Source organism: Oryctolagus cuniculus, chromosome 2 (assembly GCF_964237555.1).
Source record: "Oryctolagus cuniculus chromosome 2, mOryCun1.1, whole genome shotgun sequence".
In the NCBI taxonomy this organism is placed as follows: domain Eukaryota; kingdom Metazoa; phylum Chordata; class Mammalia; order Lagomorpha; family Leporidae; genus Oryctolagus; species Oryctolagus cuniculus.
The window spans coordinates 73,567,258-73,639,346 of NC_091433.1; the positions used below are offsets into that span (position 1 = coordinate 73,567,258).

Below are 72,089 nucleotides of genomic sequence, written 5' to 3' on the forward strand. Positions count from 1 at the left end.
GTGATTCTTTCATGTACTGTGTAACCAAAGTTACAGACCTTGTCCTGACTGTCGAGGAACAACTTACTATTTTATTCCTTTTAGTATTTTTTTGTTGTTGTTGTTCTACTTAATACCATTGGTTGAACTCTTTAACACACAGTTATTCTTAGGTGTTCAAATTTAACTTTAGTTAAATTTAAATTTTAGAAAAGTGATCCCTGTTAAATATAAGAGTGGGAATAAGAGAGGGAGGAGATGTACAACTCGGCATATGTTCAATTGGACTTACCCCTAATGGTAGAGTTAGAAATGTACCAGGGGATTCCAATTCAATCCCATCAAGGTGGCATGTACCAATGCCATCTCACTAGTCAAAGTGATCAGTTTCAGTTCATAATTGATCATAATGATTGGATTAAGAGTCAAAGGGATCACATAAACAAGACTAGTGTCTGCTAATCATAACTGATAGAATTAAAAAGGAGAGAACAATCCAACATGGGAAGTGGGATACACAGCAGACTCATAGAATGGCAGATGTTCTAAACAGCATTCTGGCCTCAGAATCAGCCCTTAAGGCATTCAGATCCAGCTAAAAAGCCCATGAGACTATTTCAGGCATGGAAAGCCAAGACATTCTGGCAAAAAAAAAAAAAATTTTAAATGAAAGATCTCTGCTAGTGAGATCCCAGTAGAAAGAACGGGCCATCAAAGAAGGGGGTTCCTTTCTCTGAAGGGAGGAGAGAACTTCCACTTTGACTATGGCCTTGTCTAAATAAGATCGGAGTTTGTGAACTCAAGAGGCTTCCATAGCTTTGGCAGCTCATGACAAGAGCCTAGGGTGATTACTGATGTCATAAATAAGAGTGTCAGTTGTTAAATCAACAACAGGAGTCACCATGAACTTACTCCCCTTGTAGGATCTCTGTCCTTAATGTGCTGTACTATATGAATTAACGGCATAACTAGTACTCAAACAGTACTTTATACTTTGTGTTTCTGTGTGGGTGCAAACTGTTGAAATCTTTCCTTAGTATATACTAAATTGATCTTCTGTATATAAAGATAATTGAAAATGAATCTTGATGAAGAATGGGATGGGAGAGGGAATGGGAGATGGGATGTTTGCGGGTGGGAGGGAAGTTATGGGGGGAAAAAAGTTGCTATAATCCAAAAGTTGTACTTTGGAAATTTATATTTATTAAATAAAAGTTAAAAGAAAGAGTAGTCCAGATGACCCAAACAGGTCATGTTAACTGAATGCATTTTATTATTTAAAAAAATTTTTTTTGACAGGCAGAGTAGACAGTGAGAGACAGAGAGAAAGGTCTTCCTTTTCCATTGGTTCACCCCTCAATGGCCACTGCAGCTGGTGCACTGTGACTGCCACACTGTGCTGCGCCGATCCAAAGCCAGGAGCCAGGTGCTTCCTCCTGGTCTCCCATGCGAGTGCAGGGCCCAAAGACTTGGGCCATCCTCCACTGCCCTCCCAGGCCACAGCAGAGAGCTGGACTGGAAGAGGAGCAACCCGGACAGAATCCGGCACCCCTACCCGGACTAGAACCCGGTGTGCTGGCACCGCAGGCAGAGGATTAGCCTATTGAGCCACTGCGCCGGCCAACTGAATGCATTGTAATTATAGAGACATCTTCTTCACTTCCACCAAGTAACAAAGTCTCTAATTTTCTTGAAACAAACTGCTATTTTCATTGATCTGTCCTCTTCCTATTTGTGAAAGAGACATTTGGATGCCAGAAAAATTGTAATGTTTTACTCTTCTGAATCTGAAACATGAAGAAAAACATCACAAGCATAGCGGTGAAGGGAAGGTGACATCATCTTACTCTAGAGGATCACCAGGGCTGTGGGAACTGCAGTGCGTGTCCTGGCTGAGGAGATGTCAGATGCACAGCAGCAGTGATTTCCATCCGAGCATGTTGCTGACTCTTTTAAGAGAAGACAGAAATTCACATTTGCATATGAAATCTTTCCATATTTAAATTTTAAAAATATTTCAAAACACCATGCTTGCTAGAATGGATTAAATTTGTGGCAGTTTGGCGTATTTCTTTTCATATAGTTCACCTAGGGAAGTCGATAGATTGTGAGTCAGCCCATCATATTGTATTTTCTCCTTTACCACATTCCACTCCTTAGCATTGCTAATGATATTTTTGTTATCCTGCCTTTCATAAAAAATATTACACAAATCCAGTTGAGCTGTTGTGAAGCTCTTTGTTGAATCAAAAAATTTTAAAACCAATTTAGTTGACTTCTTCATTTTATAAATGAGAACAAAGGAGACATTGAAGCAATTGTTCTGTGATATTCTCTCCTCCACTTTTATTTTATTTGAAAGATGGAGCTACAGAGACAGAGAGAGCCAGAAAGAGAGAGAGAGAGAGAGAGAGAGAGAGAGAGAGAATCTTCCATCCATTGGTTCACTTCCCAAATGGCTGCTGGGCTGATCCAAAGCCAGAAGCCAGGAGCTTCTTCCAGGTCTCTTGGGCCATCTTCTACTGCCTCCCTAGTCCATAGCAGAGAGCTGGGGATCCTAACCGGCACCCATGTGGGTTGCCGGCACTGCAGTCAGCGGCTTTACCCTCTAGTGTCACAGTGCCAGCCCCTGCTACATAATCCCTCTTACAATTTGGCCAGTAATCTTATTTCACAGTGAATTTGTACAAAGAAATTTCATTTTAATTCTTTAATCTGCATTTCAGTATTCTCAGAAGATAGATTCTTTTTAAAAAATGATCTATATTTTAAAAAAGCTTTATTTTATTTATTGGCAAGGCAGAGTGACAGAGGAGGAGGGAGGGAGGGAGAGAAGGAGAAGAGAGAGGGAGAGGGAAAGGGAACCAATCATTGGTTCCCTCCCAAAATGGCCGCAAAGGCCAGGGTTGGGCCAAGGCTGGACCAGGTCACCCAGAAGCCAGGAACCAGGAACTTTATCTGGGTCTCTTACATGGGAGGCAGGGGCCTAAGCACTTGGGCCATCTTCCACTACTTTCCCAGGCCATTAGCAGGGAGCTGGATGGTAAGTCAGCAGCCAGGACTTGAACTAGCACTAGATACTGGCACGGCTGGTGACAGCTTAACCTGCTGTGCCACACCAGCCCCTAAAATCAATCTTTTATTTTATTTACTGAAAGCTGTTGTTGATATTGCCTGTTTCATCTTTTAATATCCTCTTAATGAGGAACTTCACTGGAGAAACTTCTATCAGATCTCCATGTAAGGAGAAGCCTCACTTCTCAGATGCAAGCAGGAAATTTAGTTTATTGATCAGTTTGATTCTGTGTCTGACAGCTTTCCTCTGTGCTTTGCTTCTATTAGAAAATCAGAGCCAAATGAACAATTTAAATTTCAATGACTAAATTTAAGGACATTAAATCCTGGTTTAACTTGCTTGAACTTTTTCTAAATCTTTTCTACCTGTAGAACCTTTCTCTCTAGAACTATGAATAGCTTTTATTATTTCACTGTATGACACCTTTAATTCTATAATTCTATTTTACAGAAATACTTGGACAATATATATATATATGGTTGTGTGTATACTCTTACACATAAACACATATATGTCAATATAAAACAACTCTTCAAAATAAGTTGTATGCTATTATATCCTTCCCAATTACCTAATTTTATAATTATCATTTTTAATTAATAATTCACAATAGAAAATCTATTTCTTAGTGAATCTATTTTCCTAACATATGCATTGTATGAAGGGTGAATGAATGGTTGGCTTGGTAAGTTTGCGTGACTTAAGACCAGATTACTGTTTTTTGGAGTAGCATATGCAAGATCCCATGAAATGTATATCCTCTCTGTATTCACAGTCTTTGCCATTCATGTACCTTACCTACCTTGGATCCTAGGGCTTCAAAGGGAGCCATAATCTTGCTTTAATATATTTTATGCATTATATAACATTATTTCTTACATAGATGCTTAGTAAAAGCATTCAGGGTGGGAATAGTTTGATTATTTCCACTTTGTATGTTGCTTCTAGTTTCAGTAGGAATGGAAGTGAATCAAGACTTTTTCAGAATCTATGTTTCAGGTAGTCTGTGCATCTTCTTACTACATTTCCAACATTCTCACAAAATCAGTTACTTTCCTCATTCTAATTGTTAATTAAGTTACTACTAATAGTAGTAAGCATTTACTTTTTCCTCACTGTAATTGGTAAGAAAACTGAAACTCTGACTTGCCAAAATTCTACAAACTAGTGATTCCCCCAGTGGACAAACTCCATCCATCCCTGTGATACCCTTTTATGGGACTACTTTTCAGTAAGCCACACTTTGGGATTTTATCTGAATTAGTTTTATGCTTGCCTCTCACTAACCCACCTCTGCAACATAACCTTTTAATGTTCAGAAGAAGAAAAGACTTGGTAGGTTTGTAAAAGTCAGTGTACATTTAGGCCCAATGATAGGTAATTAAACACACATACCTACATTTGTCTTCATTGAACCCCCCCAAAAAAAACCCCAAAATTATTTAACTTAGAATAACTGGGGTAATTTAGAAAGTTATACCTTCATTATAGAGTTGTTTAATTCAGTTCCAATTGCTCTTGGTATGGCTCCTAATTTTGAGTATAAAACATTTCATTTTCTTGTTGGCTAACTCTAAAGTCCAGAGGAGATGTTTTTGCCTTAATCACAACTCCAGGTTATGCTCCTTTCTCCTGAGACTTGTGACTTCTAAATAATAGTGACATTAAATACCTGCTCTCTATATAGATCTATGAGAGTGTATCTCTTTATGTACTTATGACATATGACTCTATTGAAATAGCTATCATTTATGACCTATTGTCAAACAACCACTTTTATCTAATTAGTTTTATAACTTAAACAATGGTAATATAATTTTGGAATACTTAGATAGTTTTTGCAGTAGACTACTCAATGACAAATGGCTGACATAATAGCATAAGTACTTATAGTTTTGCATTTAAATCCTAAAAGATAGGAACTTTGCTGGCTACTGAATTTTACATGGTGTTTAACATCATGGCAAGTAATTTCAGTTTTGGCTAAATAATTTAATTCGTTAAAAGCATTACTAGAGAAAAAAATTTCAGTTGACATTTGCTTTATTCTTTTTTTGTAAAGTAAAATTTTTCTAAATAAGTACATATTATTTTTATAATCAGAAAACAATGGTGGTGCTATTAATATTAAACTAAAAATGAATCAGTGCTTTTGTAAGCCATTTTCTTGTGGATTGAGTTCTAGATGAGATAATATCTGAGAAGAAAGCTTTTTATGTTTAGATTGTTTGATATGCTTTTTCATAAAAGAATTATGAATACACAATAAATAACATATGGTATTAAAATTAAGCTTGAATGAAAATACAGATTTCACATTTTGCCTCTATAGAGGAATTACAGATTCAATTCTTTTGACAATATTATTTATGCTGTGTAAGAGAAAAGATTGTGTGTCTATTGATGATATTTGTGATTCTATAAAATTAATAGAGACATAAAGGGCCAGAGTAAGTTGGAGAGCTGTGAAACAAAATGTGAACCTAACCCTCTAATAGGCATGTTTTTTACTTAAGGGCTCAATATGAAATGATTATATCAGATCAGAATGAGAAAAATTCAGACTCATGACCATTGGATGTCACCTGAAACCAAACAAAAACTTCTGTACTTATTATCAATAAACTTAAAAAACATACTCGTTAACCTCAACATAGACACAGATGAGTGTGTAGAAGAGAAACCCTGTTAAAACAAGTAGGGACACACAGGGATTTAAGACGATATCCCTAATGAAATACAGAGCTTCAGCACTGTGAGAAAATTAAGACTTGGGCCAAGAATCAAAGAGGAGCTCAATCGCCTTCAGAAGGCGTTTTTATAGTCTGGGATCAAGGAGGTTTCATCGGCTGAAGTGTCGAGGACTAGTAATGGTCTGTTAATCTATGAGGTGCTTTTATATTGTTTTCTTTGCAGTTTCCGAGACTGTTAAAGCTTAAAAGCAAGAAGCTGCAGGCTGGAAGTCAGATGTACTTCAGACGCAAGGTGTCCCACCTTATTTCAGTGCCATGTGATGATCAGGAGGGCATGGGATGCTTTTAGGGTTCCCTGACAGGTTAAGATGGGAAACATTCTCAACCACTTCAATCACATTCTACAGGCGAAAAAGTAGACAAGGAAAGAAGAGGATCCACAGGCACAGGCAACTCCTCAGTTTTTTGAATTAAAGTAATAATTTTCATATAATTTTTTGGATAGATGGTCTTTGATCCTTCCATACTGAACTGATGCTGTGTTCGCATTCATTGGGTCTATATTTGCATGTCATTTAATTTGAATATTTATTGGAGAAACCTACATCCTGCAGAATAAATATTGTTCTTTTGATACTAGAATTTAATCTTCTTTATAAAAAAGGTAAATAAAAACTGTTTGTTTCCATTTTGAATGCAGTGGTACCATATTTTATCAGGAGCTGCTAAATTACAGCTTGCAAAAAATACATAGAGTCAAAATTTGAAAATTACTTAGATTTCATCCAAAGTGTAGCATGTTTTTATATAAACAGTATTATATTATGCAATAATATTATGCATGTGTTTAAATATAATATGTAATTGTGAGTATGAAAAATACAATTTTACTGCCTACATATTGTTTACAATTTCACCTGTTTTCTTTCTTGATATTTTCCAAGCAGATATTTGTGCAGTTAAATCTATTGCTAAAACCTTACTCTGAATGAAATGGATAAAGTAAAAAAAAAGCTATTTGGTTTTTAAATGTCAGTGTAGCAAGAATACCTAGAAGATAAATGTTGCCTTGGAATATTAATATATATGAAGATGCTGTTGGTTACTTGAATCATCATTGTTGGTTTTGGCAGGTCAATCCTCAACAAAGTGCTGAGTGCTCTGAATGGCTAGGAAAAGACAAGCTGATCAGTTAGATCCATAAAATAAGCTAATGGAATGTCCCCAATCCTGTCATCTCCTCTCTGTAAAACATTTAGGAAACAAACCAAGTAAAATCTGTCAATAAAGGACCTACTAACAATGTTTAAAATTGTGACCGCAAAGCTTAAAAACTTGCTACACTCTTTTATTGTAAATTTTTCATCATCGATGTGTCTATAATAATCTTCCACCTTCAAAATGATCACCACTAGCAGAAAAGTCATGGTTTTCATTAGCTAAATAGAAAAAAATAAGGTTTTCTCATTAAAAATGTCTCCTGGTAGATGAGGAATAAGCTGAATGAAAAAAATACTTAGAATTTTTTTTTGTATTTTAGATGTGTGTGTTACCTACCAGTTACAGTTACTTTCCCTCGAAGCTAACTTTTAGAAATATGAATTATTTTCGCTGTTAGTTGCAGTACTGTGATGTTTGCTTTTGACAGAATGCTCTTTTAAGTTAGCCTGGGCTTGAGTCTGGGCTCCCCTACACAACAGTACCAAGTGTGCACATCTCTCTGAGAGGTTATTGTGAGGATTAAATAAAATAATCTGTGAGAATTCTTTGTATACCTTGAAGTATTTAAAATCTATATTTTGGAGGCAATATTGGCATAGTGAAGAATAAGAATTTACTCAAACTTTAAAGCCCCAACTCTTCAACAAACAGCCTATGCTAGCTTTCCCAGTATACCTAACTTGTTTAAGCTTCAGGTTAACAATCAGAGAGTGTACATAGTAATAATGTCTACCAAATAATAAAGATGCAGGGACCAGTGCTGTGGCATAGCGGGTAAAGCCACCGCTTGCAGTGCCGGCATACCATATGGGTGCCAGTTTAAGAACCGGCTCCTCCACTTTGGATCCAGATCTCTGCTGTGGCCTGGGAAAGCAGTAGAAGATGGCCCAAGTGCTTGGGCCCCTGCACCCGCATGGGAGACCTGGTAGAAGCTCCTGGCTCCTGGCTTGGATCAGCGCAGCTCCAGCCCCTGCGGCCAACTGGGGAGTGAAACAGCAGATTGAAGACCTCTTTCTCTCTCTGCCTCTCTTTCTCTCTCTGTGTAACTCTTTCAAATAAATAAATCTTTAAAAAAAAGATGGTGCAGATTAAATGAAATAATGCAGATAGAACATACAGCCCTTTGCCTAGCTCATGGTAGATGTTCAATAAATGCTTCGTTTAAAATTACAATGCTCTAGGATTCTCAGGTACTAAAGAAGTTTCAGGATAAATGCAAAAATATACAGAATACAGTTTCTTATGTAAATCTAAATATTATAATAGTTTTTAATAGCTTTCCAAATAAAATTCACCACAATTAAATTAACCAAATGATGTGCTGTTCATTAATTAAACTGTCCTCTTGAATTTTCAACTACCTTGATGTTTCCCAAATTCTTAACAGCTGGCTGAAAGGATCTTTCAGAGTCTTCTGATCTCAGCCCAACTCACTAAGCTACAAGATTTTTCTGAGATGAACTAAAGCAGACTTCCTTGCCTTATATTGTGTGTGAATGAGTGTGTGTGTTTGTGTGCAGTAGAGATCTATGGAAAATAATTAACCAATCTTAAAATGTGATGAGCTATAATTGTTCAAATCCTATTGAAGGTGTTTGTTTAAATTAAATAGGTGATTTCTAGCTATGAATAACATTTCTGAATATGGAACACAGTTTCCTATGATTAATCAAAAAAGCCACAAATTGCTTTACACTTGCCTATCTCTTACAGAAAAATAATACTTAACATATGAATTTATAATTAAGACAGGAAAACTGTGTGGAACCTAGACTATTACTGAAATTCAAATACATTATTATTGTTGGTAAGCCCAATGGTTTAATGTGAATTAAAAAGTTTGGTTCAAACAAACCAAGACTCTGACTGAAAACAATAATATAAAGACAAACATTTCTTAAAATTCCTCATATATTTTAGCTGCTCAACTTGGATTAATACACATTTTAAAAGTCAAGAAAGTGCTACATATGGTAATAAATTCACTTATGAAAATTTATGTCTTTCATGCTACAAGGATAAATGGCCAAGCAGCATGTACATCCTACCTGCTAGGTCATTGCCTTATGCATTGGGCTGAATTGGTGTTCCTGGAGCCTGCAGCAGGCTAGTCCCCCCCCCCCCCCCGCCCCTTTTGGAGGATAATGTGCAAAGGATCAATCCTGGACAAGTTAACTACTACCTGACAGTAACCATATCAGAATCTTCCAGGTCTTCCCAATTAAATTGATATAAGGTAAAATCTAGTTTCCATAAGTAGAGAGTTTCTTTTAACAGTAATGATACAGTTCATGACACTGAATATCTTCTCAGCTTCTGCTGAACTTAGAGCAATTTAATTATTGAAAGTTATTTATATTTATTTGAAAGGCAGAGAGAGAATGAGAAAGAGAGAGAGAGAGAGAATCTTTGATCTATTGATTTATTCCCCAAATGCCTTCAACAGCCTGGGTTGGGTCAGGTCAAAGCCAGGAGCAGATAAATTAATCTGGGTCTCCCAAATGAGTGGCAAAGACTCAACTACTTCAACTACTTGAGTCATCACCCACTGTCTACCAGGGTGTCCACTGGCAGGAGGCTAGGAGCTGAGATTTGAACCCAGGCACTCCAATATGGGGGGCAGATGTCCAAGTGACACTCTTCCTAGGCAATTAAATTAAAACTATTTCATAGTATGTAACTCTTTCTATAACTCTTGAACATTAAATATCCTTCTTAGAATATTTTAACAATCTATATGTCAGTATTGGCTGAATGTTATCTGATTATATACTGAGCTAATAAGATGTTATGACTCAGTGACTCTATCTCCTTCTGTTTCAGATCATGGTTATTAAAGTTGATGCAGAGGACTATCATGATCAGTGTTCATTTTGTCCATTCAGCAAGTTTTATTAAATACTTGCCATATACTGTGGGGAGCAACTCGGACTAGACTGTTACTGGAATTAAGACTTATTCTATGCATCTGCTCTCCCACAATATGGCGCTGAGAAGGGAGTAACAACTTCTACGCAGCTGCCTCTCGCCAGCTTGAGTGATGACCTGCAGGAGCTGATCCTGCTCCTGATTGGAGGAGAGCAGCGTGCTCGGCATGTGGGTAGCAGAGTTGGGATTGGTGGAGGAGGACTATAAAGGAGGAGAGAGACGGCATGCACCAGGAACATCTATCTGAAGGAACACCTGTGCAGCCCCCGAGAGAGCCGGCCGGTGGTGTGCCGCTCCCCCGTGGAAGTGGGGAAAGTGGCAGGGGGAACCGCCCTTCCACGGAGGTGGAAGGGTCGGTAGCCAACGTGGGAAGAACCAGCAGCAAACCCAGGGAGGGCCGAGCAGACAAAAGAACAGTGCAGGGTCCTGTGTCGTTCCTCCACGAAGACGGGGAGCGACATAATGGTGCCGTGACTCGGATAGGAAACCTAGGCAGGGTTTAGTGTCGTTCCTCCGTGAAGAGGGGGAGCGACAATATACAAAGTCCTCTACTAACTTACGTGGTAAACATCGAGATTAAGACATGGTTTTTTAGATGTCAGATAGCTCATGCTGTCTTTTGGCTGACTACATAAGAAGCTAAATGGGTAATAACCTTGTATTTAAAACCGTGGCTCACTTGGTTAATAATCCAGCTGCGGTGCCGGCATCCCATATGAGCGCCGGGTTCTAGTCCAGGTTGCCCCTCTTCCAGTCCAGCTCTCTGCTGTGGCCTGGGAGGGCAGTGGAGGATGGCCCAAGGGCTTTGGCCCCTGCACTCACATGGGAGACCAGGAGAAAGCACCTGGCTCCTGGCTTCGGATTGGCGCAGCGCCAGCCGTGGTGGCCATTTGGGGAGTGAACCAACGGAAGGAAGACCTTTCTCTCTGTCTCTTTCTCTCTCTCACTGTCTGTAACTCTACCTGTCAAAAAAAAAAAAAAAAAGTGCTGAGAAATATACTTGAGTGCATGTTATTCTACTCTTTATAACAGTATTAGAACTTTCCACATAATATTTTTAATTCTTTTTACATAGCATTTACTTAACATCAGAACATTTCAATTTTTTTTTATACAGAGTGATGTATTTTCCTATTCCTAAATGTGTCCCTAAGGTAAAGGAATAATTCTAGCCCAGCAAAAGGGGTGCTCAGTACGAGACACTGATGCATGTTCACTTCAAAAAGAAACAGTTGCTCTTTAAGAGGGCTGCAACTCGGAGTCTCTGCCGAGTTCTCAATATTCACAGAAACTCTCCCTTAGGCTTAGATTTTAGTCCTATGTTTTGAGCTTTAAATGCCACCATAATCTCTTGTCTGGAATTCTAATCTTTACCACTTGCAGGGGCACTTTGCATTATTACTTTTTGATTATAGAGGCGAATCCTTAACTGTAGGTTTGTGGTTGGGGGCCTTTTCAGATAAGCTGCACTTTGACAGGAACTTAACCACAAATATTGAGGATTTTTTCTTTTAGTTCAATGACCTTTACAGGACTCAAGCACAATGGGTGCGATCAAGTGCTTGATTATTCCTCAAAACGCAGACCCTCACAGGGCAGGTCTTGGATTCTCCCTGGTATTCTGAAATATGCCATGGCAATGAATAGATTGCAATGAAAATATTTTAGAATGTTTCAAAAATATTTTGCAAAAAATTGGTACAACCTTTCAGTTTTTAACCTGCAATAAAAACATGCTTACTAATTATTATTGATACAAATATAATTTTGTAAAACTTTGCTTCATAACTTTGTCAAACCAATGGTTAAGAATGTTATACTACCATAGTTTTAATGATCTGTGATTACTTTAAATTTACTCTATATGGGTGAAAAGGTCATTTTTCTGCTCAATTATTGTTTATAACCGTTGTATATATTCCCACTAAACTATAGTCTTTTTGCTTTTTACTTGTTAAGCTTCTTATTGGCGAAGTATTAGGCCTTTTCACTGAAATCTAATTTTTTAAAAGATTGATTTATTTATTTGAAAGGCAGAGTTACAGAGAGGCAGAGGCAGAGAGAGAGAGAGAGAGAGAGAGAGAGAGAGAGAGAGGTCTTCCATCTATATGCATCTTCTTCTGATTTTGGCTATGGGAAAGTTTTATAGCATCTAGCTTAGGTCCTAAGCCACTTATTAGGGATGCCTAGGTGACACTAGGGATGAAGTCTTGGGTGATGTGACAGTTTCCATCTCAGTTTTCATGCCTATAGCTCAGCTTGGACCAGCTCACAAAGTATGGGGCCTTTGAGCAGGAAGTTTACTGGTGATCTTCTTTCAGTTTTTTAAAAATTAGTTTCAGTGAGACATCATTGAAATAATAGAAACAAGCCACTGCCGTGGCTCACTAGGCTAATCCTCTGCCTTGCGACACCGGCACACCGGGTTCTAGTCCCGGTCGGGGCGCTGGATTCTGTCCCGGTTGCCTCTCTTCCAGGCCAGCTCTCTGCTGTGGCCAGGGAGTGCAGTGGAGGATGGCCCAAGTACTTGGGCCCTGCACCCCATGGGAGACCAGGATAAGTACCTGGCTCCTGCCATCGGATCAGCGCAGTGCACTGGCCGTAGCGCGCCGGCTGCGGCGGCCATTGGAGGGCGAACCAATGGCAAAGGAAGACCTTTCTCTCTCTCTCTCTCTCTCTCTCTCTCTCTCACTGTCCACTCTGCCTGTCCAAAAAAAAAAATTAATAAATAAATAAAATAAAAAAAGAAAAAGAAATAATAGAAACAAACTATTTAAAACATACATTTTGACGTATCTTAACATATGTATACACCTGTGAACCATTACCACAATCAAAACAATAAGCAACAAAGTTTCCTTCTATTCTTTTGTATTCTCTTCCTTCTGCCTCACCATCCCACCCGTACTCCTGCTCTTTTTTTTTTTTTTTTTTTTTTTTGACAGGCAGAGTGGACAGTGAGAGAGAGACAGAGAGAAAGGTCTTCCTTTTTCTGTTGTTTCACCCCTCAATGGCCGCTGTGGCCAGCACACCGCGCTGATCCAAAGCCAGGAGCCAGGTGCTTCTCCTGGTCGCCCATGCGGGTGCAGGGCCCAAGCACTTGGGCCATCCTCCACTGCACTCCTGGGCCACAGCAGAGGGCTGGACTGGAAGAGGGGCAACCAGGACAGAATCCAGCATCCTGACCAGGACTAGAACCCGGTGTGCCGGCACCGCAGGCGGAGGATTAGCCTATTGAGCCGTGGTGCCACCCTGGTTTATTTCTTTTTTTAAAATTATTGATTACTATTTTATTGCTAGATATTTCACATTTTGTTTATCCATGCATCTATTGATGGACTTTTGGGATTTTTTGAGTTGTTTCCAGTTTTTGGCTATTAAAAATAAAGTTGCTATTAACAGTCTCATACAAGTCTTTTATAGATATAAGCTTTCATTTACTTGGGCAAATATATAGGGTTGGAATGATTGGATCATGTTGAAGGTAAAAGTTTATCTTTGCTCAATTATACCAAGCTTTTTTTAAAAAATATTTATTTTTATTTATTTGAAAGAGTTACAGAGAGAGGTAAAGACAGAGAGAGAGGTCTTCCGCCTGCTGGTTCACTCCCCAAATGGCCACAATGGCCAGAGCTGAGCCCATCCAAAGCCAGGAGCCAGGAGCTTCTGAGTCTCCCAAATGGGTAGCAGGGGCCCAAGTACTCGGGCCATCCTCTGCTGCTATTCCCAGGCCATTAGCAGCGAGCAGGATTGGAAGGCACTGCAGGCAGTGGCTTTTATCTGCTAAGCCACAATGCTGGCCCCCAAAATTTTTTTAAAAGATGTTTTAAATATTTATTTATTTATTTGAAAGAGAGAGTTGGGGTGGCTGGTGCTGTGGCATAGCTGGTAAAGCTGCCACCTGTAGTGCTGGCATCCCATATGGGTGGCGTTTTGAGTCCCAGTTGCTCCACTTCCAGTCCAGCTCTTTGCTATGGCCTGGGAAAGCAGAAGATGGCCCAAGTGCTTGGGCCCCTGCACTCACATGGGAGACCCAGAAGAAGATCCTGGCTTCTGGCTTCAGATCAGCCCAGCTCCATCTGTTGTAGCCATCTGGGAAGTGAACAAGCAGATGGAAGACCTTTCTCTCTCTCTGCCTCTGCCTCTCTCTAAGTGTACCTTTCAAATAAATAAATAAATCTTTAAAAAGAAAGAGAGAAAGAGAGAGAGAGAGATTGAGAGAGAGATATGGGGGGTAGGGTGGGGTTGGGGGAAGAGAGAGTGCTTCCATCTGTTCCATCCTCAACAGCCAGGGTTTGTCCAGGCTGAAGACAGGAGCCCAGAACTTCATCTGGGTCTCCCATACATGTGACAGGGGCCCAAACACCTGGGCTGTCTTCCTCTGCTTTCCCAGGTGCATGAACAGGGAGCTGTATTAGAAGCACAGCAGCCAGGATTTGAACTAGTGCTCTGATATAGGATGCCAGCATTGCATGTGGCAGCTTAAACTGCTGCCTACAATGCCAATGCAATTAAAGTGGTATATCATTTTACATTCCCAGCATTTTACCAGCAATATATGAGAGATTCAGTAACTTCACATTCTTTATCAATACTTGGAATTGCTGAGTCTTTTACATTTTAGCCATTTTAATGGTTGTGTAGTGGCATCTCTCTGTGCTAATTTGAATTTATATAATGACTGATGATGTTGAACATATTTTAATTTACATAGCACCTGTTGAACCCATTGATATCCATTCAAAAGATTTTTCCATTAAAAATTGCATTAATTGTTTTCTTACTATTGATTTTGGGAGTTGCCTTTGTATCTGATATATGGCTTGTAAAATTTTTTAAAATGTGGCTTGTCTTGTCATCTTCTTCTTAATGTGTTCCAAAAATAAAAATATTAATTTGATAAAACTAAATTACAAATTTTTTAAATTTTATTTGTGGGGTCTAAGAAACTGGATTAAAAGGCCCATAAAGAGAAGGCATTAATTACCCTAATTTCACCAGTATACAGTTGTTGAAATATCACACTGTGTCACATTCATTAGTGTAAATAAAAAATGTATAAAAATGTGGATGGACAAGGTGGCATGTACCAATGTTATCTCACTAGTTAAAGTGGTCAATTTCAGTTCACCATTGATCATAATGATAGGACTAAGAGTCAAAGGAAGCACATAAACAAGACTAGTGTCTGCTAATACTAACTGAGAGAATTAAAAAGGGAGAGAACGATCCAACATGGGAAGTGGGATACACACAGACTCATAGAATGGCAGATGTCCTAAACAGCACTCTGGCCTCAGAATCAGCCTTAAGGCATTTGGATCTGGCTGAAGAGCCCATGAGAGTATTTCAGGCATGGAAAGACAAGACACTTTGTCAAAAAAAGAAAAAAGTGATCTAAATGAAAGATCTCTGTGAGTGAGATCCCAGTGGAAAGAATGGGTCATCAAAGAAGGAGGTACCTTTCTCTGAAGGGAGGAGAGAACTTCCACTTTGACTATGACCTTGTCTAAATAAGATCATGGTTGGTGAACTCAAAAGGCTTCCATAGCCTTGGCAACTCATGACAAGAGCCTAGGGTGATTACTGATGTCATAAACAAGAGTGTCAATTTGTTAAGTCAACAACAGGAGTCACTGTGCACTTACTCCTCATGTAGGATCTCTGTCCTTAATGTGTTATACAATGTGAATTAATGCTATAACTAGTACTCAAACAGTACTTTATACTTTGTGTTTCTGTGTGGTTGCAAACTGTTGAAATCTTTACTTAGTATATACTAAATTGATCTTCTGTATATAAAGATAATTGAAAATGAATCTTGATGTGAATGGAATGGGGGAGGGAGTGGGAGATGGGAGGGTTGCGGGTGGGAGGGAAGTTATGAGGAGGAAAAAGCCACTGTATTCCATAAGCTGTACTTTGGAAATTTATATTTATTAAATAAAAGTTAAAAAAAAATGTGGATGGAAATTCTTAGTTACCTGGTTTGTTCATCACACATAGAAATATGTATTAAGATAACACACTGCATCCCATTAATATGCACAATGAAAGTAACAATGAAAAAACATTTTCTCCCATGTTTGCTTTTCTAAGATTTATTGATTTTGGTTTAAATTTAGATCTATAATCAATTTTGGTAGAGTGTATATGAATTTATTTATTTTATATAGATATACCTTTATTTCATCATTATTATAAAACTTGTTTTCCTACTGATTTGCTTTTGCAGTTTTGTTGAAAATCAGTGCTCATATACATGTTGGTCTACTTAAAGGCTTTCTATTCTGTACCATTGATCTATTTGTCTTTATACCATTACTAATTCTTAGGGTTTTTTTTTTTTGCTATAGTTTTATAATAAGCCCTGTGATGTTGTTCTTCCTTTTTTTTGGTGGGGGGGCTTTCTAAGTCCTGCATATTCCCATATGAATTTTAGAATCAATTTAATCATTTTACAAAGAAATCAGCTGAAATTTTATATGGATTCTGCTGAATTTCAAGCTAAATTTGAGGAGAATTTACCTTTTTAATAGTATTGAGTCTTTCAGCCACAAGTGGGGTAAAGCTCTCCACTTATTTACATTAAAGTACATCTGAGATGTTTTATAATATTTAATATGCAGGTATTGTGCATCTTTTCTTACATTTTCCCTATATTATGTGGCATTCATTCATTTATTCATTCTTTCAGAACTCATTTTCCTTATTTATTTTTTCATTTTTATTTTATAGGGAGAGAGAGACAGGGAGAGTGACAGTGCACTTGAATCCACTGTTTCATTCCCCAAATGCTTGCAACAGCTAAGGCTAGGCCAGGTCAAAGCAAAGAACTCAGTCTGAGCCTCTCACATTGAGGTAGAGTTCCAAACACTTGGATCATGATCTGCTGCCTTCCAGGTTCTGCATTAGTAGGAAGCTGGAATTGGGAGTGATATGGAATGACAGTATCCCAACTGGTATCTTAATTCCTAAGGAATTTTGCTACCCACTACTCAACCTCCCTCTAAACCCCATAACCCCCCACCCCCATACCCTTTCCAGGTTCTAGTAGTCACTATTCAATGTTCAGCTAGACTTTTTTTAGATTCCACATATAAGAGAACACATGTGGTATTTGTCTTTCCATATTTTGTTTATTCTTTCATCTGTGGGTAGATGTTAGCATTGGTCTACCTTTTGGCTAATGTGAATAATTCTGCAATGAACATGGATTCTGATTACATCTTTTCCAAGATCCCACTTTCATTTCTTTTGGATATATAAGAGCATGAATGTTAAAGATGCAGTAACCAAACACATTTCCTTAGATGGGATGACAACAGAAAAATAATGCTATCATGTTAAAATCTGGAAACTTCATGCTCATCTTCTGGAATTCTCCTGAAACAACATAATCTATCTATACTCAGGATTGAGGTTCAAACTCATTAAGAACAAACTTTGCGGTATTCATGCCATTTCCTCAATTCTTTAGTTATTATTTTGGATTTACCTGTGCTTAGTTGGAATGCACTTCAAATAACTTTAAAGAAAGGGACTGATATATTTTCTTAGCCCGTGTGTAATGAGCATGGCTTTACATTTCCTTCACACATGTAGATTATGTTACAGGATATAAAATTCTTTGATAATGATCTTGTATCCTGGAGTGACTATAGAATCGTTCCTCTGTTTTTTTTTTGACAGAACAATAATTTGTGGCAGATCTGATTTTCATTTTTTTATGTATGGCTGAATATTTGTGGGTTTTTAATTTATTCTTATTATTCAAATATTTTACCAGGGTACACTTATGTATAGGTTACACTTCTTCCAAGTCTTAACTAACTGGAAATACTAGTGTTTTTATTTTTTTAAACAGGAAAAATTTCTTCAGTTCTGGATGTGTTTATTATCTGTTTTCCCCATCTGTGTTATTCAATTGGAGTTGCATTATTTGTTGTCCATATCTATTACCATTTTCCTCTTCATTTTCAATTTCTTATTTTATCCTTTGCACTTCAGGGAGGTTTTCAAGATCATCTTGTACCTTATTGGCTTGATTTTTCACGTCACCAAACTCGGCTTGTCCTTATCTCTGAACATTTCCATTCTGCTTTTATATTTTATGTTTTCTAAAAATCCTCCCTTACCTTGTCTGGGTCTTATACAATCTCATCATGATTCATTTTCATCTTATTCTCTCTTGTTGTTTTCTTGTTCTGCTTCATAAATAGGAAGGTACTTCAAAATGTTTGTGGAAAAAAAATGGAATTAAAAGATAAGTTTATGTTGGTGCAAAAATATTTGCAATATGCATATTAATAGCCTTTAAAAGCTCATGGAATGGCCTGCGCCGCGGCTCACTAGGCTAATCCTCCACCTTGCGGCGCTGGCACACCGGGTTCTAGTCCCGGTCAGGGTGCTGGATTCTGTCCCGGTTGCCCCTCTTCCAGGCCAGCTCTCTGCTGTGGCCAGGGAGTGCAGTGGAGGATGGCCCAAGTGCTTGGGCCCTGCACCCCGTGGGAGACCAGGATAAGTACCTGACTCCTGCCATCGGGTCAGCGTGGTGCTCTGGCTGCAGCGCGCTGGCCGCGGTAGCCATTGAAGGGTGAACCAACGGCAACGGCAAAAAGGAAGACCTTTCTCTCTGTCTCTCTCTCTCACTATCCACTCTGCCTGTAAAAAAAAAAAAAAAAAAAAGAAAAAAAAAAAAACTCATGGAACATGCACATTGTGAAAAAACAATGCATGAGTTTTAGAAATTGCATCAAAATAAAATTATCTTTTAATTCCATTTTCCATGAACTTTTGGAAGTAAGTTTGAATATACCCTATAATCCTAAAATATAAATTCACAGTTCTGTTATTTTTTTGTTTTGCTATAAGCTATTTTCACAGATTATTTATCTGAGTTTCCAACATGATGCTTACTTTTTGTCACCTCCCGCCACATGCCCAATGTTGATATTTCTGCATCAATTTATTTTTAAGCTTTTGCCAAAAGATGCAATGAGTGAATTTTCCCACCTCTCCGCATTATTCACAAGGGTGTTATCAAATGCCCTCTTCAGACCTCCAACTCTGTGACACTTTCCCATGAACCATCCCTAACCCGCTCCCCTGAGTCAGCAGGTGTATTTTTGTTTGAATTTGTTGGATTGAGAAGAACTATTCATTTTCTGGCAGCTTCAACATAGTAGGTAGAAAACTCTCCTTGTCAATATGTACCATGACTGGGCCTTTTACTGCTTCCCCTCTTACCAGAGACTTGATTGTAGATCTATTCTTAAGAGGCTGCGGGGTGCCAGTGCCCCCCAAACTCCCTGCTCTTCTCCAGCTGCCATGCTTCCTAGGTGGTATCTGGACCTTGTGTTTATTGATCAGAAAGGAACATAGTGTGGTGTGAAACTTTCCTCTTTTCAAATTAATTTTTCTTCTTCTCATGGTGGAATGTGCTGATATTATTTGAAATTTTGATTCAGTTTCATCTAGAATTGGCGGAAATCTTTAAGGTTCTTATAATAATTTGATTTTGATTTCTTATTTCCAATGAGATTCAGAACTTTTTTCTGTTTCTTTAGAGGTGTTTTATTAAGAAGTGGGAAAGGAGATATCATAGGCTGCTGCTCCAACGCCATTTTGAACCAGAAGCATTACTTCTGATGTTATAATCAGAAAACTTTATTTAAACTGCTTTGCATGTCATATTACATTTGTATTCAACATAATGTATAAGCATGGGCTGCGAAAAATGGGCAAAAAAAGTGTGAATTAACAGAAAATTTCTATTAAATCCTTACCATATTGGCTTAAAAACAAGCATGGGTTAATGTATCATAAACTGTGCACTGCTGATGGTGAATAAAGTGATTAAATGATCAGAAGTGGCTGAATTTGGAGCATGAATGCTCCAAATAGAAATTAATGTGTGAGCTCAGAAGCGCTCACTACTTGAAACATAAGAGGTATAGCTTCTATCATAATGTGTGAAAAACAATGCAGTGCCTTGCACCTGGTGTGTAGGAGTCATCGACAAGTGCTACTTTCTTTTGCTTCGTTATTTTTTCTCACTGTGCTTTCCCACTTCAAATCCTTATCCTTTTTTCCTGTTTGAATTTGGTCTGAGATTGAAGACATAGAGAACCCAAGATCATGTGTAGAAAATGTCTCTGTTGGTGTGAGATAGTCATGTTGTCAGCAGCTCTTAAATGTTGAGTGTTGCTGATGGATGTCTAACTTGTTTTATATCTATCCACCTCTATCTATCATCTGCCTATTTAGCTACCTACCATCATCATCATCATCTATCATTTTCTGAGCAATATGTTTTTGTAAAATATATGAATAGGAGTGATTCACTTTCAGGTAGTCTTGTTCTTCCGTATCATGGAAATTAAATAGAAAGCAAATGTTGGAAATAATGCCACTGATCTAAAAAAGAGGAAAATATAAATCATATTTTTATAATTCATGTAAGGGTAATAGAGAAGTGGCTGGCGCTCTGGTGTAGTGGGTTAAGCTGCCATCTGCAGTGCCTGCATCCCACATGGGCGTCAGTTTGTGTCCTGGCTGCTCCACTTCCTATCCAGCTCTCTGCTATGACCTGGGAAAGCAGTAGAATATGGTCCAAGTCCTTGGCCCCCTGCACCCAAATGAGAGACCCAGAGGAAGCTGCTGGCTCCTGGCTTCAGATTGGCACAGCTCCAGCCAATCAGGGCAATTGGGGAGTGAACCAGCGGTTGGAGGACCTCTCTCTAGCTCTCTCTCTCTCTCTCTCTCTGCTTCTCCTTCTGTCTTTGTGTAACTCTTTCAAATGAATAAACGAATCTTTAAAAAAAGTGATAGATAAGAGAAATATTTTGCTATTTTTATCTTTATTATTTTTCTGTAATATAATAAAATATAATTATTAAACTCATTTTTGATATTTAAAAAGTACTTTGAAAGAAGACATTTGACTTGATTACTGCTTTTTATACACCCAGGGTGGCTAAAACTTTAAACACCTCAGTTGTCTTGAGGAACTATCAGTGGACCATTAAACAACTATATCATGCCCTAAAGCTATATTCCTGGCAGCAAGTGACCCATGTCATCATGTTCTTCCTTGCACGTCTTCTGAAATAACAGTCCGACAGTTTTATGTACCCATATGCAGTGTGGTAATGTGATCTCCAGCAGGTTGTAGGGATCATGTTCAGCTTGGATATGCTGACCTGTGGTCAAACAATGGGTAGTATGTCACTCACAGAACTCATTTCCAACAACAACACTTTGTTGTAAACTTAAAACACTTTGATACGTGTCACTTTTGTCTAAATCTTCAGCTGAAATCATGATTTTGAGGAAACGATATGGGTAAATGTATTTTTGAGTCCTTTCTGTTTTTCTTCTCTTAATGTGTGTATCCCAATCTACTGCCAGTCAAATTCATGGAATTCACATCATGCATATCGTTGGGAAGGCTTTCTGGTCATTAGAACAAATGAAAATGGTGACAAACAGAGCAAAGGAAAATGACTGCTAAGAAAAGCATAGAAGGTAAATTGAATGATACACAATTTGTTGACCTGAGTGATGGACAGGATACAGATAGGTCAAATAGATAGGTTATGTCAGGCAGAAGAGTTCGAATTTGATATGGAAGACAAGATCATTGAGAAGAGTAGAAACTTAATTAGAATTAGTATTTTAGGCAGATTAATAAAGCAATTGGCCCAAGGACAGTCTGAAACAAGCGATGGTTAAATAGCTATACAAGTCATGAGCTGAGAGCTGTAGAGTTCAGAAGGAAGGTGGTATCCCAGGAGAATGGGCATGAAAATGACACACTGACCATTGGAATTGAGTGGAAATAATATAAATAACTCCATGCTTCTACCTCTAATTTATCTTTGACAAAAGTGCTAAAAGTACTTTCTGGAGAAAGGATAATTATTTAATAAATGGTGCTATGAAAACTATTTCTACAGGTAAAAGTTTGAAACAAAACCTCTAAACCTCTCACCCGCTGCAAAAATCAACTCAAAATGGATCAAAAATCTAAAAGTAAGATACAAAACTACTGGAGGGAAATACAGCAGAAACACTTTAGGATGTTGGTACAAATCTTCAAAGTACAGGTATTAAGAACAAAAATACAAAATTTGGAATTATATCAAACTAAGAAACTTCTGCATAGCAAAGAAAACAATTAATAGGATGAAGAGACAACTAACAGAATGAGAGAAAATATTTGCAAACTATGTATACAGTAGAGGAATAACATGCAGAACACATAAGAATCTCAAGAAATTCAGCAACAGCAAAAGAAACCATCCAGTTAAGAAGTGGGCAAAGGATCTAAACACATTCTTCAAAAGAAGAAATACAATGGCCCACAAACACATGAAAAAAAAAAAAGCTTAGAATAACTAACCATCAGAGAAATGCAAATAAAAACCATAACAGATATCATCTCATGCCAAGTGGAACGGCTTTTATCGAAAAGACAAAACACGACAATGGTGAGGTTGTGGAGAAAAAGAAGCCTTAATGCACTGTGTAGGAACGCAACTGAGTAGACTTTATGGAAAAGAATACAGAGGTTCCTCAAAAGAAAGGAAGGAAGAAAGAAAAGAAAGCAACAGGAGGAAAGAAGAAAGGAAGGAAGGAAGGAAATGGATTTTTCATATGACCCAGCTATCTCACTTCTGGGAATATATCCAAAGGAAATGAAATCAGAATTTCAAAAAGATATCTGTTCTGACATATTTTTTATAACACTATTCACAGTAGTCAAGAAATAAATTATAAAATCAACCTAAATGTTCATCAGAGGGTGAATGATAAAGTGTTACACACACACACACACACACACACACACTGGAATATTACTTGGGCATAAAAAGAACAAAATTCTGACATTTGTAAAAAAAGGGATAGGACTGCCTGCTGATCAGTATATCATATGGAATGAGTCAGAAACAGAAAGACAAATACTGCATGTTTTAAGTTAAAATGTATATATGTAATTGATTTGAGTCTAAAATAATGATTAATATAGTCTGAGAAGGGTGGGGAATGGGAGAGAGAAAAAGAAGAGAAAATTAATTAAATTTATCATTTTTAGAAAGCAATTGATACTAAGTCATATAAATCAATGGACTTTTACTATGTAAATATGTTGTCGTAGACTATATGTTAGCAAACCATCATTCAAATAAATATATACTTAATGTAAATAAAAACAAATAATAGCACACATTGTTTATTTCCTCTGCACTAGATACTTTTCTGACTTTTGTGTGTTTTCATTTGGTCATCACAATAATTCTATGAGATTGATATCCTTACTATGCTCCTTTCACAGGTGAGGAATCTGAGGCCCAGAGAAGTTCAATAACTTGATTTGTGATAACACACATTGTGGGGAGCAACTCGGACTAGACTAAGTTACTGGAATTAAGACTTATTCTATGCATCTGCTCTCCCACAATATGGCGCTGGGAGAGGAGGCAACAGCTTCTACCCAGCTGCCTCTCACCAACTTGACAAGCTGCAGGACCTACTCCTGATTGGAGGAGAGCAGCGTACTCGGCGTGTGGGCAGCCGAGTTGGGATTGGCGGAGGAGGACTATAAAGGAGGAGAGAGACGGCATGCACCAGGAACATCTAAGGGGAACATCTAAGGGGAACATCTATCTGAAGGAACACCTATCTGAAGGAACACCTGTGCAGCCCCCGAGAGAGCCGGCCGGCGGTGTGCCGCTCCCCGGCGGAAGTGGGGAAAGTGGCAGGGGGAACCGCCCTTCCACGGAGGTGGAAGGGTCGGTAGCCAACCCGGGAAGAACCAGCAGCAAACCCGGGGAGGGCCGAGCAGACAAAAGAACAGCGCAGGGTTTAGTGTCGTTCCTCCGCGAAGAGGGGGAGCGACATAATGGTGCCGTGACTCGGATAGGAAACCTAGGCAGGGTTTTGTGTCGTTCCTCCACGAAGAGGGGGAGCACATAATGGTGCCGTGACTCGGATATGAAGCCTAGGCAGGGTTTAGTGTCGTTCCTCCATGAAGAGGAGGAGCGACAACACATGATGAATATTAGCTCATAATTAAAACAATCTAACCTCAAGATCTTTGGATTCTCATGTCCAGCTGCCTGTCTAATGAGTTACACATGAAGATGTCCCTAATAAACCTGAGTTAAATAAGTCACTGAGGTTTACTCCAAATCTTTTCTACAACATGTATTAAAGACCACTGCATTGCAGGGGGCAATTTTAATATCAGATTGTGGAAGTCAATGAAAAAAATTTGCCTCCACATTTGTATTGGGTATTATTGGGATCTGCTCCTACAAAATGTGTTCTATTTACTTACCCAGGCGCAGCTCACTACTTCCATTTTTGGGCCCTGGGCTCTGCATTTCCTGGGATTGATACATACGTTGGCTCCAAGTTGATATGCACAACATCCCGGCCAAGGCACAAGGCTTTTTTAGCCTCTTGAGACAGGGATTCTTATCACTTAAACCTCTGTACTGTTTACTAAGCTTTTAATACGCCTAACTTGTGGGTAGGCAAAATTCTGGAGACAGTGAGTAGAGTGTGGTATATGGACTGCCAACATAGGCATCAACTTGGGTTCCATTCCAGGACTATTAAATCAAAATCTACATGTTAATGAGATTCCCAGGTAATATGATACACATTCAAGTTTGAGAAGCACTGATTTAAACAGTTTTTACCTCTTATCAGCTGACCCTTCTGCAAGGTGGAGGATCTCAAATTTAGTTTCTGAATGTAATGTAAACTTTGTTTCTGATATCTGGGAATTATGGGTTTATGGGTTTATCTAGTTTTTCAAATACTTCTCTATCCAGACTTCTAGTGATCACATAGTTCTTAGTATTTTTTTTCCATTCCTAGTTTCATGTTTTGTGACCTTCATGATCTGCCCCTACTCAGGCCTTCAGAACTAAAGAGATAATAATAATTATAGTACTTAATTATTTCTTTATCAAAGATACAGCAAATAAAGATATATATGGTGATTCAGAAAGTTTGTCTAAAACTAAATGATATGCTTATTTCTGTACAAAAATATTTTGAAATCCATGCATATAAGTATAACCAAAGGAGAAACTAACTTATGCAGAAATTCCTATTAATTATCAGTACCTGATCTTTTAGCTGTTTTTGAAGGTTGTATACAGTAAATAAGCAGATCTCTTTCTCTTACCCTCTATTTTGGCCCAGCTTGCAATATGAAGCATTATTCATCAAAAGAGAACTTGGTACTGATTCTTATTTTCTCATTATATTAAGCAAAAAGAACCATTCCCCACTGTGTAGTGGGTAATGATTGATGAATGTCTTTGGTTGCCCTTCTCAGAAGCAGAGAGGAGGTCACTGGGCTGTTTTCCTCTGTGCTTACTTCTAGGATTCCTTCGCTGTGTGGGATATTTATTCAATTTAAGCATTAGTCATCCCTGGGGATTTCCCGTGTAATAACTCTTACAAGCATAATTTCAAAGAAGAGTAGAGAGTGTGTTTACAGAAACCCACCCACAATGTGTGCTTTCCAAGTGTTGCTCTGAGCTCCCTTTGAAGATTCACAATCAGGTAAAGTCTAAAAATAGCACACTTTTTTTAGTAGCTTTACAATAAAGTTTTACCCACTTGGTTTAGATTAGGGTTGAGTACAGAACAAAATAAAAATGCACAATAATTAAAAAAACTAAGAATTTGAAAATTAAATGATAAATTCATGAGCTACAAGGCATTATTCATTTGTGCTCCAATTATAACATTTGTTTAATTGTGACAATTATATATCCTTGGTTCTTTCTTTTCATTAAAATATTTATTCATTTATTTATTTGAAAGGTAAATATTTATTCATTTATTTATTTGAATTTATTTGAGATAAATTCATTTATTTATTTATTACACAGAGAGGAGGAGAAACAGAGAGGGAGAGAAAGAGAGATCTTCAATCTTTTGGTTCACTCCCCAAATGGCCATAACAGCTGCAGTTGGACCAGATGAAGCTAGGAATGAGAAAGTCCACTCAGGTCTCCTACATGGGTGGGTGGCAGGGGATCAAGTACTTGGGCCATCTGCTGCTGCTTTACCAGGCACATTAGCAGGGATCTGGACGGGAAATAGAGCAGCCAGGACTCAAACTGGTACCCATATTGGATTCTGGTAATGCTGGTGGCAGTATAACCTGTTGCACCACAATGCTGACCCCCCACTTGGTTATTTTTCATACCTGCATTGACCAGAGTGTAAACAAACACCTGTCAAGTGACTTCTCCAGGCCTCATGATTCCTGCTGACAGTGGGAAGGCTAGGCATTTGGAAAGGCTCCATGCTCCCAAGGACAGGCAGTAGCGTACAGAACTGAACTTTCAGGAAAATCCCTGGGCCTTTTTGTAACCTTTTGAAAGCGGCTTTATCCTAAACTGAACTCCAAATGCAAGTAATAACATGAAACACAAGCTCATTCTTCAACATGACCGAATTCAAGCTATTTTTAAGAAAATGCTATTCTAGGACTCAAAGATTGTGTCATCATACAGACAGCAAAGAGTTCTAGTTCTTTGATTGCATTTCAGGATCATGATTTCATTATGGCTTTCCTCACCATCACAGGTGATTTGTGGACCAATGTTGACTGAGTGTAATCCATATTAAGTTTTACAAATGGATAGGCTACTCAGTAGTGCGTATGACACACAGCTCCTGATTGTGCTGTGTGGATGTGCCATGGAAACAAAACATAATTTTAAGTCCTTTTTAGGGACAACACAAGGAAAAGAGTAATTTTAAAAATGTGGTACATGAGGTTTAACACTTTACAATCACAGAATTTATAAGTGGCTGTGGAAGACTAAGTTTTACATGCTATAAAATAAGAATAGACTTAGAAAGAAAGTTCATTTCTTTTGGAAGGAACATGTATTAAGAAGCTATAGGCATGAAACAGTACTTTTCTTGTCATAGCTTCTTTCTCTGTTGGTACAGATCTTGCTTGATTTGCACTTGACTCTTTACTCACACAATGTATTATCTTTTAATATACCAATCTATCTCAATCTGACCCACTCTCAGAAGTGTAACACCACGCATCACATATACCACTCTAATATTACGCCCTCCTTCTTTGATGAGGTTAACTCTGTATGAGTCAGTCTTTTGAGTAAGCACAAGAGCTTACATTTTTCTCTTTTTTTGAGCTGGAATCACCAAAGTGTTAATCTAGTTTAAGACGCTCACTCATTTTACAGCTGGAAGAACAGAAGCCTCAGAAGATGACATAATCCATTGCTCAGCTAGGACCAAGAGCCTTTTCTGCGTCATTGTCAAAGCTATTTTCAACTTTCAATGCTGTATTACTGAGCTCTTAGACAAACATTACTCTGCATTTTTGTCAGTTGTAGAATGTGCTTTTACTTCTCTCCTAAGCCAGAATTTCCTTGCAATTAGGAATATAGTTCTCTTCAATATCTGAAGAAAGATGAGGTCAGTAGTTACCACATAGTACAACTAACAGTATCTGCCGTCGAGAAATACTTGGCTAGAAATTACGAGAAAACTGTGTAATAGTGTTATCCAAAACTTAATGGCTTATGTCAACATTTAGCTATGTATGCCTGGTTTTAAACAGATTTTTGTTGGTCCTAGACGGTATCTTAGTCCATTTTGATAGCTATCAAAAAGTACCTGAGTCTGATTACTTTACAATGAAGAGAAGGTTATCTAGTCCAGAAGGTTCTAGATGTTCAACAACATGGTGCCAGCACTGGCTTTTAGTGAGGACCTCAAGGCAGGAGCACCACACAGCAGGAGGACATGAGGAAGGGAGGGGAGAGATTTCATCCAGTGAATGAAGAAGCTGGAAGTCATGGTGGGGCCAAATTTGCTGTTTTTTAAAGCCTCTTCTCACATAAATTAATCCACTCCTACAAAATCGAACCCACATCATGAGACCAACACTAATCTTTATACAAGGCCTCACATCTTCAACATGTCACTATTGTCAATACAATTTCATTGGTGACCAAGCCGCCATCAAGTGAAGCTTTGGGTATAAGTCATACCCCAACCACAGTTGTTTACTCTGCTGTAAGCTGTGGGTTGACTTGGGCTTGGCATCTCCCATGGGTTCGGCTCAGGTTTCCTCCAGATGTATTAATCCTACGGTACAGGAGGAAGGAATAGGAACTACATAAGAGAAGCTCATCTTGTGTGATGGCCAAAGTTCAAGAGGGCAAATTCTACTGCTCAGACACATTGCCAGCTTCATTTTCTATCAGGTATGCTAAATCTCATTGGCAAAAGCAAGCCAGAGGTTACACTAAAAGTGAAAGAATTTATACTTGTTTCCCTGAAGTCATTATTAATAGTGTCCCATTTGAATGTCAATAATTTAACAGTCTGAGTGAGAAATCATATGATTTCTCCAAAGGAGGACTCTATGAGTACCTTATTAAATACAGAGGGCTCAGGGGGAGACAGACCAGAGAGCTGAAACAATCTGGAAATAAGCAATCTCTGCTCTACATTTTTTAATTTATATAAATGCTTTTTTAAAAACCAGACTAAATTTTTTATAACTCTCTGATTTCTCCTAACATGCTTAGTGAACGCTTCAAATTTTTAAGTGTTTAATAGTTTTCAAGTTTCAAAAAATGGAGTGTTTTTATATTATTCACCTATACTATTGTGTGTACATTAATATAGCATATACATTAACATTATATGTAAATAGATGGAACAGTCACAGAGCTCAGGGGATCCACTCTGCTTCATGAGCCTCGCCATTCATGGAGAGAGCCACCTCATTCTCAGTGCCAGCTGATAGCCCAGCAGAGCTCTGCTGAAAGACACAGAAAATCTTTTTTTTTTTTTTTTTTTTTTTGACAGGCAGAGTGGACAGTGAGAGAGACAGAGAGAAAGGTCTTCCTTTGCTGTTGGTTCACCCTCAAATGGCCGCTGCTCTGATCCGAAGCCAGGAGCCAGGTACTTCTCCTGGTCTCCCATGGGGTGCAGGGCCCAAGCACTGGGGCCATCCTCCACTGCACTCCCGGGCCACAGCAGAGAGCTGGCCTGGAAGAGGGGCAACCAGGACAGAATCCGACGCCCTGACCGGGACTAGAACCCGGTGTGCTGGCGCCGCAGGCGGAGGATTAGCCTATTAAACCACGGCGCTGGCCAGAAAATCTTAATAGACCAATAACCAATACAGAGATTGATTCAGTAATAAAGACCCTCCCAACCATGAAAAGCTCAGAACAGGATGGTTTCACTTCTGAATTCTACCAAACTTTTAAAGAACCAATCCCAATTCTTAAACTATTCAAAACAGTTGAAAGGGAGGGAGTCCTCCTAAACTTCTTCTATGAGGCAAGTACCACATTAATTCCAAAACCAGAAAAAGATACAACAAAGAAAACTATAGACCAATATTCCCGACAATCAGAGATGCAAAAATCATCAACAAGATTCTAGCTAATGGAATGCAGCAACACATCATCCACCATGAACCAAATAGGTTTTATCACTGGGATGCAGAGATGTTTCAACATAAGCAAATCAATAAATGAGACATATCTTATTAACAAACTGATGAGTAAAAACCACATGACTACCTTAATAATACATAGAAAACATTTGATAAAACACAATGTCTTTTCATGATAAAAAACCTTAAGCAAATTGGGTATAGAAGGAACGTACCTCAACATAATCAAGGCAATAGATGACAAATGCACAGGCAGATCATAATGAATGGGGAAAAGCTGGAATCATTTTCTTTCTTTTTTTAAAAGATTTATTTATTTGTTTGAAATAAAAAATTGGCCATTTCACCCACATACAGTAAATTTTAAAATAATCACAGGTCATTAAAACCACAGTAGTATAACATTCTTATCTATTGGTTTCACAAAGATTATAAAACAAACGCGAATCAAAATCACAATGAGGTTTTACCTCACCCTAGTTAGAATGTCCATCATATGAAAATTAAAAAATAATAAATGCTTGTGAGGATGTTGAGAAAAATGTACACTAATACTGTTGATTCAGATGTAAACTAGCGCAACCATTGTGGAAGACAGTATGGAGATTCATCAGTAATCTGAAAATAGATCTACTATGATCCAGCCAATTACTGGGAATTCACCCAAAGGAAATGAAATCAGCATATGAAAGCATTATCTATAATCCCATGTTTGCAGCACCTCCATTTACAATAATAATATATAGAATCAACCCAGATGCCCATCAACAGATGATTGGGTAAGAAATCATGGTATACATACACGATGGAAAACTACTCAGCCATAAAAAAGAATGAAATCCTATCTTCACAACAAAATGGATATAATTGGAGACCACTATCCTTAGTTAAATTAGTCCTAAATTGACAAAAATCATGTTTTCTCTGATTTGTGGTAACTAATACATAAAAAAGTAATTTATGAGTGAAGTTGACAAATTTATATAAAAATTGACAAATTTATATAAAAATTGACAAATTTATACAAAAAAGTAATTTATGAGTGAAATTGACATTCTGAGATTTGATAATTGTTTATGTCTCTTGTCTATATTCCTGAAAACAGTGATTTTTCTACTTACTACTTGTTGAATTCTGTTTTTTAAAAAGATTTATTTTGAGGGATTGGTGCTGTGGCACAGCAGGTTAAAGCCCTGGCCTGAGGTGCCAGCATCCCATATGGGTGCTGGTTCTAGTCCCGGTTGCCTCTCTTCCAATCCAGTTCTCTGCCATGGCCTGCGAAAGCAGTAGAAGATGGCCCAACTCTATGGGTCCCTGCACCCACGTGGGAGACCCAGAAGAAGCTCCTGGCTCCTGGCTTGAGACTGGTGCAGCTCCGGCTGTTGTGGCTATCTGGGAGTGAACCAGCAGATGGAAGACTTCTTCTCTCTGTCTCTACCTCTCTCTGTAATTCTGTCTTTCAAATAAATAAAATAAATCTTAAAAAAAATAAAAAAAGATTTATTTTGAAAGGCAGCATTTACAGAAAAAGAGGGAGGGTCAGAGAGAAATCTTTCTTTTGCTGGTTCATTCCCCAAATGCTTGCAACAGCCAGAGCTGCGCTGATCTGAAGCCAAGAGCCAGGAGCTTCCTCTGGATCTCCCAAATGAGTGTAGGAGTCCGAGGACTTGGGCCATCCTCTACTTCCTTCCCAGATGCATTAGCCAGGGAGCTTGATTGGAATGAAGCAGCTGGGACACTAACTGGCACCCACATGGGATGCCAGCATCACAGGCACTGGCTTTACTTGCTACTGTACAATGCCAGCCACTACTTGTTGAATTCTTTATTTACTGGAAGATTAAGCTTATGAGTATATTGAAAGTATGTCACTGCAAAAATTAGAAGAAATACAAGAAAGGAAGGAGGAAGGAGTATGGTAGTCATGGTGGGAGGAATAGAAGGATGGAAAGTGTAATTATGTTCTTACAACTGTATATATGAAATACATGAAATTTGCTCCCTTTTCATAAATAAAAGAAAAAAAGAAAAAAGATATGACACAAACATAAAGATTGTGGAAAATGCATATTATGAAAATAGTATGCATGTATTTCAAAAATATTTTGAAACAAAATAAACATTTTTTAATTTCAGTTTTCCAAGTACTTTGTAAAGTACCTTTTAATCACATATATATGTATATATTTCCCATTTAGGAGTTATTCTTTTGCATCTTTTATATACATTTCTCTAAGCAATTATGAAAGTGAAATCCAAAACACTACTGTAAGACATTCATACATGATCAGAACACGGGAATTGATGGGTAAGAAAATGTGGCAATGCTCTTAATACAGTAGACATGGAGGACACAGATGCTCTCTGCTTGACCAGATGCTGTTAGCTGTATGGATTTCTTGGCACAGCTAAGTCAACTCTTTGAGCTAGCCCAGGTCCTCTTAGTCTTCACCTTGTCCAAAAGAAATCATAGGAATTTCAACAAACAAAGAAATTAAAAGCAGATAGGGGGATTTTGGTTAAGTTAGAAAACAAATGAAGAAGAGATAAGAGGCTTTTTAGGAGAGATAACCTGCCACCTGGCAGGTGAGGAGACCAACCAAACAATAAGAGGGAGGGAGAGGGGATCTGTGCTCTGAAAGCAGAGTGAATGCCTCCCTGAAAACAAGCACTGATGATGTGAAAATGTAGATAATTTCAGGAAGCAGACTGAGAGACAGGCTTTAAGGTTAGGCTCTTTCCCGGCTTCTATTCTTAGAGGCCAGGAACTGAGTTTGCATTAGCAGGTGAGGGATGGAGCATGAAGCCAGGTCTTCTGCCTTCTGTTGTAGTCTCCATCATCATCATTTCATTACTCTTATGGTAAGCAAATAATCATCAATAGTAACAGATGTATTTTTACTCATTGTTAACAGAATTACTTCCTTTATGTCAAATATGTAAGGAAGTGATGTGGGATAGGCAGGGAGTCAGTGAGGGACAAGAACTGCTAACACTCAAACCATGTGCACTGCCCTACTCCCACTGCCTACCGTGCCCATTCAACGTGGATGAAGATTTGGGTCGTGCAGCTAAGTTGCACTGTCCATCAGGCACCAAATGCCATGATACCTTTTTGGAGATCATCAAGCACACTGTAGCCCCACCCCTTATCTATAAAAAGGCGGATTCTCTCTCTTGAGGTTGTCTGCACCCAGATTTGAGTGGGTATTATCCTTTTGCCTTTCAATAAATCCTCCTTTTCTGTTCACCTCTATATGTTTCCTGGTTGTATTCGTACCTGTAGGAAGACAAGAATCTGGACCAAGTCTAGTTGGGGAGGGTATCTTCAATCCTAGTTGGAGTGCTCAATCCTTGTAACATAGTACAGGGGTGCCTATCTCCACAACAAAAGTACTTAATGAAACATAGTGTATGCATTTATTTATGTGCTTTTAAAATATCAGGTTAAATCCAATTATAATTGATGGAGGCAGGCATATAAGATAAAATGGATTAGATTTGAGCTTGAAGACCATGCCTTCCTCAAACCCCCTGTGTGACCTCATGCTCCTACCTGACTATACCTTTATGCCCACCTGCCAAACAGAGTAATTAACCACTCCCCTATTCATATTAATAAGCAAATTGGTAACATAATGATAATCACTACTACAAAAATATTGGTATAAGAGAATTGTTCAAGACTCACCTGGACTTCTTTCTTCCTTTGCCCACCTCTCTCAGTGTCTACTGATAGCTCTTCCTGTCTGGAATAGATATAGATATGGATATACAGATGTTTCTCAAAACTGCCTAACATTGATGCCTGTATTGAGCCTCATACTTTCTTTTCTACTTATGCATGGAACAATTTGTATCTTTTCTTCTCACTTCAGAGGGAGTACTGCTAATAAATTATAATCTTCAGCCTTTTCCACAAGCCAGACTCCTTTTTGAAGTTCCAAATTATCTCAATATTAATACCCTTTTCCCATGTCAGCATTGCCCTGCTCTCCTTCCTCTTTATCTTTTCATCACCTCATCCATCGTTGCTGATCCTATTTTTGTTTTTCCTATGTGACACTTTGGAGCATCCTATCTCCTTTACCTTTCACACCTCTTCCACCTCTGTTCCCTCATCTGTCATTACTTACCCACCAAGATCTTAATATGTCCCCTACCTATATAATTTTCCAAATTGTTCTAGTTCACCTTAAAATTAAAAATAAAAATATTTATGGGTAGCATTTGGTCTACTGGTTAACATGCCAAATATGAGGTTTGTATCTCACATCATAGTGCTTAGATTCAAATCCCAGCTCTGGTTACTAACTGCATTTGATAACACACACTCTGGAAGGCAGTGGCAATGGCTCAAGTACATGAGTTGCTGCCACCCATGAGGGAGCTCTAGATTGAATTCCTGACACTTGGCTTTGGCCTGGCCATTCCATTAGCTTTTCTGGATTTTGACCACATCATGGACTTGATCCATCCTTCATTTTTGTTTCTGTTGTAATGTGGGATATTATGATACAGTCAAGAGCTATGGTAAGATGAGGAAAAGAAGCTAGTGGAAGATGTACAGAAATGGTTATAAAAAACCAACAACCAGAATTTTTATGCATAATACAAGAGGGAAGGAGAAGATCATTCTTCACAATTTATATCAAATGCAACATAAATGCCATATTGATGCCAGCAAATTATAGGAATGTTATAGAGATATAATTAATTTTAACTTGAGAAATCTACAATCAAAAATTATAATTGATTGTTAAGAATTACTCTTCGAGCCTGCCGGCACCGCGGCTCAATAGGCTAATCCTCCACCTGTGGCGCTGGCAAACCGGGTTCTAGTCCCGGTCGGGCCCCGGGTACTGTCCTGGTTGCTCCTCTTCCAGTCCAGCTCTCTGCTGTGGCCTGGGAGTGCAGTGGAGGATGGCCCAGGTCCTTGGGCCCTGCACCCCATGGGAGACCAGGAGAGGCACCTGGCTCCTGGCTTCGGATCGGCACAGTGCACCGGCCGGAGTGGCCATTGGGGGGTGAACCAACAGCAAAGGAAGACCTTTCTCTGTCTCTCTCACTGTTCACTCTGCCTGTCCAAAAAAAAAAAAAAAAAAACAAAAAAAAACAAAACAAAACAAAAAAACCAACATTACTCTTCAATAAAAACTGACCATTGCAGAACATGAAGCTCTCTTGATATTGCAATTTAGTAAGTTGCTTTGATTAGCCCTGCTGAACATATTTTTAAAAAAGATTTATTTATTTATTTATTTGAAATGCAGAGAGGCAGAGAGAGAGGGAGAGAGGGAGGGAGGGAAAGTCTTCCATCCACTGGCTTACTCTCCAAATGACCGCAACAGCCGGAGCTGCGCTGATCAGAAGACAGGAGCCAGGTGCTTCATCTGGGTCTCCCAGGTGGGTGCAGGGGCCCAAGGACTTTGACCATCTTCTACTGCTTTCCCAGGCCATAGCAGAGAGCTGGATTGCAAGTGGAGCAGCTGGGACTTGAACTGGTGCCCATATGGGATGCCAGCACTGCAGGCCAGGGCTTTACCTCCTATGCCACAGCACCGGTCCCCAATATATTTTCATTTAACCAAGAATAGGCATGTATTTTCTGCAAAATTTGTGATTTTGATGGCATCTGTCAGGTTTCTTCTAATTTCTAAGGTCAGAGCCAGACAAACTCTATGCTAGTTAGGTCTTCATTAATTTCTCTTATAGATATGTGTCAATAATTATTTAACGTAATAGTCATGGTTTCAAAGTAAGCCAGAAACACCAATTATGTTTGACTTCCAAAAAATTCTAAAAATTGTTACAGATCTTATAAAAGATCATGTTATGATGATCATGTTATGATGAATAGGAATTGTAAAAATATTACACGTTTATGGTTGATATACCAAAGATTAAGGGTTTGGTTATTCCTGGACAGCTCCAGACAATGAAAGTATGTATTTTGTTGTCTGTTTCTAAACAATGATAAACTGCTGCTTAGGTGTGTGGTAAATAAATTATTTAAAGTTCATCCTAAGATGCTTTATCCTTTGCTAGTCTATTTTCTGCTTTTCAAACCCAGTAAACTGAGGGGCTGGCATGGTGGCATAGTGCCGGAATCCCCTATGGACCCCAGTTTGTGTTCCTTTTCTTAGCCAGCTCTCTGCGATGGACTTGGAAAACAGTAAAAGATGGCCCAAGTGTTTGGGCCCCACCTGGGAGACCTGGAAGAAGCTCCTGGCTTCAGATCGACTCAGCTCCGGCCATTGCGGGCATTTGGAGAGTGAACCAGTGGATGGAAGACCTTTCTCTCTGTCTCTCCCTCTCTCTGTCTATAACTCTACCTTTCAAGTAAATGAACAAAATCTTAAAAAAAAAAAGTAAACTGCATTTTCATCTGTCCTAAAAACAGCTATCATTCCAACTCTGCAGTTATTTAATATTGGTAAATCTAACAAACCTATAATCCATAGAGTTAGTGCCCCATCTGTTAATCCTATGGAACCACCACCAGCTGGTAATAGAAGTCAGTTACTTTATGTCTTATTTCACAGATAATATAAATTGCTAACAGAATTCTTATACTTCTCAGTTACAGGATATTAATTCTTGATAAGAATATTTTCTAGGGAGGACACTTGGTTTTCATCAGTTTAAGATGCCAGTTGGGGTGCCCACATCTCATATTGGGGTGCCCACATCTCATATTGGGGTGTCATACTTTCTTTTTGTAGTTGGTTTTGAAAATGGCATTATTGTCAAAGACATTTATGCCAAGGACAGGAACCCCACCTTGGGTTAAGGAGGAGATGAGTTTTTTATTACTGTTTTCTCCCGGCACTGTCTTGCCAGTAGGATTAATAACCCAGTGGGTTATTTTGACTGTTGCCAGTAGGTGAGACCTATGGATTGCAGAAAATAAGATATTTTTGCTAGAAGATCAACATTATTCTTTATCTAATTTTCATTCCATATGGCCTTGAGAGTAAAAGTGCCTTCTGGCCCAAGGCCCTTGGTCTTTCAGTCCCAGGTAGCTGCTGCATTTGTAAAAAGAGTTTCTGACATTTCTGTAAGAAGTATGCAAAGTACTCCACTGTGACTCCTGCTTTTGTGTGTAAGTGAAGGCTTTTAAAGATCAATAGTAGATGAAACAGATGCCCTTTCCTTAATAACAAGCAAAACAAGAAAAAGCACAATCTGGATCATGGTAAAAACGAAAATGTAATTAATACTGACACCAAATCTTGTTTTAACCTGTTGTGAAGCGAGACGATGTCAACCAGCGAAGGCAGAACAAAGTATCTCCAGGAGGACTCGGTCACGATCATCGGAAAGTGGTGTTCTAAACAGGAGCGCTAAACGACCTCAGGACCCCTCACTCGCTCGCGCGCTCTTCAGCCTCCGTCCTCGCGCGCCTTCTCCTCCCTTCCCTCTTCGCCGGGACATGAGCAGCCGCGCTCCCGCGCTGTGCGTTTTGGGGACCCAGATCGAGCCCGCCGCGGCCGCCTGAGGGCAGCGAGAGGAGAAAACGCTGGAGGGGAGTCGCCGCCCGAGGGGAGCCGGCTCCTAGCTGCCGCCGCGGTAAGGCCAGCAGCCCACCCGCTAGCCCCAGCCCATTCCTCAACGCAGCCCGCTTCTGAAAGTGGTATGACCGAAGCGACTTTGTCTTCATTGAATTTTGTGTTGAAGACAGTAAAGACGTCAATGTAAATTTTGAAAAATCCAAACTTACATGCAGTTGTCTTTGAGGAAGTGATAATTTTAGGCATTTAAAGGAAATTGACCTTTTTCATTGTATTGATCGAGATGATTCCAAGCACAAAAGAATGGACAAGATGCATTTTAAAAAATGTTTTATTTATTTGAGAGGCAGAGTTACAGACAGGGGTAGAGACAGAAAGAGAGAGGTCTTCCATCCGCTGGTTCACTCTCCAAATGGCAGCAAAGCGGCCAGAGCTGGCCCAGCCAGGAGCTTCATCTGGGTTTTCCATATGGGTTCAGGGGCCCACGCACTTGGGGCGTCCTCTGCTGCTTTCCCAGGGAGAAGGATTCGAAGTGGAGCAGCTGGGACTCCAACCGCACCCATGTGCAGTGCTGGCATTGTGGACGGAGGTTCGGCCCCAGAGACAGATCAATTTTATGTTGTTCACAAGAAGGAGAATCTGGCCAGTCGTGGGCAAAGGTAACAAAAAAAGGGCAAAGCTTAATTGTCTTATTGTGGACTTTAATAATGGGAAAGAGGGGCCGCCACTGTGGCATAGCAGGTAAGGTCGCCGCCTGCAGTGTGGACGCTGGTGGAGACCCGGCTGCTCCACTTCCAATCTAGCTCTGTGCTGTGGCCTGGGAAGGCAGTAGAAGATGGCCCAAGTCCTTGGGCCCCTGCCCGCACGTGGTATCTGGGTAGGATAACCGAAGGAAGCTCCTAGCTCCTGATTCCTGCCTTCGGATTGGATCGGCCCAGCTCTGGCTGTTCGGCCAATTGAGGAGTGAACCAGCAGATGGAAGACCTCTCTGTCTCTCTCTGTCTCTCTCTCTCTGCCTTTCCTCTCTCTGTGTAACTCTGACTTTCAAATGAATAAATAAATCATTAAAAAAATTGGAAAGATTGGGAAGATGATTCAGATGAAGGCATAGCTAATTTTGATCATTTCTCTGAGATGTTGAACAGCAAGGGTGGTGATGAGGATGGAGATTTAACAGAAGTAGGTGGAGAGGTTGATGGTTCACAAGACCGTGATGATGAAAAAATGCCAGATCTGGAGTAAGGTGTATTGTCATCACCTGGATTTTGAGAAAGAAAGTGATTTCTCTGCCAATCTTCATAATTGAGAGAATGCCTGAGTTGATAGCTCTAAAGGCAAATGCTGCATTTGCCTCCTGTAACACATTTTAAACCTATTTTTTTAAAGGTTTCACTAAGGGTTGATGCATACCATTGTATGGGGCAATTTTAAGTTAGCTAAGGCAACAACCTTACACATGAACATTTCCCAAACTTCCATGAAGTTAGGTAGGTCCTAGATAATTGATAACAGCAATTTGGATAAATAAAAACATTTTACTTGTCTCTTTTACTTCATACCATATATACTGCCATGACAGGAAGTGCTCTGCTTAGGAAAAGACAAGTAAATTTTGGGTTTTAGAACAGGGACTCAAAAGTGGCTGAAACAAATTGGCTGACTTCTTAAACTGATAACTTGTCTATCATTCAGGAGTGTTCCACTCAAGTTTATTTAAAAAAAATTCACTTCACATTATTCTATGTAAGTGAACACTTGCCAGTGTTCCAGATGTATCTTAACTAAAACTAGTGAATGCCCTGACTTAGATGGTTTTTGAAGCCTGTACATTTGGTATTGTTTGGTCCTTAAGCTTTTACATCTTACAGCATGGAGGATGAAGAATTCTATACATGGTTGCTTGAGAGTCTGTACATTTAGACCAGATTTGTATTTGCACTGGCAGTATGGCCAATGAGTGATAAAATGTTTATACACTAGTTGGAAATTCTTTTTCCCTTTATTTTTTTTTCGATTCAGCTTATACCAGGGCTGAAAAACCTCAATTTATGTTCATGACAGGGGGGATTATTTTAATTGTCTACATTCTTTCTAATAAACTGATGGAAGACTTAAAAAACAAAAAGGAGAGCTAAATTAATTCACAAAGATTATCTCAGCAGTTACATTTTGGCATTAATAGCTAAATTACTGACTTTTCCTAATAATTACTTATCTATCCCTTCTCTGCCTCTCTCCCATATTTTCTCCCTGCCTCCCTCCCTGCCTGCCTTTCTTTTTAATTTTCTCCCTTTTATAAGTCTTGATCTCTATCTGAATGTTTCTTTTTCTTGTTTCCATCCCTGTTGAAATCTGTATTTTACAGTTGCTGGGTTTAGAGTTTTCTGCTTTTTTATTTTGAAAAATGAAAATTTTAATATTTCTTTAAAAATTCCTTGTGGATACTGGAGTAATTTTTTTCAGTGTAAGGAATAAACAGAGGGAAGACAATGAATAAAATATAGGGCGACAAGCAGAATGAAAAAATGAACAGTGCAGAGGGATATGAAGGAGCATGGGTGAAAAAAGGTAAATAAAAAGTGAATGACATGGGCAGGGGCAGAAGGATTGCTGAGAATTTTTGGGAGGGGAATAGAGTGATTTGAAAAATGGATTCATAAGATTGGAGGAGATTTAGGTTCAAATATGGCATATTTAATTTAACCCATAAATCTTTCTACTTTGCCTCTTTTTACATGATCTGAAATTGATTTGTTAAAGATTTATTTATTTGGAAGGCAGAATTATGGAGAGAGATATAGAGAGAGATGTAGAGAGAAAGAGAGAGAGAGAGAGAAATCTTCCATCCACTGTTCACTTCCTTAACAGTCACAATAGCTGGGATTGGCAGGCTGAAGCCAGAAGCCTGGTGCTCATGTGAGTGCAGGAGCCCAAAGACAGGCCATCTTCTGCTGCTTTTCCCAAAGGGGTGGATCAGAAGTGGAGCAGCTGGGATACAAACTGGCACCCATATGGGATGCTAACATGGCAGGTGGTAGCTTAACTCATTTTGTCACAATGTTGGCCCCTGAAATTATTCAAAATGCAGTGTTGGGTTAAAAAAAAAAAACACCTTTAAATGAAGTCAGTTAATTATTTACACCTTTGGTTATTTGAACCATTACTGAGAAATGTGCTAGAAATTACAGTGAAAATCGTCTGCTAATACAATTAAATCATGCTTATTTTACTATGTTGAAAACCGAAAACTCTTACAGTTTGATAACCAACTGAAGTTTCTATAGCAGAAACTTAATTTTTATTCTTTTCTTTACTTTAAATTAATCATCTTTTAACAGGAAATAGCATAATTTTTAAGAGTATACCTACATTTTGGTAAAATACTTATTTTTATTTATTTAAAATTAATTTTAGTTTGAATATAGTATCTTTAGTATTTTAGATTTATTTGAGTATTTTACTTCTTTTTTTGCTAATATTTTTCTAGACATTTTTCCTTCCATCTAAATTTTCTTCTTTAGTGATATAGTCATTCATACTGTCCTCTTATAATTAAAAAATTCTGTGAGTAATGCAAAATTGTGTATCTTTTATAATTTTATTTTTCAAGATTTATTATTTTATTTGCTTAAAAGAGTTACAGAGAGAAGCAGAGACAGAGAGAGAGGCCTTCCACTGGCTAGTTCATTCTCCAAATGGCCACAAGGGCCTGAGCTCTATGGCATGTTTTGATATGCAAACACCATGCAGTGGTCTTGTACATTCAAGTTAATCGTTGTTTCTGATACTGCTAAATGTTTGAACCCCATTGAAATCCATCTTTCCTTTCTCCTCTTCCAGGCTTCTACTCTTTTAGAGGCAACCCTGATCATAATACTTAATTTGCTTTTCCTAGAATTTTGTATAAACTACAACAAATGCTTTATATTCCTTTTTTGGTCTGACTTCTTTCTTTAAGCTTCATTATTTTGAGATACATTCATGTTGTAGTGGTTATCAATAGTTCATGCCTTTTTATTGCTAGGTAGCATTCCATTGTATGGGTGTACCATTGTTTGTGTATCAATCTGTTGATGGACATTTGGATTGTTTCCAGTTTGCAACTATTACAAATAGAGTGCCTATGGATATTTTTATAGGCTTCTGTATGAACTTGTGTCTTTATTTTGCTTAGATAAATATTTAGAAAGAAATGTTTATTTTTTAAATTATTTTTAAAAGATTTATTTATTTGTTTGAAAGGCAGAACTACAGAGAGCCAGAGGCAGAGAGAAGAGAGAGAGAGAGAGAAAGAGAGAGAGATATCAGTTTTCCATCTGCTGGTTCACTCCCCAGAGGGACACAACAGCTGGAGCTGTGTAGATCTGAAACCAGGAATCAGGGGCTTCTTCCAGGTCTCCCATGCAGGTGCAGGAGCCCAAGGACTTGGGCCATCTTCTGCTTTCTCAGACTGTAGCAGAGAGCTGGATCAGAAGTAGAGCAGCTGGGACTCTAACCTTTGCCCAAATGGGGTGCCAGCACTGCAGGCGGTGGCTTTACCCATACACCACAGCACCAGAAGGAATGTTTAGATTATGTGAGTGATTTCTTTCCAAGAGAATTTCTGATTGTTTTGCTAAGTGATCGATCATTTATACTCCTCCAACCAGCAGTGTATTAGAATTCTAGTTCCTCCACATTCTATTCAATACTTGGAGTGGTTAGTTTTTGATTTATTAATTTTAACAGATGTTTAGTTGTATATTCAATTTGCATTTCCCTAATGGATAATGATGTTGAGTATTTTTTTCATGTGTTTATTTTCTACCTGAGTATCACTTTTGAAGTATGTGTCTAAATCCTTTGCCAATTAAAAAAAATTATAGAAGTTTTGTTGTTGAGTTTTGAGAGCCTTTATATATTGTTAATATAAATGCTTTATCAGATAAATTATCTGCAAATATTGTTCTGTTATGATGTGTTTCTCAATCTTTTAACATTTTTCCTAAGAAAAATAATTTAATGGTTTAGTTTATGTTTATTCTTTTATAGAATTTGTTTTTGCATTTTGTGTCTATGAACTCTGCACAGAATCGAAGGTCACAAAGATTTCTTCTGTGTTTCAGAGTAGAAGCTTTATAATTGTAGCCTTTGCATTTATACTTTGAATTCCTTCTGAGTTAATTTTTACATGAAGTATGAAGTTCACTTTTTAAAAAAATGTGGGGATATGCAATTCTAGGACTATGACTTAAAAGGACTATGCTTTCTGGACAGAATGACCTTTTCATCTTTGATGAAATCTATTGTCCATGTATGTGTAGGTCTATTTATTTTTTTAAAAAGTTACAAAGTTTATTTGACAGATTGCATGCTCTCCTACCTACTGGTTCACAGCCCAGATGCTTTCAACAGCATGGGGGAGGGCAAAAGCAGGAGCCAGGATCTCAATCCACATCTTCCACATGGGTGGCAGGAATCCAACTACTTGAGCCATCAGTACTGCTTCATAGGGTCTGCATTAACAGGAAGCTGGAATCAAGAGCCATAGCTAGGTATTAAACCCAGGCACTCTGATGTGAGATGTGGGTGTCCCAACTGGTGGTTTAACTGCTAGGGAAAATACCCACCCTTATTTTTGAATTCTATTATGTCAGATTGATTGGTTGGCCTTTGTATCTATGTTGAAATCTTTGAATCAGAGGATATGAATTTTATGTGGAAACGTAATCACTTAGAATATGTGAAACACCTTTGTAAGAGAACAGAGGTGGGCATTTGGCGCAGTGGTTTAAATATCACTTGGATGCCCGTATCCCATAGACGAGTGCCTGGGTTCAAGTCTCGTTCCACTTCCAATTTCAGCTTTGTGCTAATGCAGCAGATGGCAGCGCCAGTTTTTGGGTCCCTGCCACCCATACGGGAGACTGCATTCTCGACTTAGGCCTAACCCTACCTGTGGCTGACATTTAGGGAGTGAGTCATCGAATGGCAGTTGCCATCTGTCTAGATCTGTTTCTTTGTTTCTCTATCTTTCAAATAAAATTAAAGTAAATAGATTTAAGCAAAAAAAAAAAAAAAAAAAAAAGAGAGAGAGAACAAAATTGCATTGCTTTAGAAGATTTATCTGTATTTCTTTCAAAAATAGAAGATTTCTTTTTTCTTCAACACAGGAGCTGGGATTTTGATTAACTTAATAAGTGAGGTAAGTTTTAGAGAATAAACATCTTGAAAGTATTGAGTCCTGTGATCCATGGACACAATATATGTCTCAATTAATTTAGGATTTCTTTCTTTAATGTTTTATAGTTTTCAGATGTTTCAAATTGTTGCATTTGTCTATATTTCATAGTTTTGCTATTATAAATAATATTTTTAAATGTCATTTTCTTCTTGTTTATTTCTGGTAAATGGAAATATAATTGAGGGGCAGTGTTGTGGCACAGTGGATTGAAATGCCACTTGGGACACTTGCATCCCACAATAGACTGCAGGTTTGAGTCTTAGCTTCTCCACTTCTGATCCAGCTTCCTGTTAATGTGTCTGGGAAAGCAACAGATGGTGGATCAAGTACTCAGGTCCCTGACAACACCATGTGGTAGACATGGATGGAATTCCTGGCTGTGGGCTTCAACCTGGCCCAGCCTTGGCTGTTGCAGGCATTTGGAGAGTGAACCAGTGGATGTCCCTCCCTCTCTCTCTGTTGCTCTGACCTTCAAACAATCTTAAAAAATGACAGTTGATTTCTGTGTTGATAATATATCTTCAAGTTTGTTTAAGTTTTGGTAGCTTTTTTTCTTTATCATCTCTCTACATAGATGATTATGTGACCTATGAATAAAAGTTTCACTTCTTTATCTTGATCTGAATGTCTTTTATTCTTTTCCTTTTATATATAGCTAGAAATTCTTGTATAGTACATGTACTTAATTTAAATGATAAAACAGAATCTCCTTTACTTGTTCCTGAACTCAGGAGGAAGTCATTTGGTCTTTCCCTATTAAGTATGATGTTAGCTGTGGTTGTTTTGTAGATGTCTTTTTTTTTTTAGGACAAAGAAGTTCCCTTCTATTTGTATCTTTATTTTTACACTATATTTCTTACAGGCACTTTAGCCTTCATTTTTACCAAGTCTGACAGTCTCTGCCTTTTATGGGTAGGTTAAGTCTATCTTCTTGCATTTTTTTAGTACATATTTGTTTCTTTTCCTTGATTTGGATTAAGTAGTATTTTTTAATTATTTCACCTCAGTTTATCATCTATAATTTCTGTTATTCACATAGATACTTTAGGTTTTATGTTATATATCTTAAACTCATCATCATCTACCTTTATGTGATATTATGCCATTTCACATGTAAATACAATAGTAAATACCTGTTTCTCCCCTCATGACTTTTACACAATTGTTGTCATACATTTTATTTTTATATATTATAACCCACACTGTATTTATATATTTTTTTTAGGGGAGCGCACGAATGCAATCCCCCACTACCTAAAATTAAGCTGTTGAGTTTCCCACCTTTGGGGAAATTGCAGGGGTCAGCACATTTGAAGTGTAATGGATAGCCTCGCCATGGGAAGACCACGTTTGTGATCATGGTATCTCACCTGCTAGGTAAGTATGCATTTGTTATTTTTAAAATAGTCAGTAATCTTTTAAAGATATTTAAGTAATAAGAGGAAATGATTTTATATTTATCCAGTTTCCATTTCCAGTGATATTCATTACTTTGTGGACAACAATAACAATAATTATTTCTATTGTAGTTTTCTTCTATTTGAAAGATTCACTTTAGCTTTCATTGTGATTTAGGTCTGCTTTTATGACTACCTTTAGTTTTTGTCTGAAAATTTTTTATTTTGCTGTAATTTTTAGAAGATCATTTCCCTGGTTATAGAATTATCCATTGAGAATTTAATCTTCAGAATTTTTAAAGATGCTACTCCATTGTCTTCTTTGGCACGTTGTTTCTCACAAGAAATCCAGTGCCATCCTTTTCTGTGTTCCTCTGCGTGTATCTTTTGAATCCTCTGATTTTAAGATTTTCTCTATGTCACTTGATTTGAGTAATTTGGTTTTGCTGTACATAGATGTAGTTTTCTTCATGCTTCTTATACTTGGGATTCATTAAGATATTTGGATTTGTTGGTTTATGAATTTGGAAACATGTTGGCCATAATTTCTTCAAATTTTTTTTCTAACTCTCCAACACCTTTGAGAGCACTGATTTAATATACTGAAGTTGTACCACACTTACTAGTTGTGTGCTCTTTGAAGGTGTACCTTACTTACAATTTCTGTTATTTCAAAAACTTCATTTTTCTCTGTTTAATTTTATGTAGTATTTATTAATACATGCTGAATTTCAGTTATCCTTTGTTCTGCCATATGTGATCTGTTAATTCTATACAGATTTTTTTTGTCTAATACATTGAATTAGGTTTAGAAGATGGAGATAAGTTAAATTAAGACAAATTTGGGTATTGTTCTTATATCTTCTGTGTCTGTACTTATTCTTTTTAACACATAGAATGCAGTTATAATAAATATTTTAGGGGCCCGGTGCCATGGCTCACTTGGCTAATCCTCGCTGGCATTCCATATGGGCACCGGGTTCTAGTCCCAGTTGCTCCTCTTCCAGTCCAGCTCTCTGCTGTGGCCTGGGAGGGCAGTGGAGGATGGCCCAAGTGCTTGGGCCCCTGCACCTGCATGGGGGACCAGGAGGAAGCACCTGGCTCCTGGCTTCGGATCGGTGCAGCGTGGAAGGCCTTTCTCTCTCTTTCTCTCTCGCTCTCTCTCTCTCTCACTGTTTGTAACTCTATCTGTCAAATAAATAAATAAAAAATCTTTTAAAAAAGTATTTTAATGCTGCTGTCTGCTAATTCTAAATCTGTGTAAGTTCTGGGTCAATTTAGATGGCATCTTCATTTTTTATTGATTCTTTGTATATCTAGTAACTTTTTATTGAATGTCAATTGTGAATTTTATCTCATTGATCAATGGATAGTTTTGTATTCCTATAAATATTCTCGAGTTTTATAACTTGATTCTTTTTTAAAAGATTTATTTATTTATTTGAAAGGCAGAATTACAGAGGGAGAGAGAGAGAGCAAGAGAGAGAGAGAGAAACATCTTCCATCCACTGTTTCCCTACCCAGATGGCCACAGTGGTCTGAGCTGGGCCAATCCAAGGTCAGGAGCCTGGAGCCTCCTCCAGGTCTCCCAGGCAAGTGAGGCTATAGCAGAGAGCTGGATCAGAAGTGGAGAAGCTGGGACGCAAACTGGCGCCCATACTGGATGCCGACATTACAGGCGGGAGTTTTACTTGCTATGCCACCGTGCCGGCCCCTAGCTTGATTCTTTTGAACAATACTATTGGGAATTCTTCCATAGGTCTAGGTAGGTGCACAGGAGCCAGGAGCTTCTTCTGGGTCTCCTAAGTGGGTGCTTAATCCCCTGCACCACAGTGCTGGCCCCTAAAATTAAATATTAAGTTTTTGAATATTTATGTTTATTAAGACAGTCATGTTCCCATAGATCCTAGTTAGTATGTGACATTTGAGACAAATAGTTCACTTAAACATCATAAATGACAAATTATTTTCATAATGCATATTATCTATCACTAAGTTTTTATCATTATTTTAAAATTTTTATTTATTTTCATGTCTTTGAAAGGCAGAGTGACAGAGAATAGATATAGACACACAAACACCCCACACAACCCCACATATATCTTCCATCCACTGTTTCACAACCTAAATGCTTGTGATAGCCAAGGCTGGACAAGGCTGAAGCCACCTCGACTTCTATCTGTGTCTCCCACATGGGTGAGAGGGACCAAACATTTGAACCATCATCTCCTGCCTCCCAGGTTGTGTTAGCAGGAAGCTGAATAGGAAGCAGAGTAGCTATCACTCTAATTGGCACTGCAATGTAAGATATTAGTACTCCAAGTAGAAAATTAAACCTCTGTGCCACAACACCTTCTCTTATCTATAGTTTCAAATAAGACTGAGTGAACAACTTTAAACATTATCTTAGTAAAATAAGGGAAAAATAAAACATGTATACATATATTATGAATTATTTTTTCTCAACGTGTACATATCTTTTATATCTGTTTATTTTTAGAGGAGAGGCAGAGAGAGAGAGGTCTTCCATCTGATGGTTCACTCCTCAGTTGGCAGTTAGGGAGCTGTACCGAATCGAAGCCAGGAGCCAGGAACTTCCTCTGGGTCTCCCACATGGGTGCAGGGGCCCAAAGACTTGGCCATTCTCCACTGCTTTCCCAGGCCATAGCAGACAACTGGATTGTAAGTGGAGCAGCTGGAGCTCTAACTGGCGTTCATATGGGATGCCGGCACTGCAGGTGGCGGCTTTACCTGCTATGCCACAGGGCCGGCCCCCAAATACATATCTTCTAATGAATTTGACTTAGACAAGTCGCTGGACTATTTTCAGTGAACTGTTATAAAGAAAATGCCTATGGGAGTTGAGATCAATGGCCAAATAATATGCGTGTTTGGAAACACAGTCCTCCTTGTGCTCCTATGTGATTCTGTAGGTGTGCTAGTACTGCAAATCTGTGCAAGTTCTTTGACCTGGGCTATTTTTCATTGTTAAGAGTTAAGGTAACTTCTTTCAAAAGCATGCTTACTGACTCCTCATTTTAATAGTAGTGGATAATGGAAGCTCAGTGTTCCTCAGCTGCAACTCACTATGTACATAGTGTCTTTGGGTCATAAAGTTATCAATTCCATGTGGTGGGTGAGGAAAACTGATGTTATGATATTATGTTATGCTGCTTGCTGTGTCATCAGTAAATTTTTTTTGTGACAAGCAGGGTTAGACAGTGAGAGAGAAAGACAGAGAGAAAGGTCTTCCTTCTGTTGGTTCACCCCCAAAATGGACGCTATGGCCGGCACGCTGCACTGATCCGAAGCCAGGAGCCAGGTGTTTCCTCCTGGTCTCCCATGTGGGTGCAGGGCCCAAAGACTTGGGCCATCCTCCACTGCCTTTCTGGGCCACAGCAGAGAGCTGGACTGGAAAAGGAGCAGCTGGGACAGAATCTGGAGCCCCAACCGGGACTAGAACCTGGGGTACTGGCGCTGCAGGCAGAGGAATAGCCTAGTGAGCCACGGCACCAGCCTGTCAGTAGTTAAACCCAAGGGTCTTGTGTCTTGATATCCATGAAACAGTTATAGGCTATTTATTAAGTTTATTAGCTTTTAGATAAAGTCAAATCCTGGACCAAACAGATTTTTTTAAAGCCTTGGCTGTAATCTGTTATCTATGATAACCTGGCAAAGCTTCACTTTGTAATTAAAGATTCAAAGACATTATTAATGATTTCCCCCGTGATTATTGAAGAATTCAACCATAATGAGAATATATATTGCTAATTCATAAAATCACTTTTAACACTCTAATCTTTTTACTTTGTCTTGTTTGGTAATCTTTGAAAAATAGGCAAATTAAGTGTGATTTATTCTAATGTATTTAACCAAATGTATCTGAACTTACCTGTTTTTATGTGGAATATTTTCATGGTATATGGTGTAAGCTCTGTTCATTCAGAAGGAAAACAAGTAAGAAATGAAAAATAGATTTAGGTAATAGAAGTATGAAACAGAATTGTAAAAATTTATTCTTGTAATTCACAATCTTTTTTCCCCTCTCTTTTTGGTTTTATGAGTATTTCATATTTTCCACTAATACATTTTCACCATTTCAGAACTGATGAATTTTCTAATTACGTATGACTTTGTATTCTGCCAAATGCTAGCTACTTTATTTTATCTTTCCCTATACTTAAATATAAAAGTCTTGGAAAAGCTCATTATCTGGACATTTGATAACTGGTGAACTATTTGATTCATTTTGATATTTTAATCTCTAATTTCAAGTCATAACTAATTTTAGGGCCTTTTGGTCTAGCAAGCTTTTTTTTTTAAAGATTTATTTTATTTATTTGAAAGACATAGTTACAGAGAGAGAGAGGTAGGGAGAGATATAGATAGAGAGATCTTCTATCTGCTGGTTCACTACCCAAATGGCTAAAACAGCCAGGAGCTAGGAGTTTCTTCCATACCTGCCACATGAGTGCAGAAGCCCAAGAACTGGGATCATCTGCTGCTGCTTTCCCAGGCGCATTAGCAGAGAGCTAGATTGAAAGTGGAACAGCTGGGACTCTAACCAGTACCCATATGAAATGTCTACCTTGCAGATGGTGGCTTAACCCGTTATGCCACAATGCGAGCCTCATCCAGAACGTTTTGAAGCTTTGTTGTGGTATTCAGTTTTGTTAAAGTAATTATTTCTCATTCTCTCAATCATTTGAAAACCTTGGAAAAATTAATAGCAATTAGAATGCCACTACAATTTAAAAAAACAGTTTATTTGAAAGGCAGAGTGACAGAGAGAGAGATGTGGAGACAAAGGGATAGAGAGAACGAGAGACAGAGACACAGAGTAAGATACAGAGATCTTCCATCTGCTGGTTTACTACCCAAATGGCCACAATAACCAAGGGCTGAGCCAGGTTGAACCCAGGGGCCTGGAACTCCATCCTGGTCTCCCGAGTGGGCCACAGGGGCCCAAGCACTTGGATTATCTTCCTTTGCCTTTGTTAGATGCATTAGCAGGGTGCTGGATTGGAAGTGGAGCAACCAGGAGTTGAACCAGAACTCATAGTGGGTGCTGGTGTTGCAGGCTATGGCTTACCTCTCTGAGCCAAATGCTGGCTCCAAATGCCGCTCAAATTTTAGGAAGTAAATTATTCGCTAAGAAAATTTTTAGGAGTTTTTTTTTTTTTTAATGTAAATGAGAGTGACTAAAGCAATGCTCATCAGTATCTGGTCAATAGGAAACATGATGACTGTTCAGGTCAGATGCACACATTTTATCAGATATTACTAGGGAAGCCAAAGGTTGTCCTGCTTTATAGTCCAGGATCAGAGTTCTTCTATTCTTTTATATTTTGTGTAATTTGGTCTAAATTTATTAGGTTTTGTTTGGTTACATATCAATGATTAGGACTGTCTTTTTGCAAAAGAATGTTTTCTCTGTTCTGCTTCTGACCTTGTAGAATGATCTCAAATTGAACATATCTTCTTCCTTTAGTTCAATGATGAGTTCAGTTATGACATGGATTTGAATTCCACAGACTCTATGAAAACCACAAATATTTGTTGCAGAGTTTATTTATGCTTTTTATTAGACAATATTAGATTAGAATTGGATGTAGAATGGATATGTCTAACATTCTGACCATTAGGATTGGCATTGTTTTGTTTAATTAACCACGTAACCCATATTTAAGTGAGAACCACTTTCTCTTTTACATTCTCTCATTTAATGATTAGAGCTAAGACCAGAATTACATTAATTGAATCCAAAAATCTATGTCATCACTGCTAGGCTAAGGTTTTTAAATGTATCTTGTGTTTATTTTCCCCTTAATAATTAGGTTTTTCAGGTAGAAAGCTCTTCCTGAGAAAACAATGCCTCCAGTTCCTTTGGATATGAGAACATTAAAACAATTTTTATTCTAGGAACTTATCAAAGGATAATTATATTTACAATATTAACTATTCAATAGATAGAATTCCTTAAAACAAATGTTTCCTTTGGTGATTTTGATATTTTTTTTTCTGTCTTGGGGGGTACAGAAATATCTAGACCAAGAAATATAGCACTTACAGAAACACAAGCCCTTGACATTTATCAAATTAAAGATCAAAATAGTTTCAGTTTAAGTTCTTATTTTGAAATCACAGGGACTTTATAACAGAAGCAGGCCCAAAAGCAACCTATTTGTACCTAATGACTGGAGTCTGTGGCAGAAATGAAGATACTCCTGAGGTAGGGACAGGGACAGAGATGACAAAGGTTTGGTGATTTCTGAGACTTAAGTCAAGGCGATAGTATCCAAGGTGGGGCATGAAAGTGGAACTGAGCACCCTGAGAGTAGGAGAGCCTCTGTCCCAACTCCCTTCTAGTTGTACAGATTCTTGGGAGATTAAATAAACTCTACTAAGCAGATAGTAAAAAGAGAACCAGTTACATATCTGAAATGAAGTATATTATCACACTAAACTGAGAAATTGCTACACTGGACTAAGTTTACCTGAAATTAACCAGATACAGTTTTGGACATTCCATTAGAAAGTTGACATAACAGTAATTTTCAGTCATAATATAATGAAAGAGTTTTGCATTTTTGGTACATAGTTTTGCAGGCTGTTGCTGGTATGAAGCTGTTCTGGTTAGAACAAGAAGCCACCCTTGAGTTGAGATATGGGTAGAAAAAAACCTAGGTTTAGTTATGAATATTCGTGGCAACACACATTTTGTTGAAATATACTGTGATTTTGTGATATAGGTTATGTGTGTGGTGGCCTTTATGACATGATAATTCAAAGACAACAGTGGGTGGAAGGAAATCACCAAAGAGGTTGTAGGTCAACTTTAAGTTCATGTTGTAGGTTCCAGTCTCAGCTTTATCAATAAATCATCGCATAAGGGAGTCTATCTCAGTCTCCTCATCTGTAAAGCAGTTGATCCACAATCTTTCTATGATGTTAGATGGCAAGGAGGGAGCAGATATAAAAATATAAGCTTTAATTTTCAATTAAGAAATTATGAATGGGACTGCTCTTATTTTCCATTCTTTCCATGGGGCTCTAAGTAAATAAAAATAGAAAAACACTAATGGGGCCAGCGCTCTGGCACAGAGGGTTAACGCCCTGGCCAGAAGTGCTGGCATCCCATATAGGCACCAGTTCAAGACCCAGCTGCTCCACTTCCAACCCAGCTCTCTGCTATGGCCTGGGAAAGCAGTGGAGGATGGCCCAAGTCCTTGGGTCCCTGCACCCATGGGGAGACCTGGAAGAAGCTCCTGGATCCTGGCTTTCGATCAGCGCAGTTCCGGCCATTGTGGCCAACTGGGGAGTGAACCAGCGGATGGAAGACCTCTCTCTCTCTCTCTCTCTCTCTCTCTCTGCCTTTCCTCTCTGTGTAACTCTGACTTTCAAATAAATAAATAAATCTTTTAAAAAAAAGACCAATAGTAGACATGACTTTCTGCTTCACCTCTGGTCCTATGAACACTAAACTTTTAGAATAATTGGAGCAATCCTTCATGTTGGAAATAATTCTGAATTTCTTTCAAGGCTTACTCTATGGTTCCCGGAGATGAGGAGACAATTGTAGTAAAGTGGTGTTGTTGTTTTTCTGACTTTAGACAATCTAAAGGAAAAGAATTTAGTGCCTTGTTTTCATTACATGTGTAATCCCTTCCTTATGCCGAAAAACCTTTCCCCTCTTATCAGGATACTTATTATTCTCTGCACCTTTCTAACTTCCTCACTTAAGTGATGTGCTAATGGGCTTAGTTCCACAGGGAATTTTTCTGACAATGTAGATGGTAAACTATACAGAGAGTAAACTCAGGGACCTAATGACTTTGATAACAAAGTCTGAGAAAGGAGACACTTCTTGGTGCTTTGCAGGTATCAGCCTATGTAAACACACTCCACTCAGGTGAATAGTATACCCAAATGGAGACCACAGAGATGAGCTAAATATCCTCTTGATGAGGGAAAAAGGGGAAAAATGAACCCATAGGGGAATAAAATCTTGGGAATAAAAGAATGAGAGTACTCAGGAGCATAATATTATATATAACTTCACTGTGAGGAGAATTTTACTTCTGTGTAATCTTTCAACATGTTTGGATTACCAGTACAAGGAATTAGAAGAACTTTTGCAATTCACCCTGCCATTGTCATTTACAAAATCATTTACCATTGTGACATATCACGCAAGGAAAGAATGTGTACTGCCAAATACTGTAGGTGAATCCACTCTTTGGGTATACTGGATATACGATTTCCTTCTTTCTCTATCCCCAAACTAGACTATTTATAGTACTTATAAAAAAACCGTCCTTTTTTCAAAATTCTGCAAATGACTGAGTTTTGAACTGGATTAATTTAAAGGTCAATAGATAAAAATGGTTCACAAAATGGAAAGTCCTTAAAATATGAAATGTAGTGCTAATTTATTTAAACTACTGACAGTTTGAAATCAGATGGAAATAAGGAGAATTGGAAGCTCTTGGCAAAGATCAAAAGATGAGAATCTTACAATCAATTTTCATCCACCAAGAAAAAGTGTACTGGAATTTTATATCAATGTGGAGAAAGTCTCAATTGGCTTGGAGAAGATTCATGTATGCAATCATTCCAGCTACTCCTTAGTATGTGATTTTCTTTTCTGGGTTAGTTTAGGGAAACCTTCGCATTAGAATTCTTGCTGAGTGGTTAAAGAGCTCTATCCTTTAATGGCATGATCTATCCTGGAAGAGACAGGTTGTCCAGTTTGCTCTTATTTAGCTCTACTAGGATCCAGATAGAATCTCATTTGTTTGTTGCATTGTTCTCAGTGAACATTCGTTGTGAAGTGACATCCACCAGGATTTCTCAGTGTTGGTTTATGGTGACTTGTTAACTGTTTAGAAAAGCTGTCAGAATCAGTGTGGCTTTGCTTGGTGTTCTGTTGAACAAGACTGACTTACCTGAGGATACAAGCAGGATGGACCACCATGTCCACTCTACTATTGCTTCTTATCTTCATCACCTGTAAGTTGTTGCAAAGAAAAAAGAAAATTGGCTTTTCATGTCTGTCACTAGGATAGAGAGAAATGATAGAAGTAGCATCAGTTTTCAAGGTATATTTTCCCTCCAAAATATGAAAAATTCTCTTTGCAATTTAAATATAGGGTATGCTACGTCTAATTTACATATTAAGTATGATTGTATTGGCCCTTATTTTTGCTCTGGCTTTTGTTGCAGCAACCAGCAGTGTGCAGATGTAGGCTGATGGCACTGTGCTTCAGCTGCATTGTTTATCTTTTTCTTTCTGTTCCTATTGGCTTCCTCAGTTGCACCACCCCCCCACCCCGCCCCACCCCATTCCCTCTGGGGATGGGAGCCAGAGTATAAACACTCTTCACTTTGCATCTTTGAGTGAATAATCTTGAGTGTTGTTTAGAGAGCTGTCCTCTAGGGTTGCCTGATAAAATATAGGATACCCAGGTGAATTTGACTGATAGACAACAAATATAAAAATATATTTTTAGCTGATACTCAAAAAGAGTGTATTGGTACCATGTATTATTTCATTGCATGTATAGATTTTGTAGTGTTCAAATCAGAATAGACAAATGAATGTCCTCATTTATCATCTTTTATGGTGAAAACAGTCAAAGCCCTTTCTTTAGCCTGTAATATATATGTAGTTAACTTACTATGCAATAGAATACCAGAACCTGTTTCTCCTATCCAACTTTAACTTAGTTCCTATTATATAACTTTTCCTCTCTTCCCGCTATGCTCCTCAATCTCTGGTACACGCCTTTCTGCTGTTAACTTCTATTTCTGAAAGATCAACTTTTTAGATTCCACATATGATTGAGATCATGCAGTATATGTTGTTCTGTGCCACACTAATAGAATGATCTCCAGTTCCATCTATGTTGTCACAAATAAAATGATTTTGTTCTTTTTATGATTCAATAGCATTCCATTGTATATGTGAACTTTATTTTCTTCATGCATTCATCAGTGGATGACTACTTAGGTTGTTCCATTTCTGGAAACTTCATCTGGGAGTGTAAATGTCTCTTTACTGGTTTCATTTCCTTTGGGTGTATACCCAGTAATGGAATTTCTGGATCATATGGAAAGTCTACTTTAGTTTTTTGAGGAATCTTATTGTTGTTTTCCACAATGGCTCTACTAGTTTACATACCCATCAACAATGTTTAGAGATGCCATTTGCTCCACATTCTTCACATTCTCAGTTGTTATCTTTTGTCTTTTTGATAACAGAAAGCCCAACTGGAAGTGAGGTGGTAACTTATTGTGATTTTCATTTACAGTTCCCCAATAATTAGTGATGTTGAGCATAGTCTTTCATGTTCCTTTTGGCCATTTATATGTCTTTCTTTGAAAAATATGTTTAGATCCAATGCCTATTTGCAATTGGATTATTTGTTTTGTTTCTATTGAGTTGCTTGAATTCCCTATATATTCTGGTTATTAATCTTTTGTTAGAGGTATAACTTGCAAATATTTTCTTTCATTCTGTAGGTTGTCTCTCTACTTTGTTTCCTTTCTTGTTTGATGAAATTCCATATTTCTGTTTGACTTTTGTTTCTTGTGCTTTAGGAATCTGATCAAGAAAATCCTTGCCCATTCCAGTATCCTAAAGCATTTCCCCTGTGCCTTATTCTAGTAGTATTAAAGTTTCAGCCTTACATTTAGGTTCTTAAACCATTCGGAGTTGATTTTTGTACATAGTGGGAGATAGGGGTCTAATTTCATTCTTCTGCTTGTGGGTGTCCAATTTCCCAGCTCCATTAAGTGAAAAAATATTGTTCTTTTTCCAAAATATATACTTAGCATCATTCTTAAAGATCAATTAGGTGTAGATGTGAGAGTGTCCTTCTTTATTGGTCTATGTATCTGTTTATTCCAATATCAGGCCTTTTTAATTACTGTAGCTTTGTAGCATATTTTAAGTTCAGGTTGCTTTGCTATTTTTGCTTGAGATTGCTTTATCTATTCAGTTTTTCTTTTTTGGTTACATACAAACTTTTTTAGAGTTCTGTGAAGAATGTCATATTTTGATAGCTATTGCATTAAATCTGTAGATTGATTTCATGTGTCTGTTAGCCATTTGAATATCCTCTTTTGAACAATGCCTGTTCAAGTCCTTTTCCCATTTGTTAACTGGATTGTTTGTTTTGTTGTTGTCATTCTGATATTCCTTTATCAGTTTCATAGTTTGCAAATATTTTCTCCTGTTCTGTAGGTTGCCGCTTCTCTTTGCTGAATGTTTCTTTGGCAGTGCAGAAGCTTCTCAGCTTGATATAATCCCATAACCCCGTTTGTCAATTTTAGCTTTCATTGCTTGTGCTTCTGGGGTCTTTTCCAAGAAGTCTCTGCCCATGCCATAGTCTTGCGGAGTTTCGCCAATGTTCTCTAGGAATTTGATGATATCAGGTGGAAGATTTAAATCCTTGATCCATTTTGAGTGGATTCTTGTATAAGGTGTAAGGTAGGGGTCTTGTTTATACTTTGGCACGCAGAGATCTAGCTTTCCCAGCACCATTTGCTGAAGAGACTGTCCTTGCACCAGGGATTGAGTTTAGGTCTCTTGTCAAAGGTAAGTTGGTTGTAGATGCATGTCTATTTTATTGCCAGTGCCATAGTGTTTTGGTAATAACTGGTCCTTTGTCAAAGATAAGTTGGTTAGCCGGCGCCGTGGCTCAACAGGCTAATCCTCTGCCTAGCAGCACCGGCGCACTGGGTTCTAGTCCCGGTCAGGGCGCCGGATTCTGTCCCGGTTGCCCCTCTTCCAGGCCAGCTCTCTGCTGTGGCCCGGGAGTGCAGTGGAGGATGGCCCAAGTGCTTGGGCCCTGCACCCCATGGGAGACCAGGATAAGTACCTGGCTCCTGCCTTCGAATCAGCGGGGTGCCGGCTGCAGCACGCCGGCTGCGGTGGCCATTGGAGGGTGAACCAAAGGCAAAGGAAGACCTTTCTCTCTTTCTCTCTGTTTCTCTCTCTCACTGTCCACTCTGTCTGTCAAAGAAAAAAAAAAAAAAGGTAAGTTGGTTGTAGATGTTTGGATTGATTTCTAGGGTTTCTATTCTGTTCCATTGGTCTACACATCTATTTCATTGCCATTACTTTGTAGTAATTCATGATGATTCTTTTTATTTCTGTGGCATCTGTTGTTACATTTGTTTTTCATCTCTGATTTCATTGATTTGGGTCTTCTCCCTCTTTTTTTGATTAGTTGTGCAAATGGTGTATCAATTTTGTTTATCTTTTTTTTAAAAATCTCATTTCACTGATCTTTTGTTTCAATTTTGCTTATTCCTTCTCTAATTTTAAACATTTATATCCTCCTATTAATTTTGGGTTTGGTTTGTTCTTGTTTTTCTTGATCATTGAGATACATTGATAGCTTATTTATTTGGTTTGTTTCCAGTTCTTTCATGTAGGTACCAGTTGCTATAAACTTCCCTCATAACGCTACTTTTTCTGTATTCCATAAGTTTTGAAATGTTGTACTGTCATCTTCATTCGTTTCCAGAAAATTTTTTGATTTCTGTTTTGATTTTTTCTATGACCCACTCCTCATTCAGGAGCACATTGTTCATTCTCCATATATTTACATATGTTTTCTAGATTCTTGACTTCTTGATTTCCAGCTTCATTCCATTGTGGTCAGAGAAGATGTGTGGTATGGTTTTGATCTTTTTGAATTTACTGAGACTTACTTGCTTTATGGCCTAGAATATGGTTCATCCTAGAGAAAGTTCCATGCACCTATGAAAAGAATGTGTATTCTGCAACTGTGGGATGAAAGGTTCTGTAGATATCACTTAGGTCCATTTGGTACATAATGCGGGTTTGTTCTGTTGTTTCTTTGTTGATTTTCTGTCAGAACTCAATCCAGGTCTCCTCTATTAGTGGAAAGGACCCAAGTTCTTGAACCGTTGTCTGCTGCCTCCTGGGGTGTACATTAGCTGGAGCTCAAGTTGGAAGTGGGGTTGGGACTCAAAGTCAGGCACTCTGATATGGGATCCTGGCATCATAAGTGGTATCTTAACTGCTACACCAAGCACCTGCCTCCATTATCATGTTTTTGAATAAAATTTGTTGCACATTGACATGTTCAAGTTCTTAGTGAACCTCAGTAACTCAAATATTTGCTATTTTGATACTGTTCCAAAGTTTCCATAAGCTTGCATCACTCCTGCTATTTTTTTCTCCTCTAACTGTGAATTTTTAAATAGTCTGTCTTCAAGATCGCTAATTTTTATGTTTGATTTGTTATGGTCTTATAGCTACTTTTGTTGTAAACTCTTGAGTCTATCAATCAGTTCAACTTGGGGATCCTTTCACCATCCTTCGCATGCTACTTTTCTACCCACTGGTAATACAGATGTGTTGTAAATTATCACGGGGCAGAGGTTTTGTGCAGTGTGTAAGTCGCCACTTGGGATGCCTACATCCTGTATTAGAGTGTCTGGTTCAAGCCCAGCTACTCCACTTTAGGGATAGCTGCCTGTTAATGTGCATCTGGGGAAGCAGCAGGTGACAGCCCAAGTACTTGGGTCCCTGCCACCCATGTGTGGAACCAAGATTGAATTACTGGATTCTGGCTTTGACCTGACCAGCCCTGGCTGTTGCAAGCATTGAAGGAGTGAATTGATGGTTCGAAGATCTCTCTCCATTTGACTCTCTGTCTCATTTCTTCTGCCTTTCAAGTAAAAGACAAAAAAAAGAAATAGAAATATTTTGAAACTTCCTATTTACTAAAACCTTAATGAAGAATTAAATGCCAACCTCAACCAAAAACTAACCAACTAAACAAAGAAATTACACAAAGAATTGATGAAAGCAGTAAACATAACCATATTTTTGGCGGGAGCAGAGGACTGCATCCTATTGGAACAAAGCAAGGATTTTCACATTGAACAGTGGAAATCATTTTCTGAAAAGTCCTTTGGCATTACCTCCACTGGGATTTTTTCCCTGGCTTCTTCATTCCTCCAAGTGCTTCACATTGTCTCTCTAGCTCCTCTCTCTGCTGACCTCCTCCCCAGGTTTTCACAAAATGTATCCCCAGCAGTTAACACAATGGCAATTGCGTGGTAAGTGCTGGGTAAATGTCTCTTAACTTTAGATGAATACAATGCTTTTCATATGCCCATGATTTCAAAAAGTGAACTTTTATAAATTTTCTTTTTTTCCTTAGCATGTAAAGCATGTAAAGAATGTAACAAGAATCACTTAATTCTACTTTTTGAAGTTTTAATTGTTATCATCTTTATTTCCCCCTAAATAAGAAAGAAACATCATAGAAAGAGGAATAAAGAAATTCACTATGTACCAAAATAGCAGGGAAAATTGTCTTTTTAATATGAAAAAGTTTGGGATCAGCATTGTGGCTGCTCTGTTTCCAGTCTATCTCCCTGCTAATGTGCTTGGGAAGGCAGCAGAAGATGGCCCAAGAAGGACCCTTGCCATCCTCTTCAGAGATCCAGATGGAATTACTGGCTCTTGGCTTCTGCCTGGCCCAGGCCTGCCTGTTGTGGCCATTTGAGGGGTGAAACAGCTGATGAAAGATCTCTTTCTCTCTATCTCTCCCCCCACATCACTCCACCTTTCAATAAATGAAATAAATCTTTAAAAAATGAAATATGAACAAGTTTTTCTTTCTAGGTAAGTTATTAAAGATTAAATCATTAATTCAAAACCATATTTAAATTTGAACTTGATGTTGTCTGATGGTTCTGATTTTGCATCTTTGCTCCTGTCCCAGTGAAAGACAGATGTGTCTATGGTCTCTAGGTCTTCTTATGTCTGTAATTCTTCCTGTGGATTCCAGGCTTACCTCCGTGAGCAGAATGTATACAGCAAGATAAGGAGCAATCATTGACTTAGGGTCAGAGTGGAGAGATAAAAAAGAGAAACATATTTGAAAACACCAAAAAAAAATGCATGATACAGAGACTATGAGAGAGAAATTCTCAAGTACATAGCCAAAAAGAAGCATTTTTTTTTTTTTTTGACAGGAAGAGTGGACAGTGAGAGAGAGAGACAGAGAGAAAAGTTTTCCTGTACTGTTGGTTCACCCTCCAATGGCCGCGGCTGGCGTGCTGATCTGAAGCCAGGAGCCAGGTGCTTCTCCTGGTCTCCCATGCAGGTGCAGGGCCCAAGGACTTGGGCCATCTTCCACTGTACTCCCGGGCCACAGCAGAGAGCTGGCCTGGAAGAGAGGCAACTGGGACAGAATCTGGCGCCCTGACCGGGACTAGAACCCGGTGTGCCGGTGCCGCAGGCGGAGGATTAGCCTATTGAGCCATGGTGCCGGCGAAAAGAAGCATTTCAGTCACTTGACTTTAAGAGAATTTATGTCCTTGTCAGTTCTCTGAAAGTATACTTTCATCTCACTACTTCTTTCTTCCCCTGAACCTGATTTCTAAAAAGATGTATTTATTTAAAAAGCAGGGAGGGAGGGAGGGAGGGAGAGAGAGAGAGAGAGAGAGAGAGAGAGAAAGATTTTCCATGTGCTGTTTCACTTCCCAAATACCTGCAACAGCACAGAATTCCATCTGAGTCTCCCATTAGGGTGGCATGGCCCCAAGCACTTAGACCATCATCCACTGTCTTCTCAGGTGCATTAGCAGGAAGCTGGATTGTAATTAGAGTAGTCAGGACTTGAACTGATATGAGATGTAGGCATCCCAAGGAGCAACTTGATATGCTGTGCTACAATGCTCACCTCTGGGCCCGATATTTTTATCTTATTTTGCTTATTCTTTTCGTGACCTTAATTCCTTTGTGTCTGGCTCTAAACTGACAGATAAATGAGTACTTATTAATAATATATGTATTTAAGAAAATTGATTAGACACATTTAAAAACAAAGATATTGGAAACTGCAGTAAATCAGGTATATGAATAAATTATCTCTCAGCAATACCAGTTGGAACCTCTTTACTGCATAAAAGCAGGTGATGAAGTCAATAATAATTAACTTTACAAACCATTATTCCATGTTTTAAAATATCTCAGACATTGTGCTAAATGATTTTACTTACCTTTACTCACAATTCTATTGTACAAAGGCACTACAATTATGTAAGGTTTATCAGTAAGGCAAATATTCAGTCCCTGGGCCTACGAGGATTAAGAGAAAGAACCAGGATTCAAATCTAAGTATATCTGAATTCGGAGTCTAAGTGCCAGATTATTTTGGAGATGGAAGCATTATGATGCCAAGTGGGTAGGTAGCTGGGACTGGTGAAGTCTAGGTCTCTTGGTGTCAGAACAGGGAATTTTTGGAATTAGTTAAAAGCCAGTGTAATAAAATGTTTTCAAATTCCCTCATTTTTTTTTCTAACTGTATTGATGAAGTTCTTGTTGATAAGATTTAAACCAAATAGTCATAAATCTTGCTTTGTCATAATTCAACTCCTGTCACTAATATGCACTCATAAAGGAAAACTCAACACATTACACACAATTCATGTCCTGACTCCAGTTTGAAGCTTAAATTCTCATCTCAGTTCAACCATTTGGAATTTCTAAGTTAGTTTGGTGACTAAGCTGATGAACTACAGTTGCTGCTTTGATAATGGTTTAATCTCATTTTTGCTTACATTAAAAAAAATTCCCACCCCAAAGCAAACCCAAGTAGAACAAAGGCAAGTTAGCAGAAACATTACACATTAGAAAAATTCTTTAAATCTTCAGATTGGTGTAATATGGGAGTCATTTTCTCTTTGGTCTTTGAACTCTAACTTCTTAAGTATCTTTAATGTTGGTAAGAAAGGGATATTGTTCACAGGAAAGAGGTATGCAGTGACATTCTATTTTTGACTTCTGTTATTGGTTTTTGAAACCCAAATGGGAAAACTGAAGTTTTATTTCAGAGTGGCTCTCAATGACACCTTTTTATACACTATGGAGATGACCAATTTTGCATCCAATATAAAGCTAATGATTTTTTTTTTCTGTTGTCACCTCTTGAAATGACTGTTTTCCTTAGGAAATTGTGCCTCCTGTCAGCTTATTTCTTCAACATTAAATTTTTTTTGCATGAATTCAGTTTTTTATATATTTTGTATAGAAACCTAAAAAGGGTGGGGCATACATTTAAATATACAATTTTATCCCTTTTAGTAAAACTTCTTTCCAATTATGTGTGTGTTGTGGGCAGAAAAACCTCATACCACTACTTCTAATTTGTTCCAGCAGCAGTGATCTATGTCTTGCTCTTTCTGCTTAGCATGTTAGAAGAGCCTGGGCGAAACAACTGCAACCAAGAATTAATAATACCACAAAGAATTGAGAAACCCTTCTCAACTGTTGTGAATGAGGCTTGGAGGGACATAAATATTGTTTGAAAAGCTGGTGGAGTGGTGCTGGAGAATTAGTCTTTGACTATAAACCTTCTTCTCTTTCCTTAATCAGATAAGCTGCCTGGCCTGAAACACGGGTCTTTTATTTTCACAGACGTCTCTGTTTTCTTCCCATGTGACATTTTGTGTTTAGAAGGGCATGCTTCAGCTTGAGAGGAAGGCATATGCGATTTATGTAATTTCATTCACTTTGTAGTAATTGTGGGAAGAAGGAATAATTCCTATAAAGTGTTCATATTTTTCAAAATTTATTTTGGGAAAATCTGAGGTGATAAAATAATTCTAATCTTTATTTTTGGTCAAGTATAGCCATACTATTTTAGTTTTTAAAAGGTATTTATTTCACCATTCTGCATTGGTAATACAACCATAAATGACTAACAACATCACAAAATATCCCCTTACCATATCACTATAATAGAAATTTAATCATATAATGGCACAGACATAGCTTTTACTTTACAGTAATAATTGCATATATTTTATTTTATGTTTTTTACCCAGCAATTATAACTTCTTGGCTTTTCATATCTGTCTATATAGTGGACTAGTTAAAGACATTTTAATGATATTTTTATTTTTTTAAACCAGCTGTTTACCAGGTATGTGGTAATTAAATTACTTTTTTTCCTCCCCTTGTCTTTTCCTCCTTCGCTTTAATTTTTTCAAACTACCTGAATGGCAAACTGTATAGATAAGCACATTTTCTTTGATTTTATCACATCATAGAATAAAATTTTATAACTCATATGTACATATTTTGTAAATGTTTTCTGAACAGATTAGCCAATTCATTATATTTACTTTCAAACAAATTTTCTTGTATATAAAATATGTTTATAATATGACATATCAATGGAGATGTGTAAGGGAGAAAATGAGACCTCATAGATGTGGCTGGCAGCTTGTGACATGAGCTTCAATGACCCACACTTCCTAAGATTGTCAGTTTTGTACAACCACCTACTCTTCAGTAACTTGTTCTAACCAGCAGAGTATGGTAACATAAATTGTGTCTTCTGTCCTGCTAGAATCACTGTCTCTTTTAGGCTTTGAAGAAGCAAGCTGTAATACTGGAGGTGTCCGCACGACTAGGATGGGACAGTGACTCTGGCAACAGGCAGGAGAGTTTCCTGATCCAAGAACCCTGAAGGAAGCGAGGCCTGTTGACAACCACGTAGGGGAGCCGGAATGCAGTTCCTTCTCCACTGAGCTTTCACGATACTAGGTCTACCCAATAACTTCATTGGATCATATGACGAGACTAGTTTTAGCTTTTCAAGAAATCTCCACACTGTTTTCCACAGTGACTGCCTAGTATACATGCCCACAAGCTGTGTATAAGTGTTTCCCTTTCTCTACATCCTCCACAGCATTTGTTACCCCGTGTTTTTGATTTTAGCCATTGTGACAGGGGTGAGGTGATCTCTCTTTGTGGTTTTGATTTGTAGTTCCCTGATGACTAATGATGTTGAGCTTTTTTTTTTTTTTTTTCATACACTTGTTGGCCATTTGTATTTCTTCTTTTGAGAACTGCCTATTGAAGTCCTTTGCTCTTTCTCTACTGGACTGGTTTGTTGTTGTTGTTGGTGGTGAGGTTTTTTAAGTTTCTGATAAGTTTGGGATATTAATCCTTTGTCAGATAGATGGTTTGCAAATATTTTTTACCAATCTGTTGGATGTTGCTTCACGCTATTGGTCATTTCCTTTGCTATGCAGAAGTTTCTGAGTTTTATATAATCCCATTTCCTTAGTTTTGTTGCCTGTGCTCTGAGGATCTTGTCCAAGAAATTGTCCTCTACACCAATGTCTTGGAATGTTTCCCCTACATTTTCTTCCAGCATCTTCATAGTCTCAGGTCTTAAATTTAGGCCTTTAATCTATATTGAGCTGATTTTTGTATGTAGTGAAAGGTATGGCTCTAATTTCATTTATGTATATGTATATGGTACTGGCAAAACTATATATATACATAATCTACATAATATAATATACACATATAGTTTTGCCAGTACCATTTGTTGAAGAGATTATCCTATTTCTTTTTTTTTTTTTTTTTGGCAGGCAGAGTGGACAGTGAGAGAGAGAGACAGAGAGAAAGGTCTTCCTTTGCCATTGGTTCACCCTCCAATGGCTGCCGCGGCTGGCGTGCTGCAGCTGGCGCACCGCGCTGATCCGATGGCAGGAGCCAGGTACTTATCCAGGTCTCCCATGGGGTGCAGGGCCCAAGCAGTTGGGCCATCCTCCACTGCACTCCCTGGCCACAGCAGAGAGTTGGCCTGGAAGAGGGGCAACTGGGACAGAATCCGGCACCCCGACCGGGACTAGAACCCGGTGTGCCGGCGCCACAAGGCAGAGGATTAGCCTAGTGAGCCGCGGCGCCGGCTGAGATTATCCTATTTCTATTGCACAGTCTGAGCACTTTTGTAAAAATCAGTTGGCTGGATGTATCTGGATCAATTTCTGGGCTCTTTATTCTGTTCCATTGATCTTTGTATCGGTTTTTATGCCAGTGTCATGCTGTTTTGATTGCTATAGTTCTGTAATGTGCTTTGAAGTCAGGAATTGTGATTCCTCCAGTTTGATTTTTCTCGTTCAGGATTGCTTTGGCTATTCTGAGTCTTTTGTATTTCCATATGACTTTTAGGATTGCTTTTTCTATTTCTGTAAAGAATGTCATTGGTATTTTGATAGGGATTGCATTGAATTTGTAGTATAGACATTTTAATGATATTGATTCTTCCAATCCATGGGCAAGGAATATCTCTCTTTTTTGTGTGTCCTTGATGATTTCTTTCATCAGTGTTTGATAATTTTCATTGTAGAGATCTTTCACCTCTTTGGTTAAATTATTCCTAACTATTTGATTTTTTTGTGGTTATTGTGAATGGATTTCTCTTTCTGTAGTTCATCATTAGCATACAAAAGAGCTACTGTTTTTTGTTTGTTTATTTTGTAACTTGCAACTTTGCTAAATTGACTTATCAATTCTAGCAGCTAGAGTGTTTGGTTTTTCCATTTACATCATGCCATTTACAAACACGGATAATTTGGCTTCTTCTTTTCCAATTGTGATGCCATTTATTTCTTTTCCCTCCCTGATTGCTCTTGCTAAAACTTCCAGTGCTATATTGAATAAGAGTGGAAAAAATGGACATCCTTGTTTTGTTCCAGATATGAAGGGAAATGCTTTTTGCTTTTCCCCATTCTGTATGATACTGGCTGTTGGTATGTGATAGAGAGCCTTTATAATTTTCAGGAATGTTAATTTCATTTATTTGGCTTGACTCATTAGCAAAAGTTATTCACTACTCTTTCTTTTTAAAAATATTTATTTATTTATTTGAAAGATAGAGTGAGAATGAGAGAGGGAGAGGGAGGGAGGGAGTGAGGGAGGGACGGGGAGAGAGAGAGAGAGAAAGAGAGAGAGAGATTGATTTTTCATCCAGTGGTTCACTCTCCAAAGGGCCACAATGGCCAAGGCTCATTCAGGCTGAAACCAGGAGCCAGAAACACCGTTCAGGTCTCCCATTTGGGTGGCAGGGGACCAAGTACTTGAGGCATTCTCTGCTGCCTTCCCAGGTACATGATCAGGAAATCGGATTGGAAATGGAGGAGCTGGAAATTGAACTGACACTCCAACATGGGTGCTGCTGTTATAAGAAATGGCTTAACCAACTGTACCACAGTGCTGGCTGACCCCAGTTATTCATTTTTCTAGCAGTCTCTTATCCCCATCCCACAGACATTCACTGTTGACATTCCACCTAATAAAAATAGTAACATCAATCTTTGTGAAATATGGCACTTTTGCTCTATGTGGGCACTAGGGTATGTATTATCCATTTAATATTCACAACAATCTGAAGGTAGATTTAGGAGGTTTTATTATAAACGTTTTATCAATGTTTTAAGTGCAGCTCAGAAATTATAGAATTGGCCCCAAATTATAGAGCTCAATAGTTGGTAGGATTGACCACCGACTCAGGTAGAATAATTTTACCTTTCTTTTTCTTCTTCTTATTCCACGTCCAGCATGATTCCAGCTATTAAGAATTATAGACAAAAGGTAGCAAGGAATGAATATTTATAATGTACCATATGCATGAATTCATTTAATGCTTACAACCCAACATTGTAAAACTGTTAAGTGGGTATTATCCAGCACTTAGTCAAATTATACTAAGGTCTGTGCATTTCTATCAGTTGGAAATGGTTTAATGTACTGAGTAAGAAAAATTTATTTTCATCTTCAAAAATTTATTTGTTCATTTGAAGGGCAGAGTTAGTGAGAGAGAGAGAGAGAGAGAGAGAGAGATCTTCTATTCACTGAGTCTCTCCCCAGATGGCTACAAAGGCTGGAGCAAGGCCAGGCAGAAGTCAGGAGCTTGGAATTCCATCTGGATCTCCCATGTGGGTGGTGGCAGGGGCCCAAGCACTGAGACTACCTTTTGCTGCTTTTCCAGGTGCGTTAGTTGGGAGCTGGATTAGAAGTTGTGGAGCTAGGGCTCTTAACTGGTGCTCATATGGGATGTTGATGTCACAGATGGTAGCTTAACTTGCTGTACCACATTGCTGGCTCCAGCAGAATTTATTATAGAGACGTTTGACTCTATGACTTTCTTCTCTAGACAGTGCATAATTGAGAACTGGAGGGGGATCTAGCTGGCTTATCAGTAGTTCCAGAACGCACAGGGCTCCTCCAGGCTTGAGTGGGTGTGTTCTCCCTCTCAGCTTGTGGGGGAATTCCACAAGGAAGAATCACAAGAAAATTTTATTCAATCTCTTCTTCCTCCCCTCTGGGGTATAGATTTGTAGTAATTTAAAACAAGTGAAAAAGAGATTAAGATAAAAGAAAAGAATCCAGAAAGCCTTTATTTCTCCTCTCCTCTCCTCTCCTCTCCTCTCCTCTCCTCTCCTCTCCTCTCCTCTTCTCTTCTCTTCTCTTCTCTTCTCTTCTCTTCTCTTCTCTTCTCTTCTCTTCTCCTCTTCCCTCCCTCCCTCCTTCTCTTCCTTCCATCCCCTCCTTCCCCTCCCTCCTTCCCTCCCTCCCTTTCTCTCTCTCTCTCTAAGTCAGGTGTGTAGTAAAGGCCTTAGCAATATCATCTATGTATGATATCATACATATCAATATTATCTTTGTCACTTTTTGCAGGGCATTACTGGAAACAACGTAAGTTTTTTTTTTTTAAGATTTATTTATTTATATGAAAAGCAGTTGAGAGAGAGAAAGAGAGAGAGAATAAAAGAGAGAGAGAGAGAGAGAGATTGATTTTCCATCTGCCAGTTTACTCCCCAAGTGGCAGCAACAGTTAAGGCTGGGCCAGGCCAAAGCTAGTAACCAGGAATGCCATCCAGGCCACCCACATGGGTGGCAGGACTCAAGTACTTAGATCATCTTTTGCTGCTTTCCCAGACACATTAGCAGGGAGTTGCACTGTAAGTGCATTTTCCAGGGCTGGAACTAGTGCTCATACGGGATGCTGGTGTTGCAGACAGTGACTTAAACAGCTATGCCACAATACCAGCCTCACCATAGGGTTCTAAAGAACAAAATTAGTGTCCATGCTACAGATGATTCAGATTTTAGTTTTGCTCTTTTGTGGATAGATCTAGAGAAGTCATAAACTCAGTGCATGAACCTAAATATATGATCATATATAATATGATATTCCTAATATAGATCAGTGATATGTAGAGTTCAAATAGGGACAATACATTATAACCCTGTCATTCTTGCTCAGTTTGTGCAAGTGGACATTGGCCATAGTGGTAATTATTTGTCTTCACCATGCTCTCTCAGAGAAGAGAACTTACAAACCATTTTTTTTCTGAAAAAACTAAAGATATGAAAATACTAAGTACTAATTATATACTATATATACACACACAGCTACAATCCACTCATTTTTTTTGTTAGTAGTTTGCCTGTGACTCACTTTTAAATTAATGTATTCTGACATGAGATGAGAGTAGTCCAGAGTAATCTCTTCTCTTGTGGGCGTGCTGATGAAAGTGGCCTCTCTTCCCACTTCAAAGTACTTAAAATATGTAAACAATTAAATTAAATTAACAATTAAAAAAACTGAATAATGACATGGCATAGAAAGTTAGCCATGCAGTAGCTAAATGTGTGCTATGTAAAGAAGCTGAAAGATTTGTGTACATTGGCCCTTTTTGAAATTGTGTAATTTGTGAGGAGGGAGACATTTCTTGAAAAATCAGAGTGACTGTCAATTTTGATCAAAGGCAAAGCTTCCAGCAGAATGCTATACACAGAACATGTTGATATAATTAATGAATGGACAAGACTTAAAAACTTTCAAAATGATGAAACTTCTGAATGTGAATATTGATGTCCTACTTCAGGGTTAAGCATATATATAATAAATATTAATGAAGGTCTCTTTCCTTTCAAAGATGTAAAATGTCACTCTGAGAATGTTTAGATTTTTAAAAAGTTTAATTATAATATTCTCTTTAATTTATAGCAGAATTCTGTGTCCTAAAATATACGAAACATCTTTGGCCTAGTAATTTCCATTCAGCCACTATATATTGCAACTGGCCAAACACATGCTCTAGCACCATCTAGCTAAATTCCCAGGTAATTCTTTACAACTCAGCTCTACTGCTCTGTAGTTATTCTAACTTTTCATGTTTTAATTATACTGTATTATTTAGATGTTCTCTTTTAATATAGCGTCTAGGTATGCTTTTAAAACCCAATTTAGATAGTATATTGTAGAAAATAAAATCACACTTCTATGAAGGAAAGCTTAATAGTGATAAATTCTTGATACATTATTAAAGCATTTAGACTGCTTTTTGTGGGGAGCAATCCGGACTAGACTGAGTTACTGGAATTAAGACTTATTCTATGCATCTGCTCTCCCACAATATGGCGCTGGGAGAGAAGTAAACAGCTTCCGCACAGCTGCCTCCAGTTCAACCAATAAACTGTAGGACTTGCTCCTGATTGGAGAGCAGCGTACTCGGCGTGTGGGCAGCCGAGTTGGGATTGGCGGAGGAGGACTATAAAGGAGGAGAGAGATGGCATGCACCGGGAACATCTATGGGGAACATCTAAGGGAACCCGTGCAGCCCCCGAGAGAGCCGGCCGGCGGTGTGCCGCTCCCCTGCGGAAGTGGGGAATGTGGCCAGGGGGAACTGCCCTTCCACGGAGGTGGAAGGGATAGTAGCCAACCCGGGAAGAACCAGCAGCAAACCCGGGGAGGGCCGAGCAGACGAAAGAACAGCGCAGGGTCCTGTGTTGCTCCTCCACGAAGAGGGGGAGCGACACTTTTAGTATTTCACATTCCAAAAATGTGAAGCTCTGATAAGTTTTCGCATTTTTGGAATGCTGTTCCATGAAGTTACTAAAACTTCAAGGCTAGTAGCCTCTATTCACACTTGTATTATTTTTTAAAAAACTATTTGTTTGAGAGACAGGGTAGGGAGAATGTGTTTGTGTGGAAAGAGAGAGAGCAAGAGAGAGAGAGAGAGAGAGAGAGAATGAGCTTTTATCCACTGGTTTACTTGCCAAATGCCTGCAATGACTTGATCCAGAAGCCAGGAGCTGGAAACCCAATCCAGGTCTCCCTCATGGATGGCAGGTACCCAGCTACCTTGAGCCATCACTGTCGCCTCCCATGGTCTACATTAGTAAAAAGCTGGAATTTGGAGTGGAGCCATGAAGCAAACCCAGGAACTCTGGGGTGGGGGGTGGTGTGGAGGTGTCCTAATTGGCATCTTAACCACTAGGCTAAACACTTGCCCTTTGAAATATTATAATTATTATTTTTGGTGATTGAGACTAGGTTAGGATAAGATTGCATCTTCAAGCAATACACGTTTCTTTATCAGGCTAACATTGGCAGGCTTTGAGTCCCAGGGTTAGGGGGCAAAGAGAAAATGTAGAAGTGAATGGAAGGTGGGTTGGGGAGTGCTGGTGACAAAGGCAGGATCTGAAAGGCAAAAGATGGTTTTAAAAAGAGAATCAGAAAGAGAAATCAAGAGACTTGAACACGAGAATGCAGAAAAAAAGAGATGGGAGACAGTACGGAGAGAAAACAGATCAAGGATAGACAGGGGTCAACCTGGAGTACAGAAAGAATAAGAACAAAGGAAGTTCAACAAAGAATAAAAAATAAAGAAAGAATAAAAGAAGAAATCTGAGAATAGGTATTTGTTTTCACCTTCGCAGTTGACATTCTTGTGTGATACTACCTACTTGAAAACCAGCTTCTATAAACTGGAACCGAATCAACCTTGTTGATAGTTAACCAACCCTGCCAACATTTACTGTCTTGATCTTCACTTGATAGGTAGAAATTTACACCAGTTGGCAATATATTTTGAAATAAGAAGTTAGATTTTTTTTCCCAGTCTTCAGGGTCAGTTGACAACCATGAAAGAAAAATTACTTAGAGAAAAGTGAGATTTAGTTTGATAAATACTTTACATATAACAATCCTTTTTTCATAAAGTTGCTGAGATGTTCATGGGTGGCCAAAAGGTATTGAGTGATATTCATAGCTTCCTCTGTGGGAACAGACTATTATACTATATAAATTCACATTTCAAATGGCTGTTCTCATGGACCTCAAAGTACACAACACAGTAAAGCAACTCATCATATCACACATACCTGCAAGGATTTTTGACAGTTGCTTAATGTGAGAATATAAATGGGAGATAAGCTTATGTCTTTTATGAAGGAAATGTCATTTATGAGATAGCAAACTGTTAGTGTTTTCAAATTTTTATAATAATATAAATAAATGAGTGTCCTTCAGAAAGTTTGTGGAAAAATGGAGTGAAAACAGGTCTATTTTGGTGCAAACGTTTTGAAGTCCATACATAATATTTTTATAATATATATTTTCCATAAACTTTTTGATGACCCCTTTGTATAATCATAATTTTTTAACATATGTTTACCATTTCTCATTCAATGATGTGTGTCACACAATTCTTCAGGATATTCTCTCTTTTATTACAGAAAGATTTAACTATTTCAAGAATGACAGAGAGAAGTGGGTAGAGAAAGAGAGAGAGAGAGAGAGAATTCTTTCATCCACTGGTCCATTCCTCAAATGCCTACAACAGCCTAGGCTAGGCCAGGCCCAAGCCAGGAGCCAAGAACTCCATTTGGGTCTTCCATGTGGGTGGCAGGGGATCAGGTACTTGGGTCATCTTCTTCTGTTTTCCCAGGTACATTGACAGGGAACTGTGTCATAAGCAGAGCAGCAGGGACCCTAGTCAGCATTCAGACATGGGATGGTGGTTTATGCAGCAGCTTAACCCTATGTGCCACAACAATGGCCCCAGGATTTTCTCTTTGATTTGCGGCAAATTGTCTTCTGCAAGTACAGATCAACAGCACCTTCCATGGCTTAACCACCTTGTATTCTAAATGCAAAATGAGCAGAAAGTAGTTCACCAACAACAGATTTTGCTACTTACCAATTTTAATTGATATGTCTTTGATGATTGCCATACAGTTTGCTTCTCTCTCTCTCTTGCTCAGAAAATACACTATTCTGAATGCAGTTTGTACTTCCAGATGGCAGAGGTCGAGTTCATTTAACTCCTTCCAGACATTTTCTGGAGAGATATTTTGATAGGCATTGTTAAGGGGAATAAATCTCTAACATCCCAAGAGAGTAAAATAAAATATAAAAAAATAGTAGGAGGTAGACTATATATTTAGATGAAATTTCTTCTATCACTACAAATGGCTTTTGATAAGGTAACCCTACCCAATCTTTTGTATAATCTCTGAGGAAATTTTAGCATCAATACCTCCAAATCCCTATTGGCACTTCTCAATAAGGCTCGTGACATGGGACCAAGGGAATTGTATAAACATGAACTTCTAGCCCTTTCATTGCTTTGGCTTGGTATTGTCCAAGGAAGCGTCTTACTACATTTGTGAGGCTATTTGGTCTCCTCAGAGGCCTTATACAGATTGTTTTGGTGCCTGGGGGCTGAAATACAGCTGCTCTCTGCCTGCCAGGTCCTTTCTGGAAGCCAGGCTATATCCTTTGAGGTATATTGTGGGTTGTTGAGGCCTTTGTGGAGAGTGGCAAATACAAACCTCTAGCCATCTCTACTACCTTTCTACGTGATTTTTGGCTTAGTTATAAAAGCTGAGATAAGAAATTGAAAGTACCATACAG

At 38.4% G+C, this 72,089-nt stretch overlaps 1 non-coding gene and 1 pseudogene across 1 annotated transcript; one reads left to right on the forward strand and one right to left on the reverse strand.

The window, feature by feature from the left end:
• Window positions 1-36,827: 36,827 nt before the first annotated feature.
• On the forward strand, window positions 36,828-38,148 carry LOC100340728 (prostaglandin E synthase 3-like; annotated as a pseudogene).
• Window positions 38,149-44,351: 6,203 nt separating this feature from the next.
• On the reverse strand, window positions 44,352-44,514 carry LOC127490476 (U1 spliceosomal RNA). The gene has a single exon (XR_007918423.1). It is a non-coding gene; the product is annotated as a U1 spliceosomal RNA (small nuclear RNA).
• Window positions 44,515-72,089: the final 27,575 nt, after the last annotated feature.